General features: G+C 37.7%; 3 protein-coding genes across 5 annotated transcripts; 2 read left to right on the top strand and 1 right to left on the bottom strand.

Annotated features, from left to right (window-relative positions):
- Positions 1–15258: 15258 nt before the first annotated feature.
- Positions 15259–18866, top strand: LOC149814096 (RINT1-like protein MAG2L). Its single transcript, XM_089988673.1, has 4 exons — positions 15259–15789; positions 15999–16106; positions 16461–16576; positions 16656–18866. The coding sequence occupies exons 1-4, from the start codon at positions 15504–15506 to the stop codon at positions 18612–18614; spliced, it is 2469 nt and encodes an 822-aa protein (XP_089844799.1). The 5' UTR covers positions 15259–15503; the 3' UTR covers positions 18615–18866.
- A 17095-nt stretch (positions 18867–35961) lies between these two features.
- LOC149814095 (ubiquitin-conjugating enzyme E2-23 kDa-like) lies at positions 35962–44726 on the top strand. Its single transcript, XM_089989126.1, has 6 exons — positions 35962–36059; positions 36345–36424; positions 40962–41076; positions 41433–41485; positions 41935–42063; positions 44420–44726. The coding sequence occupies exons 1-6, from the start codon at positions 36016–36018 to the stop codon at positions 44551–44553; spliced, it is 555 nt and encodes a 184-aa protein (XP_089845252.1). The 5' UTR covers positions 35962–36015; the 3' UTR covers positions 44554–44726.
- A 1977-nt stretch (positions 44727–46703) lies between these two features.
- On the bottom strand, positions 46704–69987 carry LOC149814094 (phosphatidate cytidylyltransferase 1-like). 3 transcript variants are annotated; one of them, XM_089989579.1, is made up of 13 exons: positions 69848–69987; positions 69607–69650; positions 68706–68843; positions 67911–68164; positions 67608–67759; positions 67096–67237; positions 65299–65455; positions 48466–48513; positions 48292–48375; positions 47559–47687; positions 47410–47466; positions 46964–47047; positions 46704–46876 (listed from the first exon to the last, which is right to left on the bottom strand). In XM_089989579.1, the coding sequence occupies exons 3-13, from the start codon at positions 68793–68795 to the stop codon at positions 46772–46774; spliced, it is 1302 nt and encodes a 433-aa protein (XP_089845705.1). In that variant the 5' UTR covers positions 68796–68843; positions 69607–69650; positions 69848–69987; the 3' UTR covers positions 46704–46771. The 3 variants fall into 3 exon arrangements, with proteins under 3 accessions (XP_089845705.1, XP_089845706.1, XP_089845707.1); XM_089989580.1 differs by having other exon boundaries at positions 68706–68800; XM_089989581.1 differs by lacking the exons at positions 67911–68164; positions 69607–69650; positions 69848–69987 and having other exon boundaries at positions 68706–68721.
- Between the last annotated feature and the right edge of the window lie 1390 nt (positions 69988–71377).

The following is a 71377-nucleotide window of genomic DNA, read 5'->3' as shown; positions in this document are numbered from 1 at the left end:
CGAGATTAATTCAAGAAAATGTTTCGTGGTGTATGTTGTTTGCTGATGATATTGTTTTGATTGATGAGTCTAGAGCTAGGGTTAATGCTAAGTTAGAATTATGGAGATAGACATTGGAAGCAAGAGGTTTTAAGTTGAGTAAGAGTAAGACAGAATATATGGAATGTCGGTTTAGTAAGCAACGAAGTAGTGATGGGAGTGTAGTGAAGCTTGGTTAGCAAGAAATACCGGTGGATGATTGTTTCAAATATTTGAGATCTATCATTCAAAAGTATGAAGAAATTGATGGAGATGTAAATCATAGGATAAAGGTTGGGTGGATGAAATGGAAAAGTGTAACTGGAGTATTGTGCAATCGTAGAATGCCATTGCGGTTGAAGGGAAAGTTTTATAGGTTGACTATTAGGCCTGCTTTACTATATGGTATGGAATGTTGGGCTGCCAAGAGACATCATATTCAAAAAATGAGTGTAGCTGAGATGCGTATGCTTAGATGGATGTGTGGAAATACAATAAAAGATAAGATTCGGAATAAGGAGATACATAAGAAGGTAGGCGTTGCACCCATTGAAAATAAGATGAGTTAACAAACAAATGCAAAGTAATTACTTATTCTCTTATTGAGAAATATCATCCATCATCTATGCCATCCAATCTTTGTAACATTCGAACCCAAATTGCCAAAAAAAAACCCTCCAACACATATGTATGAAAAAGTGATAACAAATATACACAAAAAAAGAGATAACAAACATACACAAAAAAGCAAGTATATTATTAAGTTATATTATCGTACTATTTGTTTGAGGTTTTTTAACTCCGTCTGTGTATAACTGTTTAGTTATACACTGCCGGTCCCAAGCTCGGATAAAGGAGCAGGGTTGCGGTAGGCCAGTGACAGCCAACATAAAAACTTAGTCATACCCTATGAATATGAACCAATATGAGAATTTCGTTGGGGCGTTCCCTACTGAGCGACGCGCTATACTCTATAGGCCCGGAAGTAGTGATAAATGGGAAAGGGTTGCTAGGTTGTCGCCCGGAAGCGACGCGTCACACCGACGCCCGAGTGTGGTGTCAAATAGGCAAGGGTTCCCTCACTTTGTTGGACGGGTGGGGTTAAAGAAGTTAGTCCAAGACCATAAATTTAAGTTAGCCACTTGGAACATAGGGTCTTTAATTGGTAAGTTGGTAGAGTTAGTAGATGTTATGTGTAGGAGAAAGATTTATATTTTATGTCTACAAGAGACTAAATGGGTAGGTGAGAAGGCAAAAGTGATAGAACCTCGGGGATATAAGATTTGATATACAGGAATAAATAGAAATAGGAATAGAGTAGGGATTGTTATGAGTCGTGAGTTTATAGATAATGTAGTTGAGGTCCGTAGGAAGGGTGATAGGATTTTACTTATTAAATTAGTATTAGGTACGTATATTATTAATATTATTAGTGTTTATGCACCTCAAGTAGGTTTAGATGATTCCATTAAGCGTCAATTTTGGGAAGATTTAGATGGAATAGTACAAGGGATATCTTATGGTGAAAAGCTTTTCATCGGTGGTGACCTTAATGGACATGTAGGCATTAGTAGGGATGGATTTGAGAGTATCCATGAAGGCTATGGTATAGGAGAAAGAAACGAAAGTGGAGAAAAGATTTTAGATTTTGGTTTGTCTTATGATATGATCTTAGCAAACACTTGGTTTAGGAAGAGGGAGTGTCACCTAGTAACATTTAAAAGTGGGGTTAATACGAGTGAGATAGATTTTTTCCTACTTAGAAAGATAGATAGGGGTTTTGCATCGATAGTAAGGTTATACCGGGAGAAAGTGTAGCTACACAACATAGAGTCTTGATTTTAGATCTTAGAATTAGACAATATCGCAAAAGGGATAGACATAGGATATATCCTAGAATTAAGTGGTGGGCACTGAAAGGAGCCAAACAAGAAATGTTTGTAGAGCGGGTAGTTAAGGAAGTTGATTGGTGTCTCGAGGAGGATTCAGAATCAATGTGGAATAAGATTGTGGGTGGCATGAGAAAGGTGGCTAAGGAGGTATTGGGTGAGTCTAAAGGAGGTGCACCGCTAGGTAAGGATACATCATGGTGAAACGAGGATGTCAAATTAGCTATTAAGGTTAAAAGAGAGTGTTATAGAAATCTAAGAGTCGTGATAATGAGAATTTGGAGAAGTATATGATAGCAAAGAAGGAAGCTAAAAAAGTAGTTCGAAACGCGAGTGATAAGGTATATAAGAAGGTTTATGACAAGTTGGATACCAAAGAGGGCAAAAAGGATATTTATAGGCCTGCAAAGATGAGAGATAAAAAATCGAGGGATATGAGTATGGTTAGATGTATCAAAGATGAAACACAAAGGGTTTTAGTCAAAGATGAGGAGATTAAGGAGAGATGAAAAGATTATTTTGATAAGCTATTTAATGAAAGTCATGCTCAGGATCTTGGAGACTTCTCCATTTCTTTTCATGAGATGAATCATGACTTCATGCACAAGATTCAAAAGAAAGAAATTGCAGAGGCTTTGAAGAAAATGAAATCAAGAAGGACAGTTGGCTCAGATGGTATACCTATTGAGGCTTGGAAATGCTTGGAAGAGAAAGATTTAGAATGGTTGACAAATCTTTTTAATAAGATTTGGTGGACAAATAAGATGCCTAATGAGTGAAGGAAGAGTACTTTGGTGCCTCTATATAAGAATAAGGGTGATATACAAGATTGCATAAACTATTGTGGTATAAAACTCATGAGTCATACTATGAAACTTTGGGAGAGGGTGATTGAGTCTAGGTTGAGGAAGGTTGTCATGATATCGGAGAATCAATTTGGTTTTATGCCTGGAAGATCAACTATGGAAGCTATACATCTTCTTAGACAATTTATTGAGAGAAATAGAGAGAGAAACAAAGATTTGCATATGGTTTTTATTGATTTGGAGAAGGCATACGATAGAGTACCTAGGGACGTTCTCTGGTGGACAATGATGAAGAAAGGTGTTTCTCTCAAGTACATTAGTATAATTAAAGATATGTATGAAGGAATAGTAACCAATGTCCGCACTTGTGGAGGGGTGACAACCAATTTTTCTATAACGGCTGGGTTACATCAAGGATCTGCTTTAAGCCCTTTCCTATTTGCTATAGTGATGGATTAGCTTACGAGATTAATTCAAGAAAATGTTTCGTGGTGTATGTTGTTTGCTGATGATATTGTTTTGATTGATGAGTCTAGAGCTAGGGTTAATGCTAAGTTAGAATTATGGAGATAGACATTGGAAGCAAGAGGTTTTAAGTTGAGTAAGAGTAAGACAGAATATATGGAATGTCGGTTTAGTAAGCAACGAAGTAGTGATGGGAGTGTAGTGAAGCTTGGTTAGCAAGAAATACCGGTGGATGATTGTTTCAAATATTTGAGATCTATCATTCAAAAGTATGAAGAAATTGATGGAGATGTAAATCATAGGATAAAGGTTGGGTGGATGAAATGGAAAAGTGTAACTGGAGTATTGTGCAATCGTAGAATGCCATTGCGGTTGAAGGGAAAGTTTTATAGGTTGACTATTAGGCCTGCTTTACTATATGGTATGGAATGTTGGGCTGCCAAGAGACATCATATTCAAAAAATGAGTGTAGCTGAGATGCGTATGCTTAGATGGATGTGTGGAAATACAATAAAAGATAAGATTCGGAATAAGGAGATACATAAGAAGGTAGGCGTTGCACCCATTGAAAATAAGATGAGAGAGAATAGTTTACGGTGTGTGATCATCGCAAAATTTTTCCTCTCGAAATGTTCTCTCTCTTCCTTCTCTTTTCCTTTCCAACCTCTTATTTTCCTCCTTTTTGAAGGGAGAAAAGATAAAAGAACGGAAAACAAGAGAGAAGAGAAAAGAAAGAAGAGAAGAGAAGAGGAACTCTTTTGCGGGTCTCACTTGACCTTAATTTTGAAAATATTTGAAATAACTCGCCTCCATTTTTGAAATATTTGCGGGAAAACTGGGAGACGGGATCCGCTCGTCGGTACGAGGTTCGACCATTCCTGGCGCCTTTACCAGGGGTAATCGAACCAAGGGTCGAATTAATGCATTTTGCTTTGCTAAGAAATCATCTAAGTATTTATCCTAAGTCTAAATGCCCAATGAATCATGCTTGTGCAAATACAAAGATGTATGCTCTTTAAAAATTTTTTGAAGAATTTCCAAGTGGATCTGATAAAGTGAAGAAACGATTTCTAACTTAGAACTTAAGATTAAAGTTCTAAGTCTTTAGAATAATCATGAGCTCGAGAATATGAATCTGGAGTTGGAAAATGATTTTGAAGTTTTGAGATAAAAGAAGAAGAAAGGAATTTTCAAAGTCATAAATGGACTTTGAATCAGAATAGAAATGAAAATGGGATTGAATCAGAAGGAAAGATAAAATTGGGAAATCTGAGAAATAGAATTGATTTAAAAATTTGGAACTTTAAGATGAAATCCAAATCCAAGATCTGGATTCTGAATAGGGCTCAAAGTTGAATTTTGAATTTAGGATCTAAAATGGGAACTTGATTTGAAATCTGGAATGAGATGGAATTGGTTTTAAGAATTGGAATGAAAGTGGGATTTGGATTTAGAATTTTGAATGGAATTGGATTCAAGATTGGGAATCCAAGATGGTATTTTGGATCTGCAATCTGAGATCCAAGATAGGGTTAGACTCTGGATCCTAAGATGGAATTGGATCTGAAGTCTGAGATCCAAGATGAAGTTGGATTTTTGGATCCTAAAATGGAATTTGGATCTGAAGTCTGAGATCCAAAGTAGAGTTGGATTCTGGATCCTAAGAATTGGAATTTGGATCTGAATCTGAGATCCAAAGTAGAGTTGGATTCTAGATCCTAAGGATTGGAATTTGGATCTGAATCTGAGATCCAAAGTAGAGTTGGAATTTGGATCTAAATATGAGATCCAAAGTAGAATGAGGATCCGGATCCTAAATAGAATTTGGATCTGTGATTGGAGATCCAAAGTGGAATAAGGATTTGGATCCTAAATGGAATTTGGATCCGTGATGGGAGTTCCAAAATGGAATAGAATTTTATACTTGGAAATCTGGATCCAAGTTGAGACTAGGATTTGTCTTTGGATTTGGGTTTTGAGAAGTCCAAATAGGACCTTTAAAGATGGATCTGGGTTTTAGAAACCCAAATTTAAACTTGAGATTCAAATCCAAACTTTGATTGAAGATAAGGGGATGAACTTGGTTTTGAAATCAGAAGATAACTTCAAAGTTAAAGTTGAACTTTGAATTTGAATTTTTTATTTGAGTTGGAAATTTGAATATAAAAGTGATTTTGGAATTTCAAAGTCAAGTTGGACTTTGAAATTGAATTCTTGAATCTCGAAGTGAGATAGAATTGGATCTGATGAAGAAAGAAGAAACACTTGGGATTTTGAAAAAGAAGTTTTGAAAATATGATGCAATTTTTGCCCTATATGATGAATGAATTTGAATAAGTTTGAATTTGGAACTTGAAAAGCTATTTCATTCTTTAAATGAATTAAAATAAGATTGAAAATATAATACATCCTTGACTATGGTCATTGAATGTATTATATGATAATCTATATTTAAATTCAAAAGAAGAATAAAATACATTTTAGTGCTTTTATAGAATTTAAAATGAAATTAACTCTCAATATACCCTGACTATGGCCATTGGTATATGTTTTGAGTTAATCCTAAGTTAAATTCTGATAAAAGAAAGAAAATATTTTGAGAAAATATGATGAATTTTGAAAGTGGATCCAGTGTGGATCCAATGTTATTTCGTAAAAGGTAAGAATTCTAAGTTTTGTTCACACCCCGACTATGGCCGTTGATGTAAATCGTCGACTTAGAATTAACTTACCTCTTACGAAATGGTGCACGTGCCATTCGTGTTTCACCATTGTGGGGATTTTTAGAAATAAAGGAAAAATGCATGGAATAAACAATTCATAGTATTCTAGGATGCTCATTCATTCTACCTGAAGCAAGAAATGTAAATTCTTATTCAAATCTAGCTATTACAATATGTGAATTTAATTTTACAACTCCAAATGACAATTTTATCCACATATTTCCTGCAAGGTAAACAGATTAGTAATAAAAAGAGAAGGAAAATCACATATGTCATGTGAAAATCAAATAGTGAAAAGATATGTAGGACAAAATGATGACATATATATATATATATATATATATATATATATTTATATACATGTGAGTGTATTCGCATGTATATGAGTGTGTATAGGTATATACGTACATATATATATGAGGGTATATACAATAGGGAGGTGTGATATCAATGAAGCCACCACAAAAATGTAATAAGGAAATAGATGGGAAATGTTATGAAACGGTAGGTGAAAATAATATAGATGCAGCCAATACAAATGACAGTGTTACTGGTATAGGGATTGCAGCAATTCACGGCTGCTGTAGGAGGCAAAGGTCACAGTGGCCCAATGTGAATCAGTGAATCAAAAAGCCTTCTGCAGTGGATCACTTTGTTTCAGCAGTAAAATGCAATTTCCAGGTATTATGCAGATGTTATGACCCATTGAATCGGTGACTACTGCTACAAAGGGATGATGATGTTACATGCAGGTGAGTGTTGGGATATTAATAGCTGCACCACCTCTGACCCCATATGTTTGCTCAAAAACTCGAGATCAATGTGTTGACAAACTTCTGGAATTATCCAAAACAGAGAATGATGTTTTACAAATCTAAAACATGAAGCTACCAATGCTGATGAGATCTGATAGATAATAACACAAAGGAATTTACGCATATTATATAATACAGATAAAACAAATATGGATTGCATACAGGATAAACTGACAGTTTGGCCTTGGTAGGCCTAGATTATGATCATATCAAATTCTCTCAGGGAACTGATATCCTGATTTTTGACCCTAATGTGAATGGTAGTGGCCTTTTGCCACCAAACCTCCTGCTATGACTGTGCCAGCATTATCACCTCCAGTTGAGTATGCAGGTAATAAAAATACAATGGAGGTTAACATGTGAGATATAGAAATAATATGGTACATATAGGAAAATTAACTGGAATGTTACAATGTGGACCATGATGATTGTATTGAATATACACAGAGAATATTTAAAGATATGCAACAGGCCATGAGCCGAAACCAAATTTTATGTCAGCAAAACATAGGTCTTTCAATGAATTAGAACCTGATTCTAGATTGATATCTTGATGCTTTTCACGACAAACCAAGAATCTGGTTTTTGGGTTAGCTGATCAACATATCACATAGTAAACAAGAATGACTGGGTGAGGCCGAACTAGGTGTTCCATTGTTTCCTTCAGCATACTAACTATCCTATTACCCAGTTCATAGCAAACGAACTCCTCATTATGATCAAAATTTAATTCCATTTTGTGATTTGGAGATCAGTCCACAAATAACTGGTAAAAAAAAAGATACAATGGAAGTTAACATGTGAGATATAGAAACAATATGGTACATACAGGAAAATTAACTGGAATGTTACAATGTGGACCATGATGATTGTACTGAATATACACAGAGAACATTTAAAGATATGCAATATACCATGAGTCAAAACCAAATTTTTCCATTGCTTTATCAGCAGATGTTTCAACAACATTAATTCTGAAACATGAAGAAGATATTGCAGGGATAAACAATGAGTGTGTTTTATCAGCAAAAGATTGATATGATATACTTAATGCTCTTGCCAACAAAGGATTATGGGAGCTCTATCTCAAAACCTGTGTAGGCATTTCCAATGTTTTCCACAGTTGTAGTTCAATATTGTCCAGATGAGATGCTTGATGGCCCTTCTTCTCTACACTTTCCGAAATTGATATACATCTCGGAATTGCCAGGCGGCTACTCCAAGCGCAAACCCCTCTATTACCTCTTAGCCCGTTTGCACGTTTCTTTTATTGAAAAACTCTGCAACAACCTTTTTGTCCTTTAGATATTTCACCACACAGTTCATTACATCTGAAACTGAGAAACCATGCCCAAATTGGCCCTATCCACCATGTCCTTATGTGGATATTCCCCTAATTGTAGTATACCTGCCTGCCACCATCTTCATGACTGCTCAGTTTTTGAGAGAATTAAGCATGATGGATTGTTGAGAAAACTTCCTGTAATGAGCCAAATTACATTCGTGACAGGAGATGATATCCATTCAATGTATCCACAGCTTAGCCTTCTCAGATGTTTTAAACCGTCAACCAAGTCTGTTGTGGGCCATCTGATTCTTAGTGATGCAACAAACGATCCTCAGGAAAAGAATACATAGATCTTCAGTAGATGCTACCTTAGTTTTGCCCAATTTCTGGGCAAAATGAAAATGGGAGAAAGTCGTCTTTAGACCTGATTATGAGTTGGACTCAATCCCTGGTGGGATCGAAACAGGTTATGCAGGGGAAGATGATGCACAAATGTTGTATATGATATTGGAGATCATTAACGCGAGGAATTTAGATCCGTGGGTGATCAAAATGAGCATGGCACTTGACGATTAATGGATGATCAAGATACACAAAAAAAAAAAAAAATGTATAACGTCTGTAAATCACCATTACAGAGACATACCTCTAGAAGATCGCATGGATATTTCTCTAGACCACCCATTGTAAAAGGAATTATGACTTTAGGAAAGATACATTGCTGGAGATAAACTAACAACTTTGAATCGCAGTTTTCATGCAATCAATCTCAGGAAACATGAATCATTAGAATGAATTGAGTCGTAAATTGCAAAGATGTGAGGAACATAACAAGGAACGATGGCTGAATTATGAGGTACACCAAACATAACACGGGTGTGAGAAACTACTAACAGAGTATTTATCTTGAAATAACATAAGCAAACATCCATCCTTATGTAAACTGAAGAATTTGAACAAAGTAAATTATGCAGCAATAAAATAAATGTAGGAATCAGGAAACTCCGTTGCTGTAGCACTTGATGGACCGATCCTGCTATATGCAGGTCGAGTCTACCACAGGTGCATTAAAAGAAAAGTATGTGGAGAAGAAACGAAACAAAGCAAAATAACAATGCGAAGGGGAGGCTTACTTTCTTTTTGCAGAGGATTTTGGAGGAAGAAGAGAAAGGATGCTTTTCCTTTCGTTCTTCAGAAGGCCTGCTTCTGGTGGGGCGAAGCTGGAGTTTCTTCGTTCGATCGGAGGGAAGAAGAAGTTGATTCTCCTTCTGGGGAAACCAGAGAGAAGTCTGGTGGCTTTACTGGACTTGCAGGGAAGAAATGTATGCTTCCGAAGATCAGGAGATGATTGATGCCCCCCCCCCCCCTTTGAGAAGCGATGGATGCCTTCTTTTAAAGGAGTAGTGGAAGGTTTGAGTGGAAAACTCGTTGGAGATGGAAGGTGGAGATGAAGGTATGCGGTTTCGTGATGGAGGGTGGATGGAGGATGAGCGTGGAGATCGCACATGGGGGGGGGAACGGCCGGCCATGGAGGGAGACGAGAGGAGTGCGGCTGGAGACAGTTTCGGGAGGGGCGGCTGCGCCTCCTTCCCCCTCTTCTTCCTTACGAAGGGTAAAAGAAAAACCCTAAAAGTGTTTTCCAAAGACCCCCCCCTTTTCAACTTTCAAATTTTTACAAAAGAGGGCTTCAGAGGTCATTAGCGAAAATTATTTTTCAAAAAGGCTCGAAATCATTTTGTTTTTCTCAAAATCTTTCCAAATTTTTTGGTTTTTTATGTTATTTTTCTATTTTTTTTTTGTATTTTTAGAATAAAAATCCTAAAGTTTGTGAGAAAACAAAAGTTAAAACTAATTTTTTTTGTGTGTTTTTGCAAAAATATTCACAAAAAGGAATTTTTCTGAGAATTTAAAAACTATTTTGAGAAAATTTCTTCAGACATGGGTTTTGATCCGGATTTTGAGGAAATACGGATTTAAAGTGCTAGATTTGAACCTGAAAATGATTTTGAATGGATCAATATGGTTTTTAATCCAGAAAGTCTGAAGAATTTGCTTCGATTTCTCAGAAAATGGAGTTAGGGGCAAAAGGGTCATTTTTACAAAACTTTGAAAATTTGGGGTGTTCACACGGTGGTTTGGACATATTCAACGAAGGCCTAATGATGCTCCAGTTAGAAGGACAGAGAAATGGGAAAATATATTAGTTAAAAGAGGTCGGGCTAGACCTAGGAAGACATGGATGGAGATGATAGGAAAGGATATGAATGCTTTGAACCTCACCGAGGATATGGCATTGGATAGAAATGATTGGAGGAGAAGGATTCATGTGGAAGACCCAGAATGATTTTCTTTTTTGGTTCATATCGCTGACTCCAATTGTTTTGGGATGAAGGCGTAGTTGTTGTTGTATTTGTTTGAGTTTTTTTCTACTAAATATGTGTTCAACATGAAATTGTACAACCTGAAGTTCATTTCTCAAAGAACCTAGTGCTCGTTGCCCCAGTTGAAAGGTAGTAAGAGTTGCAACATAAATCTAGTGTAACATCGTTGCGCATGAGAAAATTTATTTATAAGTATGCAGAGGTGTATAAAAATATACTTTGTCAGCATCAAGAAAATGATACGGCTAGTTATTGCTCTTCAAGTAGTCAGTTACTCCACCGCGCTGCCCTTTAGTTGCGACCAATCACTTTGAACAAACACGGTTTAACAATTAGTTTTTATTAATTGGTACTAAAACAATATAAATATCATTTTTCTAACCCATAGAGAAATACAGGGTAAGGTAAAAGGTCTTCAGCAAGTTGTTTCTTCTCGTCCTCATTGTGAGCCAATTGGAGTATTTCTACGAATCTTGCTAGATGATACATAGTAAATCTATTGTGGTAACAAAAGAACAAACAAAATTACTTACAAACGTTACAAAAGGACAAACAAATTAACGTGCAAAACTAACACTTACATCCCTTGTCAAGAGAATTTCTTTGCCAAACTTATATTTTTTTGGCTCTGGGGTGTTCTCTTCTATAGCTTTTTCTTTATCATTAACTTGTTCTTAACAACAAAATAAATATGATTAATATCAAATATATACACATGTTTCAAAATATTGCTTATACCACATGTACGATCAATCGTTCCTTGCTCTTCCAAACTCGGGGCCCTTTGAATCTCCTTCTTTTGTAAGAATGTATACAACTATACATCTTGAATTACCTAGATATACACATAAAAAAAGTAATTAATTAAAAAAATATTGGATGTGTACACAATGAAGCAATTCATTATATAACATTAGATATATATACATATTGTTATTCGTGGTGCTGCCTGTTTTGACCAGCCTAACCACATTCATTGTACTTGTATGACACAACATTCATGTGTTCTATTCTCCGTCTATTAACCTTAGGTCGCCCTGCTTTGCAAACCACTTTTGGTGGATAAACAACTATCAGAGTAGGTGGAGCGATGTGTGAGACATTATTTGTCATTGATATGAATGAATATTGATTATATATAGCTCAATTTGATTTAACTTTGAACTATTTGTTGCAGTAATCTTCTTATTGGTTGCCCTTATACAAAATATTATGTCCGCATGTTTGTAAAGAATTTCGCTAACCTCCTACTCTTCAAAAGAGCACATGAACCCATAAAGATCAACACTGTAACCGTGAGACCAGTCGCAAGCTTCATACTATTGTCGAAGGCAATACACTACTTGCACACATATTTGTTATATTTTTTCCTTTAGTTTCGCTAGTTTTTCTTTTACCTTTGGCAGCAAAACGCCTATCATATGCTGCCCCACAATCTTTTTTTTCTCAATCTGTTTCATCAATATGAGACAAAACTTTTCAATAAGTAAAATTATGGTCTTATCATGTATGACAAGAATCTATGAATTAAAGTTATCCAGTATATTAGATGTTAAGCAAGCATATCTTTTCGCTTGAAAGTGAGAGTTAGTTCCTTATTTTGAATCCACGTCGGTGACAATATAATTGTATGTGTTTGTTCCATAACTTTGTTATGAAAATAATTGCATTGTTGTTTCGTGGATGCTTGAGCTGCACTCCACCAAATTGCACCGAGTGGTGAACCAAATTTCTTTGAAAAGTTATTTGTCAAATGCTTCATACAAAATCCAACATAACATGTAGGACATGTATGAGAGACTATACTTTAAACTTGGATATCTATTTGAGATGACTGTCAATACTCATCTCTCTTTAAACTTGTCAAAGTGTATGAAATCATGCTTTAATACCTCTAAAAACCGTGCACATTAATCTTTGAACTCCTTATCAACAATTGCAAATGTTACCAAAAATATCTCACCACAAAAATGAATACTTTGGGCCGAAAACAATATACCCTTGTATCTTCTTTTTAGGAATGTACCATCTACCGTAAGAACTGGAGAACATCCTTTTAAAAACTCATCGATGCATAGGCAAAAGGATAAGAACATGTACTTAAATCGATATTTTCGATCAGTCTTAATATAACCTAGCAATCCTCGATTAGCATTCATCATATGATCCAAATAGGCGAAAAACATCTTGAAGGATTGTTTGAATGAACTATATAATGCAGCCTTAGTGTATTCTTGTTAATGCCATGCTTGTTTATAAGTAACCTCCAGACCTTTCTCACGGCTGATGCCATTCCCAATTTCTCTTGGAGTTATCTTCAGGTTATCGTGCACTCGTTTGTACATAACACTTGAAATCTACTTTGAAGACACTTTCTACACTACGAGATTGCCCAGTGATCCACCACATGTATGCTCGCTATCATACATCTTCACTTGAAAGAAGCCCGTTATGCATACCTTTGTGCAATAAATCTTTCAGAGGCAATCAACCATCATATGAGTGTTCTTCCTCGTGCATACGATGGTGACTATTATTGCAACTCTTAAAATTTTTTACTTTATAATTATTATTGATCATATGATCTTTCAAAAACTCACGACAGTGCCGGAGATCATTAGCAATTTCTCGATCGTTTGAGTGTGTTGATAGCCATTGAAATTGTTCACAATCATTAAGCCTTTCATTAAGCAATTACTTATACAAATCAGATATCTCCACTTCAGTGATTTTTAATTGCTCTTCATTGTATGAGAACTCATTGAATGAGAACCAAGGGTTCACATTCTTTAGTGTCATTGGTGCATCATTTTTACCATCTCCTATCGATATGGTATACTCATCATCATCAATATCATCTAATTATGCACTACCAACATGATCACTGACATCAATAATTAACTATTTGGTTGCACCAACTATATCAAAATTCAATGTACTTATCACTTCATTTGCTTTCATGCATGCATCATTTTTGCATTTCTAATATTCAAGATTAACCATCAAAATATCACATTCATCATCATCGGCATCTCAACCACAAATTACATCAAAATTATTACTTGAACATACTATTGTCGTATGCCTCAAAAGGCTGCACGTCATTCAAATTATTGTGATGAAGATCACTGGTACTTCTTTGACCATGTTATTTCACATCCTTTGTAGTGATCTGTTGATCATGTACAACACTAATATCATCAATTATTTAGGACAGTTGGATAATCGACAAAGGACTAAGATGCCTGAGATAAATGCATATTCTCTATGAGATTCACATCATTCCATTGGTCAACTACTCCATTAACTTTGCATACTTTTAAGTAAATATTAGCACTAAATAATATAGATTCTATGTCATCATCCTCCATAATATCTATCTACATTTTTTGGTTGTTTGGAGAATAACTATACTAGAGGCTCAGAGTTATATATCCGTATTTATGAGACATCAAAGCCGCAAATTCTTTAAAAGTAATATTTTTGGAGACCACTATACATATCTAATTAGTGTGATCAGACCTATGGTAATATACTTTAGACCCTTCAAATGCCATCATTCACTGCCTACAACAACCACAATAGCATACTTTAGCCATTTTAATACTTGTGTACAGTGAACCCTAGACCATTATACTAATACAAGAAAAATAAATATTAATTAAAGGACAAACAAACAATCATAAATCATCTATAATAATATATATTTCTATCAAAAAAATTGTAAACATTCTTAATAGTTGTCATTTTATCGAATCATACATATACTATTTTTTGTTCAAGGGTTTATTCTTCTCGTTTGTGTCTATCTCTATAGAACCCTTGTGGTGATTCCTGTATTTTGAGAAGCTGTAGTATCATCCTTTTGATCGACTTCCCCATCTACATGTTTGAAAGGTGGGTTTCATACAATATATACCTGCATATCTTCATGCGTATTTTCGAGGAGGTAAAATAAAAATTTCACAAATATGTAAGTAGCATAGTTGTGATTTTGTTGATTCCCTTTAAGTGGAGTTTCACACACAATTTTATGTGATTTCAGAATATATGTGAAACAATATGTTATTTGCAAGAGGTGTTTCATAAAATTTTTATGCGATTTTTTTTATTATATGCGAAATTGTCAGATATTTACGATTTGTGTGGTTTCAGTTTCATTGAAAAATCGCAAATAAATTTATGTGAGTTTGTGAGGTCTAAAGTCGCATGAAAAATCTGTGATTCTGTATTTAAGTGAGAGTTGTTCCTAACCGACATGCAGTATAATTTTATCGCAAAAAAGCATCAATTCGCAGTTGCGAAAGGTAAAATGGTCTGAATGATGTTGAATATTTACAATTTTTGACATTTGGAGAATATCTAAAATCGTAAAGGTTTTTAAGAAATTGATTCTAGGCATTTTATGTAGATTGTTCCATGTAAAAATAAAATAAAAACAAAATTATGAGATGTCCTCTTTCAAAAAGTGTTTAGCCCCAATAGGGTTTGCCTTAGTGGGATGAGACCGTTCAAATCTCATGGGCATCACCCCCTTGGGCGAGCAAGCTGGGGGCAAGAGGTAAGCCCTTCGAGTTTAACTTGCTCAGGACAGCAATCAGATCCTAGGGGTGATTTCTTCGTAAAAATGTATAAAAAAACAATATAAATGTAGATACACGATAAAAAAAGCGATGTTGACGATGTTTTGATTGGAATGTGTCACTACTGTTTACAACTCTCTCTCTCTCTCTCTCTCTCTCTCTCTCTCTCTCTCTCTCTCTATATATATATATATATATATATATATATATATATATATATATATATATATCGCGTAATTCGGGCTCAAGTAAACGGGTAATATAATCATTTTCGACTCTCATTCAACGCTGATTTTTGCTGGAACAAGTAAAAACTTGGGGAGAATAAGACCATCATCCCAATCATTTGCCTTGACAGGAGGACGAGCAACGACTTATTAGGGTTTTATGATCTTTTGAAATTTTTGGGGTTTCTCGGTTTCTTCTTTCAAGGAAAGTAAACAAAAGGAGTGCAGGAAATATTGGGATAATTTTGTTTGGTTTCTTGTTTTTTTCTCTTTTCTCGATTGAAAAGGAAGATTGGTGACCGAAATATATGTGTTGGTCCGAAATGGGAGATGGGGTTCTTCCTCTTCCTGCGGACGTCTCCCCATCTCTGAAAGCATTCTTGGATTCGAGTTTCGTTCTTCGGGATGATGTTGCTAAGGCCCCATCGATCGCCGCCCTATTGGAAAACGAGTGCTCGGATTTGGAGCGCGACCTTCTTGGCATGAGGCGGAAGCTTGCTGCGGCGATATCATCGTGGAATTCTCATTCCTTTAAGATGGAGAGGATTCTTGATGACGTCAACGTGAGATTACAGGATTTTAGCTACCACCCAGGTGAAATTTCGATGCTAATACTCTCTCTCTTGTGTATTGGGTTTTTAATAAAATGGATGTTGTTATCATCGCCATGGTTAGTTTTATCATTGTTTTTGTTGTTGTTGGTTATGCTAATAATTTTGCTTGAATGTTGTAGTTGGTGGTGTTAATATGGCATTTTTACGTGATCGTGAATCATTGGTATTTGTTTGATTGTGTGCGTTTAGATGAAATGGGTGATGCGAAGTTGAAGAGGATTACGAATATGTTAGCAGTGGAATTGCCATTGCTTGCTAAAGAAGTTGGCAGAGTTGATGCTGTTCGAATTTATGCCGGTGAGTCCTCCTCTCTTTTTGCAGGAACTTCATTTCATTGTTATCCGTCTGTTTTTTAGGATGTTCTCTCTACTTGGAGAATAGTAGCAGGAAGAAGCGAAAAATGCTCTCTGTTTGTTCATTTAATAACGAGGGGAAACTGAAAATCCGAACGACAAATAGCAAGTGGGAAACTACAGAAAAGCAAAGAGAATGGAAAATGGTGTACGCAAAAAGGAGGGAAGGTGTCACTTGATGTCCAGTCTTTCCATACATTCGCTGTTAGTTTTACTAATCTGATAAAATGAAATGAAAATACATCCTACCAAGCTTCACTCCGTGCCATAATCATGTTCATTTTTTCTGCCTTTTCAGAAACCACCTTGAAGCTGGAAGCGTTGGTTGGGGATCTTGAAGATACATTGCACCTAATTATGACACCAACGTGTATGAATCGGATCCCAATGCTTGCAAATGCTGCTAGTTCAGATGTGAGACTAATAGAAATGCAATTTTGATCTCAAAACTGCTTTCTGCTTCTGACCCTATGAGGATTTTGCTCAAGTGCAGGATATTGATTGGAAGCTGGGAAAGTTGCAGCTTGCTGTGGATGTTCTCAAGGAGATAGAGAATGTTTTAACTGGGCTTGCAGAAACAAGGCCACAGTGGACACGTCTCCTTCGAGCTGTTGATCTGAGGGTTGACAGGGTGTTGGCTGTTTTGAGGCCTCAAGCTATTGCTGATCATCGCACTGTCCTTGCAGCAATGGGATGGCCTCCTCCTCTTGTCAAAGCAAATCTTGACAAGGGGAGGAACTGTGACTTGCCTAACCCACTTGTTGTAGTGGATGGAATTGTGAAAGAATGGTACTCGAGGAGCTTTCTTACGCTTTGTACTTTTCAGCAGTTTCATATGAAGTGGAAAAATCGGTTGCGTGACTCTTGCAAGATACATCTTGATCAGCACCTCTGGACCATTGAGGAATTAGTTTCTCCTATTGCTTCAAGAGCAGAACATCATTTCTTAAAATGGATTGATGAACCAAAATTCATATTTGCTCTTGTCTACAAGATCACTCGGGATGTTGTTGATGGTGTCGATGATCTTTTGCAGCCTCTCATTGATAAAGCAAGGTTATTGGGTTTCAGTGCCAGGGAAGCATGGGTACGGTCTATGGTAGACATGCTTTCAAATTACATGAAGAAGAATGTGATGCCTGTTCTTGCTGACAGATACCAAGTCAATGGTGGGACAGTTGAGGTGAACACCTCATGGCTCCATATCATCGATCTGGTCATCTCATTTGATAAAAAGATGCAAGCACTTGTAGACCCAGTGGTTTTAAGGCCCTCCGAAAGATTATGGGGGAACTCAGCATCTCCTATATTGCCTATGGTATCTATGATGAGCATATTTTCTGATCGGCCAGATTGGTTCCAGATGTGGAACGAGATAGAATTGATGGATGGTCAAGAAAAGCTGAATATTGAGCTGAAAAAGGAGAACGTGTGGTTGATTAATATCAAACAAGGGAGTCAATTGGACATCAAGAAAGTTTATGAGTCACATGATTATTTGACTAGAGAAGATAATAAAACTCCAAAAATTGCTGTGGCTGTTACTGATATTATGTGGGCCATAATTAGGCGATGTGAATCTTTGCCCGGTATGTTGATGCAGGCTCAGTTTATCAGATCTACTGCATCCCAAATTTTACTGCAGTTTGTTGACGTCCTATGGCAGCAAAGTGAAGAAGTTGAGGCATCAGACCCTATTGTTGATTGCAGTTCCCTGATTAAGGTTGTTGGGTCTATCAATGCTGCTCGCTACTGTGAATCTATTCTGGAGGTATGGTGTGATAACATATATTTTCTAGAGATGAGTGCAGCTGACAATTTTTATGACCGATCAAAGAATACTTTAGATTCACTTGGTTGCTTTTTCCAATACGAGTTGGACCAATTGAAGGCGTTTGAAACAGAATGGCTTGCAGAAATAATGGCTTTTCTTCTTCGGCAATTCGACTCTTTAAGCTATGATTATTTTCAAAGCAAAAATCAATGGGATCATGTGGAAGAAACAAATGATATTGATGAGTTCCCAACTATCTCTGCAGCTTTTCTTGCTGCACTTGATGCCCTTCAATATGGGCTTACCTATTTCAGCATGAACTTAAATTTGAAAGATTTCCTTGATCTCTGGCGGAGCGTGGCCAATGGATTGGACCATTTTATATTTAGCAATATTCCTTTGAGCAATGTGAAATTCTCCAGCCATGGAGTCAAGCAATTTGATGTGGACATGAAAGCATTATTTCATATTTTTAAACCTTTCTGTGATCACCCTGAAGCATTTTTCCCATGCACAAACAATTCTATCCGACTGCTGTCTATGACTCAGGAAGAAGCACAGCATATAAAAATTCTCTCTCATTGTGAGAAACCAGAATATCTGCAAAGCTGTGGTGTGTTCCATATTTCTGCAGAACAAGCATGTAAAATATTGCAGAATATATCTTTAGAAAATTGAGTCAGTTTGCTTCAGGATTTTGAGTTAACATAGCCCGTATATTCTGTGAGTGGAGTTGCTCTTCGTGATTGCAGTTGTCTTATACAAACGTAAATTCCATCAGTTTGTTGTTTAATGATCCCTCTAACGTTCAGTTTACAACACGGAAAGAAAGTTTAAGCATCTTCCACTGTAACTTATCATTTGATGTATACTTTTGGCAATGCAATTGATTATTGGCTTTCATCATTGAATACAGCTTGCAGTTTTTCACCTCCTGTTGCATGTGCACATATAAACACCCGCTATGATGACATATTTATGGTTATACTTATATAACATGGTGCTGAGCCATAATTTGGTTAGTTAGCAACCAATTCATGATCTGTTTCCTGTTATTTCTTTTCTGGTGTTCATTCCGTGTCATCTTCATTCCTATGGAAAAGCTCACTCATGGAACTGTTGCTGCTGTTGACAGCTTTGTTGGAACTGTATTACAGCTTTTGTTGGCGTTTCCATCTTTGCTATTTGCGGTTAGAAGAGCTAAAAGCTATGATTATTTGAGCAACATGGGCTCGACCCACATGAAATGCCGCTGAGATTTTAGTTGTATTATCTTTTGTTGGTATATCTACCTGTTTATGCATTTAATTGCAGATGAGAGCCCTTTTAACACGAATTTCATGACGAAACTAAATCTAACACTATGAACACAAAGTGAAGTTATTAAATTAAATTGAAAACAGCTATGAACACAAAATGTAACCAAGGATAGGGATGGCAGTGGACAGGAGAAAACAGGGCCCTGCCCTGCCTCGCCTCGTTTGGATAGGGAATGGAGGACATGAAACGGGAATGAAGGTTAAAATCAAAACTCATGCAGGGATGGAGGCGGGGATGTACTTACGCTTTTCCCCATCCTGCCCTCCAATCCTCTCCTTGCCCTGCCTCGGCCCCAATCTTTTTTAGGGATGACAGTGGACCGAGGGTGTAAACCCCCCCCCCCCCCCCCCACCCCCAAAAAAATGGGGTGGATCTGGATCCGACCCAAACCTGCCAACCCATTAGGGTTAAGAAACCACAAGGGGTGAGGGTTTCTTTTAAACCCTCTCCCCCCTGCGCCGCTGCATACCCCCCTTCCTCCCTCTGCCGAAAAGGGAAACCCCTTTGGGGTTTCCCAATTTGAGCCCTCCCGTGCTTTTAAAAGCACGTAAGGGTGAGGGGGAAACCCTCACCCCTGCGCCTCCCTCCTCCTCTCCTCCCGACATCTCTCTCCTCTGGGCCTCCCGTCTCCTCCCCTTCCTATGCGATCGTGTCAGCGACATTCATCTGTGGCATTCCTCGTCGGCCGCCTCCTCTCCTTCCTTCGTCACCATCCTTGCAGACGTCGGCAACCCACGATCGGTCTCCCCTGTCGGCGGACGTCCCCCTCCTTGGTAAGCCCTCGACGACCCCTTTCACCGCCTTTCTCCCTCGTGCCTCTTCGGTTCGACAAAGGAGCCCCCGACGCTGGAGCTCCCTCTACTCGTTGAAACCGCTTGTCGGCTGCCTCCTCGCCTTCCTCTCGAGCTCTCGTCAGCGACCCTTGCTGGGTAACCCATGACGTCTACGGTCTTCTAAGGTATCTCCTTCTCTCCTCTCTCGCTGTTTTCTTGTTGGAGACGCCATCAGAAGGTCGTCGACCTCCTGCCTCCCTTTTCCCCCTTTTCTGTTTGTTGGTGGTGGACCAGAGCCACCATCGTGGGTGGCTCTGGGTCTACCAGGAGGGTGGTGTCGATCACCCCTCCTCGTTGTCTCCTCTCTTCTTTGTCTCCCTCGACCCTTCTGTTCTCGGGTCGGTAGACCAGAGCCACCATCGTGGTGGCTCTAGGTCTGCTAGGGAGGGGGTGCTGAGCACCTCCCCTCGGTCACCTCCCCCCTTTTTTCTTCTGGCAGGTGGAGTTGCCGCCTGCGTTGCCTCCTCTGTTTTGGCAGAGAGCTCCCGAGGGAGGGCTCCCGGGTGGCCCTTGTGCCTTGGTTGGCAGGGTGGCAGGTCCCCTCTGCCTGCCTCTTGTTCAGGCATGTCGGCAGGTGTCGAGCCCCTGCCACCTCCCTTTTTCTTGTTCTCGATGGGTTGGCAAGGGTCGAGCCCCTACCTGCCATCTTCTGCCAGCAAGGCCCTGTCCATAGGGCCTTTGTTGTTTCAGCAAACAGGAAGCCGAGGGCTCCATGCCTTTGCTGCTCTTCTGCAGGGAGCTGAGCTCCCTGCCTAGCCGTGTATCGGGGTTCGGTTCGGAGACCATTACGGGTCTCACCGGACCCGCCTATTGTTTTTTATCATGTTCATACTAACATCTTTGTGCTCGCAGGTCGCACAACGGAGCTCGCTGCTGCCTTGCGACCCAAGTCGTCATCACCTACGCTCAGAGACAATCACAACCTCGCAACTTCTCAAGGTAGGGGAAAGTTACATAAAAAAGAGCAGTAGATGAACCAAATTAAGTTGAAATAATTAAAAATGGTCATGCTAGATATGCTTAGATTTATTTTTAGTTTTTTATACTTATTTTGCGTTGCGTATTTACTTGTCTGCATGTTTATGGGTTGAGGTACAGTTTCATTCCTCGTGTATTATTTGCATATTTACTTGCACAGGTTTGAGGCCGAGGTGTGGTTCCGTACCTCGTGCATTATTTGCGTATTTACTTGTCTGCACGTTCATTTGGTTGAGGTACAATTTTGTACCTTGTGCATTACTTGTGCCCTAATTGCTTGCATGTATATTTGGTCAAGGTACAGTTTCGTACCTCGTGCATTACCTATACATTTATTTGGTTGAGGTACAGTTTCATACCTCGTGCACTGGTTATGCACTTTACGTTCGATGTGCAGCTTGACAAACCAAGTGTTGCTTTGTACTTGCCATCATGCGATGATGTGCATAGGCTCGCATTTGTGGTAAATATGTACTTACATAAATGCAGCCTCGTTCAAATCCTGTTTTCACTCGTTTTAAAAACAATGGAAGTTTTTGTAGCGCGCTATAGTTCGCTAAAAGAGGGATTCCTTACGAGAATTCAGTTGTCTCCAAAATACGTAGTATGTAGATATTGAGGTAAAATGGGATGCGAGATCCATAGCGATCTCATATATGTGAATGGCACAATGTTGTGCTACGGTTTTAAAAGATAAAACGTGTTAAATGAGCACTTTGGTATTCCATGAATCTTTGTGAGATTTTATGTTGGGGTTCTTCTAAGAAACCTATACCCCTTCGTCGTAGCGTAATTGTAGACATGTGCAGCATGGTAGTACTATAATGATTCAATGAGAGACCCGAGGCAATCTCGTACCATGCAATATTGTATCGTCACTCCAAAAAGAGAGAATATGACATCTGAGCATTTTCTGATTTGTATTGAATCTTAGCGAAACTTTTGTGTTGGGATTTCGGTTGAGAAATCGTTCCCATTTTTATTGTAGTCATACCTTTTGATAGGTATGGTCGTACCTTTAGAGATGTACATCACGATGATCAGATGAGAGGTCTTTGGCAATCTCGAAATGGATTTTGGCACATTTTTGTAATCATATAATGTTATTCGCCTAACAGGCAAGAGGCTCGTAAGAGTCTAAAGGACCAGAGCATGACAAGTTTTAACTTGAATGGCTACACCATGTTTTATTGGCAAAGCAATGTTGTGAGGATTCCTTTTGAGAAATCCATACCCCTCTCATTGTAGTTGTACTTTTGAATAGTACATTACGTACTACGATGAGTAGGATGAGAGGTCTATGTCTACCTTGAATGTGCACTGGCATGTATGAATCACATAATGGTAATGGTTTCACCTTCACAGGCAAGGTGCTCGAGTGGGTCGAAAGACCAGAGCATGTAGGACGGGACGACGGTTAAGAAACCCCCGTCATGCTCGTTCGACACGGTTCATCAAGAGAGATGATGGATGATATAAAACTCTGATGGACAGGTCCTTTAATGGCAATTACGGGCAAAATACTCAGATTCTCTAGCCATCAAAGTTAGGAAAAATGGGCTACAAAAGATAGCTTTCAAGCTACTTCTGCAGAAGTTTGGATGCATCCATGAGCCACATATGCCTTTGGAGATTTACTCTCTTGGTCACTGACCGTCTCCTTAGGAGCGGACTCAATTAGCCATCCAGGTTATCTAAAACACAATAAACCCCCTAATGGTCTTAGTTGTTTCTACGTTTTGTGCCTTGCGCGTACCCACCATGCCAGTTAATATCGAAACATAAGTTAACCTATTCATATTATTTGAGATGTGTGTACTGTGACATGACTTTCTTGTTTACTCAGTAGCTCAATATACTACTCGTTGAATTATGCATGCCTGTTGTAGTGTTACACTAGTTCTTTGCTAGTAATAACTAGCTGCTTGAATTAGTTAAATGCTTATGATAATAGCATTTTTCTAGTTGCAATATGATGCATGTGACTTGCTTTACTACTTAGTTAAACTATTCATGCTTGTTGTAATGTAACACTTATTGGCTTGAGTCTCTTATGACTAATGTGACTGCTTATAACTTGTAATCTACGAACCATTCACATTTTATGGCTAATGAAATTGCTTGATTGTACAATTGCTTATAGTTTGTAATTTGCACACTGCCTATACCTTGTGATTGGTAGAATTGCCTGCAATTAAATGGCTTACAGCTCGTAATCTACGAATTGTTTATAAATAGGACTATTGTAGCTGCTTGTCATATGAGTTGCTTACAGTCTGTGATTAATATAACTATTGTTGTGTGATTGCCTATCGCGTATAGCTTATAAAGTACTTGTGGTGCAATTGCTTATAACTTGTGACCCTAAATCAAAAATTAAAATTACAAAATACCCGCCTTCATAAATATTATTCTCCTACTAACCCTAACCCTATGTTTTATTCGTCAGAGCCGTCGCCTTCCAGAGGAGAGGGAGATAAGGTAAATGTTTTTTTTTGCTCTGTTTGAATTAGGAAAACAAATCATAAGTTTATTCAGGTTAGTGATCCAGCTTGCAATGTTTATAAGGGTTATTTACTACAAAAGAAATCAGAGGACTTACTTTCTGCCCATGGAATGAAAAATAAATTGTATTCAATCAGTTAAATGGATCTTATGGCAGAGTTTTTCGGTGCTCTTGCACCTTGTCGAGATCTGGTATGTTTCTGAACTTATTTCTATAGATGTAGAAATGCCTAATTTTTTGTGTGATCTAAATGTTATATCTTTGTAACCTATTGTTTGCAAGTTTGCCTTATGTTCCATTGTGTGATCTGTAAATAATTTTTCTTAGTAAAATATCTTTGTTTTTTTTTTCAGTTTTTCACATCATGGCTCTGTTGGTGTTGTCGAAGATTCCCATGGCCATAAAGAGGTTTTTCTTTTCTCTTGCTGTTGTTTTTGTGAAGGCTGACTTCATATGTTGATTTTATTAAGAAGTTACAAGATAGTGGTGTTAGTGCACATATACTTCATAAAGAAAATGATCTGATACTCAGGCAGACAACCTGAGTTGGATGGGCTGGTATCGTCTGATACTAATTGTGGTCTTGCTCAGGTGTTCATTTTGATTTATTTTATTTATTAGTGTGTCATAAGTCCTTTAGATATTTTAGCGTATGGTGAGTCCTTTAGATGTTCAATGAATTCAGCAGAGACAAGATTTGGGATATCAATGAAAGACATCCATATTGGTGAAGGGAGAGCAGACTAAAGATGGGAGAAGAGGGACAGGACGATGATGGGGTAGGGATGTGGCGGGGGCAACGTGGGGGTGGGGGCGGGGACAAGGTGGGGGTGGGGGTGGGGACGGGGATGGGGATTCATATTTTGAGACGGGGCGAGGGTGGAGGTCCAAAGTCTCCCTGGCCACGGGATAAAGGTTAAATTTTTTAGATAGGGCGGGGGTGGAAACCTTGTCCCCCGCCCCGCCCCGGTCCACTGTCATCCCTAACCCCAATGTGGTCCTCTAAAGTATCTTCCTGGGCACTCGTCCTCACAAGGGCACTTTTCCCTAATGTTGCACTCCTCTTCCGAAGCCAGCATGTTGTACTCTCTCTCTCAGAGTCAGCAAAACATTCTTGTAGGAACCAACGAGCCACGAACAACAACTTTTTCTACATGTGCAATCCATTAAAGATCTGCTAACTCAAAGGACCAAAACAACAAGCATTCTACTCAACGTGGGCACTCCGCTAACCTACAATCTTGAGAGTGTATCTAGAAGTTTAGTTAAGTCTCCCATACCCAAAAGTGTGAATCCATCCAGCCGAATCCAATGTGCATTCTCTGCATGCACAAGGCAAATGTCACCCTCCACTTATGAGCCTAATGCACAACTGATAGGGATCTTTGACTTATCTACATTTCCTTCGTCAATTGAACAACAACCTTACACTTCTGCTTATTATCGACAAGATGTCTTATACCATCCTGCCAACATCCTGTTTCTGTGCTCGGTCAACCACACTTTAGCTGTGCGAAATTACGTAACCAAGACAAACCATCATTGTCCTCTATAGTGTCGCACACAATGAAGAACAAGGTTTCCGTGAATCTTTCTGCTCTGATGCCAATTTGTCACGGACTTACTTTTTTTTAATAAGCCAGTGTGGCACGACGGTTCTTCCTTACCATTGTAAGTTTTTCTATCGCTTTGTCACGGGCATAGAATGCTTCGCAAACCCGCAACATGCCAAGCTGGCCAGCCTAATGGCCAAAAGCCGCATACCAACACGTTTTCATGTGCTGAATCATTTTCATTGCCCCTACGTATCACCCCGTGCGCAGCTGCCTAGCGGAAGCTGATCAAGCGTATTTTCAAATGAGCATTTCATGTAGTCCATGCCGCTTAGTGCATAGTCATTCTATACCAGCTATCATTTTCGAAAAAGACACAAACTTTGCCTTAGCCTTGCGTGCCATAAAGCATACTGCAGCTCTATGCACACAATATAGCAAAACCTCGCCATTGAAGGACCAAGACTTTGTGTCCCCCAGTCCGAAGACCAGTTGATGATTGAACACCATAGCGAAAAGCATCACTCAAACTCATTCGTCGGCACCTAGGCATCCACTCGTCTAGCTCCGAGTCACCATACTTGGTTGGAATCACCTAAAGTGATTCTTGGGAAAATTAGCCCTAACTCACACGCACCCTCATGCATCCAACCGCTATGTATGAGACATTCTTACAAGCCGAGAGGTCCTTAACCAAATCTCCAAAGTCAACATCCTCTGATCCGCTGACACTGCTTAACCGAACAACGCTCCACGTTTGTGCTACCACACAACGATGTACTAACAACGATACTGATGCCTATCGCATGCCATGCCACCACCACACGTCGCCGATCAAGCGAACACATACCGTGCGTTCCTAAACTCGTTGCATTTTTAACTCAGTAGAGCTCTGCACTGCACATGCCCCATTCTGAAAGATCGACCCGAGACAATTTGGTTCTACCAAACAATAACATATGATGGTTCGATATTGCATCTGCAATGGGTGTGCAAAAGGAAAATGATTCTTTGACTCAGGCATGAGTTTTCTTCCCAATACACCCTTGACCTTTTTCTGGAACCCAAGATACAATTGCCTTCATGTATAACTCTGGCTACATTAGAACTTGACTATTGGGTTCACGTGGGGTCATTTTATTCTCACTATACGTTGATTCAGCCACAAGAGCTTAGTAGTTGGCTCATGGCAACTTGTTAAAGTCGCTATGTTGATAGGACATCGCAAGTTGAAAACCTTGAAGGGTGTCCCCTACAGTACTCTTCGGTGGGCATACAGGACCTAGGGTTTTATCAACGGAAGACCTGCCAATGTCAGTAGAGTGTTTTTTCCTTTGCCAAGCAAAAAAGGACTTTACCTTGATTTATTGTAACATAAGATGAAGAATACTGCATATCCTTAATTTAGTAACATAATTCACTAAGATTATGGTCCTTGGTTAGGAATGGCAGTGGACCGGGGCAGGGGACAAGGTCTCCACCGCCGCCCCGTCTCAAAATCCTGCCCTCTATCCCTCCCACAGGTTTTGATTTTAACCTCCATCCCCGCCTCCATCCCATTTCAAATCATTCATCCCTGGTCTAAACGGGGCGAGGCGGAGCCCCATTTTTCCTCTATAACGCCCTAAAATCTAGGACTTGTAACTTTTTATGAAAAGTTTGAAAGCTTTAAAATCAATCATTTATCAGAGTTTGAAATAAAAGTTCAGCGGAAAAATCTTGTTTGAAATAGCAAGTCAAGGGACCTTGGGCACATTACAGTGAAAACTTTCCTTTATAAACCGATTTGCAACTCAAATATATTTATTGAAATAAAAAGAAGAAACAAAGTTTTGGTAACACAATTTTAATAATTCAGAATTTAATTCAAAGAGAGACTTTCAAAGAATCTCTATACCATATTTTACCAAAATGTCCTCAAGAGCAAAACGTCAAGAAAAAGATCTCATCTTGATCTCATCATGTCATCGTGCCATCGAAAGTTGTATCAACCTGTCCACCACCTGCCCATGAAATGGGTTAGTTTCTCGAAAAGCTGGTAGGTGCGTAAGTGAGACAATATAGAACTGAAATAAGCAATTTAGAACAAGAGATGAGTTATATCAAGCATGTGCAAATAGACTATGCAAATGAATAACTATTTCTAACATGAACAATTGAGTATGCAAACAAATAAAGGTTTTTAATATGAGCAATTTACTATAAAATCAGGTGAACTATCAACTATCACAGGGTAAGAGTTCATTTCACATAAGACATACATAATTTCATGACAAGTAAATACATTAATCATAAGGTGCAAGCAATTATACAACAAGCAGTTCTATTAATTTCAAGGCACAGGCAATTCGTTAGCGACGAAAATTGGCGATGGATTATTTTCGTCGTAAAGTTGCGACAGCTTAGCGAGAGAAAAGTAGTCATCGCTAAAATTGAAATTTGTTGCGGACTTAACGACGAAAACATTTTGTCTCAAACTCTGTCGCTAATTAGCGACGAAAAAGTTTTGTGTCAAGCTCCATTGCAACGTAGCGACGAATTAGCGACAAAAGTTTTCTGTCGCTATGAAAGTCGTTACTTAGCGATGAATTTTGACACAGAACTTTTCCATCGCTAATCCGTCACTATTTTTTTATATAAGCCCATCTAAGGTGCGACATTATCTCTCTCTCCTCTCTCTGATTTCCCCCAAATCGAGTTCGAGCCCTAACCCTCTGCCTTTTTCTCCGTCGGTCGGCCTCTTAGCAGATGGCGGCCTCGTTGCCTCCGTCGGCCCTCCCTCTTTTTCAAGAGCCCCTGCCTCCTCCTTTTCAAGAGTCGCAGGAGCCTTTGGCCCCTGCCCCCCCCCCTCCTTTTTCTTAGTCGTATATAAATGTGATTTGCAGGTGCGTAGCTGAGCTAATTGCGCGATGCTTAGTGCTAAGCATCGCATGCGGCTAAAAATGAAATGCAAAAAGAAATTAAAAAAATGCAAAGACAATAGCATGCAAATTGGGTAAATACCCATGGTGAGTAAGTGATGCAAGTGCATCACAGGTTATTTAATTTCTTAGATGCAATAATTTTTTGTTCATATACTCACTTAGTTGTCGATATCTATGACTGCTTTGATGGAGTTTGAAGATCATGCTGAGCATGATTTTAATGTATGAAAATAGAAGTGCTCTTATTTTTTGAGTTCAGATTTCATGCTAGTCATGGTAGTAGTTAGCGGGATATTAGAGTGTGTTTGCTGCAGGTACATGTTTGACATTGTTTTGATATGAATGATTTGAATGTATTGTAATGTTTGATGTGACTGTATTCATGCTTGCATGCAATTATTTTCAATTTGATTATGCCTTCCATGTGAAATTGTATCATGAAAACATACTTCAAATGAATATATCATGTTATGAATGGGTTTGCACATGAAAATAAATGATAAGTTATCAATGCTTCAAACATGCTTCAAATGAATGGTTTTGCACATGAAAATATTAAGTTATCAATGCATGCATCATTGTTCTTGTGATTGAATGACATCATATATATATATATATATATATAATCATTACATCCACCACGAATGCATGATAAATTTGTTATTTTCTTCATCACAACATTCTTATGATTCTCTTTTAACTGGTTAGGATAATATTTGTAACATCATAGGACAAAATGACTGCAAACTGTAAATAGATGTACCGTAGGATAGTTGACAATGAGATATCGCTTGAATATATGAATGGTGTTGACAGTTTTATTAAATTTGCAACGGCAAGTGTCAGTATAGTGGATCTCACAGGTCAGATCAGGTACCCCTGTACGATGTGTAAGAACAATCAATTTGTAGAACCTCATGGTGTTAGACATCACCTATACATGAAAGGTTTTGTGAGTGATTATCATAATTGAATACTTCATGGTGAAGAATTTTAGAATAATTTTGATGCACGGGTGGATGTGGTGCACGATAATCCATATGTTGATTTGATATTTGATATCGCAGGACCAGAACTGGGTTCTGCTATAGATCCTAGTGATGTACCAACTGGAGTTGAGAAAGAAGCAGCAAACGATACAACTAGTAGATTTTATGATTTACTTAGAGATGCTGATGAGCCACTTTAGAATAGTTGCGAGAGTCACACTATCTTGTTTGCAGTTCTTCAACTACTGAATTTGAAGTTCGAGTATAATTTGAGTCAATCACGTTTTGACTGTTTGTGCTTTATTGTGAAGAGTATGTTGCCCAAATATGAGAAATTGCCACAAAATTGCCACCATGCGAAGATTATGGTCAACGCTCTAGGTATGGGGTATCAAAAGATAGATGCTTATCCAAATCACTGCATGTTGTATTTCAAAGATCAAGAAAATAGCAGATCATGTCCGTCATGTGGGCATCCTCGGTTCAAGCCAAAGACAACAGGCAATGGTAGCATGAGGTCAAAAGATGTGTCATACAAGTCATTTTGCTACTTTCCTCTTACCCCTAGATTGCAACGATTGTATATGTCTTCGAGGACAGCTAAACATATGAGATGACATGCAAATAAAGTTTGACATGATGAAGACAAGATCACGTATCATGTTGACGCAGAAACTTGGAAGCACTTTGATCATACTCATCAGACCTTCATAATGGAAATGAGAAATGTTAGACTCGGTTTATGTATAGATGAATTTAATCCATTTGGGGGTAGATCAACTTCATACTCGTGTTGACCAGTATTTATCACCCTATACAACCTTCCTCCAAGCTTGTGTATAAAGCATTAAAATCTTTTTTTGTCTCTATTGATCCCTGGTTCGACCTCTCCAGGCCAAAATCTTGATGTATATTCAAGGTTATTGATTGATGAACTGAAAATACTGTGGGATGATGGTGTTCTCACGTTCGATGCCCACAAAAAACAAAACATCAATATGAAAGTTGTTGTTTTATAGACAATCAGTGACTTCCCTGCATATGGTATGTTATCTGGTTGGAGCACACATGTGAGGTTAGCATGTCTGTACTGCATGGAGGATACAAAATCTTTTAGATTGACGCATGAAAGGAAGTCGTGTTGGTTTGATTGTCACCGTCAATTTCTACCCAATGATCATCCGTTCCGACGACAAAGAAATGTGTTTCGAGCATGCACAACTGAAATGGAAGGTCCACCTACAAGGTTGTCTGGCATAGAGATTTTAAGACAATTGTGATACTTTCTATATGGACTGACAGATGCCCGTAGCCCGACACCCTTTCTTGGATTTAAGAATGATCATAATTGGACAAAGAGATATATATTTTAGAAACTACCATATTGACTGACCTTATTGATACGACATAATTTGGATGTGATGCATGTAGAGAAAAATGTGTTTGATAATATGTTCAATACGGTAATGAATGTCAAAGGGAAAATGAAGAATAATCCGAAGGCCTGTATGGATTTAAAAGTAATATGTAAAAGACCAGAATTGAAACTCAAAGAGTACAATGGCAAAGTACTGAAACCAAAGGAAATGTATGTGCTTGGACCAGATTAAATAAAGCAGGTATGTCAATGGTTGAGACAATTGAGATTTCCAGATGGATACGTCTCTAACATTGATCGGACTGTGAAGATAGACGAGGAACAAATATATGGGTTGAAGAGCCAGGATTGTCATATCATTATGCAACGATTGATTCATCTAGCATTTCATATGTTAGACAAACCTATATGGAGGGTATTATCCGAGTTGAGTAGATTTTTTAGAACATTATATTACAAGTTAAGGATAAGTTATCCATGATTAGCAAGTGATGTTATATCTTATATTTTAATATATTGCAATGTTTGATGTGAATGATTTGAATTATTTGAATGTATTGCAATGTTTGAATGTATTGCATGAAGTTATTTTTTATTTGATTATGTATCCATGAAGATATAGAGTTGTGTAACTGATCTAAATAAAATTTTTATTTGTTAGAATATGGTTCATAGAGGTCACAATGGTCGAGCACCCAGTGGTAGCCAGTCTCAGCCTTCATCTTCACAGGTTTCTTCGATAGGTATATCATTTAACTAATTGTATACTTGATTAGTTTAAATATGTATTGTGTGAATTTCTAACTCATTTTTCTATAGATGATGTTTCACATGCACATGACCCACCTACACCAATTGTTCATACAAGTCACGAGACAATGCTGGATGCAGAGTCTTCTCAGTCTGATACACGATGACTCATTCAAATAGTGTATATCGATAATCGACCGTAAGTATTTCATTTTCACTTATCTAATACTTATCTTATAAATAATGTATATCGATAGTTAATGTGTACCAATTCATGTGCAGCGCGAGGTTCGAGCTACAAGAAGTAATATGAGAGATTAGGCAGTCACAAGTTCAACATCTACCAGGACCGGTCGCTCAATGAAAAGGGTACCCGAAGAAGGTGTTGGATAGATTGTGGTCCTCATTCATGGTATACAATAGTTTCTCATAGCTAATGTGTTTCATATTTAATTTTTTGTTATAGTCATGTCTACTAACTTTCTGAAATTATTTGTAGACTTCGAATCGCTTCGCGACTGCGATAGAGGAGCAAGATGCGAGGCGGGTGTGGCAGAAGGTGGTTGCCAGTCAATTTGCAGACATGCTGCACAATATGAAGATTGCAGCAGTAAAAACATCTAGTGAGATAGATGATCCACTGCAATGGGATAGATGATCCACTGCAGTGGAAGGACCATGGCCCTCCTACTATCAGGTCAGATTTTTTAGATGCAATGTGCGACAAGTGGGCGGGGCATGAATTTTAAAACCGCTCAGCGAATGCTGCACAAACCGAGCGAAGATGCCTGATGCCCATCTATACACAGGTGGATCTAGGACTTTTGGGAGCCACCTGAAGAAAATGGTAACTCATTAATATATATTGTCAAATTTATAAGTATTGTTGCATACCTTTTAAATGATTTTTTTATCATTTAACCTCACAGGAAGCAGAAAAAAGAGGCATTGTGCCTTATAAGGATGTGTTTATTGAAACACATAAATGTAAGAGCACGGGAGAGTTCGTATCAAAGAAAACGAGAATGACAACGGTATGTATTTATTGTATTAATAAACATTGTAATATACAAGTTATCATAAATATTATAATTCTTAATTATTAATCCATGCTGTAATCATTACTTTGTAGGAGTCATACGAGCAACAGATGGTAAAGCGATATGACGATGACTCCACTTAGCATTTGCCTTTTGATCATGCAGCATGGGTGACTGCAACCGGTGAATCCAAAAAGGGTCGTGTGTTTGGGTTTGGGAGTAATATGAACACCTCATAAGTCGTTGCCTCCTTCAGCTACGGCTCTCAGAGTTCTCCCGCCAGCATCAACTCCAAGCGTCTGATTGACCCGGCTAATTCTTGGGATGGTGTTTGCCAGCTTGTTAAGGATACAATGCGTGACTATTTACATGAAGCAATTTCTGATGTTGCCCGTAATGAGTTGTGCAACCTTTTTTGGGACAGGAAAACTTCGTCTACAGGTTCCTATCAGGTATGAAAGTTTCATGTCATTTGTTTCATGTCGTTAGATTTTAAGCTAGTATATGCATAATTTCATCACATATGAGCATGATTTCACTATGAAAGTTTTTGACTGCCTTATAACACATATATGCATGATTTCATCACTATTAAAGTTTTTTGACAACATTAGAACACATATAAGCATGATTCCATCACTATGAAAGTTTTTTTACTACCTTAGAACACATATATGCATGATTTAATCACTATGAGAGTTTTTGGACAACCTTAAAACACATATCTGCATGATTGAATCACTATGTTAGCCTTAGAATACATATCTGAATTCTGTTAATGTCCTTCACTTTATTGCTAGTTAGTCTATCTGTAATTCACTTATGTTACTTTGATTGCCTTAGATTAGATGCATTGCATATAATTTATTTTATTATATTTTATTTATCAATACTAACATTTCTTTTCTCTTGTAGAATATTGTAGATAATCAGCGTAGAGGAGCTGAAGGAGGCATGGATGAAGGGGCAGATCAAGACAATAAAGAATATGATGCATAAAATCTTGGCGATGATTAGATTCATGTGTTGAATTTATTGTACCTTCTTGTTGTTTCAAAAGAAACTCTTTGTAAATGTTCACTTGTAAATAATTAGAACTTGGCGAGGATTATAGTGGATCGATAAATTGTTTCAGTTGCTTTGTATATGTACTTTTTATGTGTACTTTGTTTTTTATACACAGGATATAGAAATTGTATAACGAGAATTTTTTTTTCGATATTTATATTTTAAATAATTTTTTTTATTATTTGCGAAGGATAATATCTGTTGCTAATTAGTATCGGTGTCTAATTTATCGACAGATTAGGTATGGATATTTATCCGTCGTAAAAGTGAATCGGTCGATATTTTGCGATGGATTTTAATCCATCGCAATTTTGGTGCTACAATACCGACGAAATTAGCAACGGATTCATATCTGTCAAAAAATCAAATCTCTGCAGATTAACGACGACTTTGCGACAAATCATGGCATTTATTAATTCATTGCAAATTAGCGACAAAAGTAGTGATAGATATTTTTTGTCGCTAATTAGCGACTAAGAAATTACGATGAAAGTTATCCATCGTTAATCCATCGCTAAACTGTTTAGCGATGGATTACGACTGTCACTAATTCACAGATTTCTTGTAGTGGCATAGCGGTTGGATGCACGGGGGTGCGTGTGGGTTAGGTCTAATTCTCCCAGGAACCACCTTAAGTGATTCAAATCGAGTATGGTGACTCAGGGCTAGGCGAGTGAATGCCTAGGCACCGACGAATGAGTCTGGGTGGTGCTCTTCGCTATGGTGTTCAATCATCAACTGGTCTTCGGATTGGGGGCTGCAAGGTCTTATTCTTTTGGTGGTGAGGTTTTGTTGTATCGTGTGCATGGAGTCGCAATACGTTTCATGACACGTACGACTAAGGCAAAGTTTATGTCTCTTTTGGAAGTGATAGCTAGTGTGAGACGGCTATGCACTAAGCGGCAGAGACTATATAAAATACGCATTTGAAAATGTGCTTGATCAGCTTTCGCTAGGCAATTGCGCACTGAGTGGTGCGCAGGGCCAATGAAAATGATTCAGTACATGTAAAGATGTTCGTACGCGATCTTTGGCCGTTAAGCTGGCCAGCTTGGCGCATTGCGGGTTTGCAAAGCTTTCTATGCCCATAACAGAGTGATAGAAAGGCTTGCGGCGGTAAGAAAGGACCGTCGTGCTACACTGGCTTTGGCTTATTGAAAAAAAGTAAGCTCGTGGCACAAATAGCCCTTCAATTTTAATAAAATGTGAAATATAACACATGCGACAAATCATTTGATGCAAAGTGTGCGATGGACAAAGTGGATTTTATTATAAAGGCATCACCATTAGACATGATGACTTGTTCCTATTCTTCAATATTTTTCCTATTTCTGCTTAATATTTTTTTTTATTTAGTGCACGGAGAAACCGCCCCGGGTGCCAGGGGGTCGTCTTGCTTTGGCTGAATGCATGGAGTGTGACGCCCATGAGAATGAAATCTCGACCGCCCTTCTAGCGGCCTAGGCCCCCTCCCACTGCACTAAACCCCTTTGGAACTTCTGCTTAATAATATTTGGTACATCAAAGACTCAAGGGGTTTGACTTAGTGGAATTGGGCCTAGGGGTTTGACGGGCAGCCTAGATTCAAATTTCATGGAAGTCACCCTCATAAGCCGAAGTTTAAGCCCCTGGAGTTCATAATGATAGGACAGCGACCTTCCTGGGGTGGTTTCTCTGAGTAAAAAAAAAAAATTATTGGTACATCATAACCAATTAAGTGCAATTGAGTGAGAGAGAGATTTATTATCATCCTGTGTGCAAGTTTGGTATGTTCCATAAGGCCAAGCTGTGGCAATGCATGACCCTGTCAAGTCTCGAGCAAACCAGCGCCTAGGAACCCCAATGAAGCATGGTTTAGTTTCCAATGCCGAGATAGCAAGAGGCAGTACGCGTCTCAATGATGTCTGCACCAAAAATATGACCATGTTTCTGTTGGCCTCTCATGTTCATTCAAACCCAACTAAGCTAAGGTCATCTATGATGTATGCGCCAAAAACTTCGCTCTAAACCGTATTAAAATGCATGTCGGCCGGAGAGAGATTTGCCATAAAATTTTGGCACTAACATTGTATTTACAGAGAGAGAGAGAGAGCCATTTATGTCCCTAACATTTTGTACTTAAAGAGAGATTAGTTTATATATCACTAACATTATAATTACAAAAGGTTCTTGGGGATCAGATCATGCATATCAACCCACACAAAGAGAGAGAGAGAGAGAGAGAGAGAGAGAGTTCAGTTTCATTTCCTAGAGGCACCTGTTACACCCCGGAAAGCTCTGTCGAAAGTTCAAGATCCAATAATTTTCACGACCATTTCCTGAAAAAACAAAGAAATAATTATCAACAATAATTCCCACCAATCCATCACCCAAATTCTCTCCCGAAAATAACATTTCTTGGCGCGGAGGTATCTAAAGTTCTCAACACATAAACTGCGAGTAAATCACGTACACACTTGTTTCACACACCACCTCTTCTCTCCCCGGGCTGATAGATCCGATTGACGAGAACCCAATAGCTCAGACTAAGACAGAAGTATATCTCTTTTTGTATTGGTTTTTAGTTGTCTTTGGTGCTTCTTCATCACAAGGCACGTCTATGGTTCTTATTGTTTTTTTCTTGAAACACTTGTTTGGGTTTTCATTTTTGGTGGAGAAATCTGATATTCCCCTTCTTCATATGTAGTTTGCCTTTGATTTTATCAGTTGGGCACTTGGGTATTGACCAAAGAAGTAAACGATGTCTTCTCCAAGCAAGAGAAGAGAGATGGATGTCATGAAACTGTAAGTCTTGCTATAGTTCTTAGCATTATTATGGTGCTAGTGGGCTGTGAAATCTGTGTACATCATCTGTTGTTTCTGTAATATTTTATGGGTAGCTGTGGATGGAAGATAAGAATGATTGGTCTGTCCTTTGAGCTTGATTTAGAATTTTAATTTCTTTCTGTGCCTGAAATTATGTCCAGATCGTATATTTTCCTGTCACCTTCCTTGTAACCATGCTAGATCGATTCCGGGTTTTGGTGTTCGATGTGTTTGAGTTGGATATTTTCTATGCTTTTTGCTTAGGATGATGAGTGACTACTCTGTTGAGATGATCAACGATGGGATTGGTGAATTCAACGTCGAGTTTCAGGGCCCCAAAGACAGTATGGTCTCAATTCCCTTTCTTCCTCTATACGATGCTTAGTTGTGGCAGAGGTCTTGTATGCATTAGTTAGTCATTAGTTTTAAGGTCTAAAGAGTTGCAGTGGTTATCGGTTGTTTCATATCATATCTGAATCTTGGACTAGGGAATGCTTTTGTGGTGCTCTGTTTTTTCTAGTCCCCTGTTTGAGCTTATATTTTTGGACTTACATATCTTGCAGTTTGCATCTGGCACCTGTGTGGTAACAGGGCATTAGTTTTTGGACTAAAATATGGTTAGAACTTGGAAGTTGTTAAAATGTGTCTGCAATCTTTACCGAGCTTTTCCAATTTTTCTTGTGACCTTTAACTGATCCTTCTTATTTGTCATGACTTTAGGGATATTTCTATCATGTAATAGCTCTGTTTCCTGGTGTAGAATCTTTTATGCTTGTTGGATTATTGTAATCTAGACAGTAGCTTAGTTGATTATTCAGTTCGTGTCAGTCAGGGTCAGCATTATGCATTTGGATGTGAGATAAGACCATATAAAAGACACCACCACGTCAGGAACGACAGGCCTGATGTTTTCACAGTTAAAGGGGATTTTTCTTGAAACACACACAGAATTACAATCTAGTGTTGCAGGAAGTGCCTGGATACTGGAACCCCCAGCATTTCAGAATCATTCTGCCTGCTTCCTGAATGAGTGGAAAGCAGTCATGATTCTTGCTACTAGGAATTGTGATTCTCATGCTTCCTTGGATTGAGGAACTAGATTCTTGGACACAAGAACCAGAAATCCTAAATCAGCTCTTTCATAAGATTATTAGATTTTTTGTTTAGTGAAAAGTTCTCTAAATAACTTATATTGTTTCTGAGATGCATTAATAAGCCTCATATATTACTCTATCTTTCATAAAAAGTTTCTTAATATTTTCAATGTCTTGACATACAAAGTGACCTTTCTGTTTGTAAGTCTCATTCTTACAAATTTTCTATACATAATTATTGTTTTCAAATGCTGCTGTATATTTCATTTTGTTCTTTTAAGTGTTCAATAGATGTCTTAATGTAGCTTATGAATAATGATATCTATTTCCTAAATTCTTTTTTCATGCTCCTCTAGTTTCCTCATCGTTTCACATATAAATCCAATTTCACTTCTCAAATGATTTTCTGCATTTCTTCCTTTTCATTTCTCCCTTCATGATTCCACTTAAAATTTAAAATGGCCACTTCTTGCTTTCGATTCACATTACAAAGTATGCATGATTTTCCATTTCTTTTCTAGTGCATGACCTTTTTTTGTGTGTTTTCTATTTCATAATTCCTAGTTGACTTTTTTGTAGAAAAAAAGTGAGTATTTGAAAATGCTAATGATCCTTGGCCACAGTGGATATTTAATTCTGCACGATTACCTCTACATATAAGAGATGCTTATCCAGATGTTATTTTTTTAGATTCCTCACATTTAAAATATTCTAATTATGCAAACCTACACTCGCTTTCATGTGCAAGCCAAAACATGTGGCACCAAAGAAATGGTGAAAGAGATTTTCTTTCGCAATGGATGAAATCAAGCAGAAATGCTAGAAGATACTTCATTGAATGCCTTAATGGGATAGGTCTAATCTAATCATTTCATTTCATTGATGGCAACTCGTTTCTTTTATCACTATGTGTTTTTAAGCAAAAAGGCAACCTTATGTTTTTTTGTTTGTATCGGTGTTCCCTGTTTAGACCCAATGGTTCCAAGATGTGGTTGCTGATATTGCTTTTAGCTACTTTGTATTCTTTCCTTCTTATAGATACTAATGGGTGCTTTTCTGGAGTTGGTGTGAGATCATTATATATTGTAGCCCTCTATATGGGGGCATGTTGATTGAGGGTCTGCATGATCTCTCCTTTAGAAAACAAGTCCACCACACACACAAACAGAAGCATTATCACAGATTCTTTTGCAAGACAAACCACCTCGCAAGTGAGTGCCCTGATAATCTCAGTAATGTGAATAATGTGTGTGTGAGTGCGTGCATGCATCTGTGTGCACACACGTGTGTGTGTGTGTGTCCCATGTATTGGAGTTGCATGTGAGGCCCATGGAATGGAACCCATTTCTGCAGAAAAAGGCTGTTTTTACTTTTTACTTTGGTGACATGAGGGCAGATGTGTTGGATTTAACTCGAATCTGTTTGTTTGAGCACAATCTATTGCCCAGGACTTCATTTGTCTCCTACCTTTCACAATCATGAAAATGTTGAAATTTAGCATCGAGCTCAAAGTATCGTGCGATTGTAGTTCTGGTACATGGTCCCATTTCATGGTTCAAGGTCTTTGTCTGAGAACAAATTCGTCCAACATCACTTGTGGTTCTCATGTATGCCTTTAGTTTTAGCGTTTCCTTTCTGGCTTCATCTGTTATCTTCAGATCGAGAAATTTAGAATTTATACTTTGGCAATAAGGCTCCTTCTTTATATTTAAAATAGATATACTTATTTCATATTCAGATGCTGCCAAGAAACGGCATTCAGACCATCACAAGTCTCAAATGGATTTTGTGTTTGCCTGGCCTGGAACAGCCGAAAACAATTTATGCCCATCATCCAACAAATTCAGACATAGAGACACGTAATCCTATTTTTCCCCAATAGTTTCCTTAAGTGCTTCATTCATAAATCTTTATATTAATTTTCCTGACTGTAAATATTGAGCTTTTTAGCATCTCTTTTCTGATAGAAGGGTTATCCTCTATGCTACACTGGTTTTAATCAATCCTTGACCTAGTTATTATTTGAAATACCTATGAGGTGTATGCTCAGATTATGTTTTTTGAATCTTAAATTCCAGCTAAAATATGCAGAAATTCATAGACTTGTCTAATACAATAGGTTGTTCCTGCTGCTTCTCAAACCATCAATCTATGTCACAAGGATTCTCCATTTTGGGCCCCATATTGTGTCCCTTTATATACTAGTTATATTGTGTCACGGGCCTATTTCTTCCATAGGTCAGTGCGCGACGGTCTTTCCTTACTGCCGCAAGCCTTTCGGTCACTCACTCTCAACTAATTTGTTACGGACATAGAATGCTTCGCAAACCCGCGATGCGCCTACCCAATCTGGCCAGCCTAACGGCCAAAGGCCGCATATCAACATCTTTCCATGTGTTGAATCATTTCATTGGCCCTGCACACCACCTCATGCACAACTGCCTAGCGGAAGCTGATCAAAAGCATTTTCAAATGCGTACTCTTTGTAGTCCAGGTCACTTAGTGCATAGTCGTCCCATACCAGCTATCACTTCTGAAAAGGACACAAACTTTGCCTTAGCCTTGCGTGTCATGGAGCGTATTACGACTCCATGCACACGCCACAGCAAAACCTCGCTACTCAAGGAACAAGATCTTGTGGCCCCCAGTCCGAAGACCAGTTGATGATTGAACATCATAGCGAAGAGCACCACCCAGACTCATTCGCCGGCACCTAGGCATTCACACATCTAGCCCGAAGTCACCATACTTGGTTGGAATCACCTAAGGTGATCCCTGGGGAATTAGCCCTAACCCACACGCACCCCCGTGCATCAAACCGCTACGCGTGGGACACTGCAAGCCGAGTGATCCTTAACCAAATCTCCAAAGGCAACACCCTCTGATCTGCTACCACTGCTTAACCAAATAACGCTCCACGTTTGTGCCGCCACACATCGATGCACTAACGACGATACCGATGCCTATCGCATGTCGTGCTACCACCGCACGTCACCGATCAAGCCAATGCATACCGCACGTTCCGCGGGAAAACTTTAGGCTACTTTTATGGCATCATGTCTTCGAACTCGTTCAACACCGCCTCGATATCCATATATGCATCTGACAAGACTTTCTAAAATTGGTTAGTTATGTTCACTTAGTACATAATGTCGCCCATTTGAATGCTTTCTTTCTTGATACTTACAAATGCTGTTTTTATTTATGCATACTTAAAGGAGAGTAGTCCCACTTCCCATAGTGTTTCCCTTTATTCCTAGTTATTGATTTTAAGATTTTGGGATTTGCTATTATCAACTCCAGTTCAACTAGTTCCTAAATTTTTTTAGGAAATGTTAAAGTCTTAGTGGACTATGTGCGTATCAGTTGCTGGTTGTTTCTTCACAATTATATAGAGAAGGCCCATAAGTTTGCACATTACAAAGTGTTAAGTTACTGAGAACATTAAAGTACCTTAAAGCAGGTCATTGATGCCTGTCAATCAGTTTCTTTTCCTTCACTTTGAACAGTCCTCCAGCCCCATGAATGTTGAGCTTGCAAGTAGGGTAATAAGAAACCCAATAACCATGCTTGTCAAGCAACACCAAGTTTCAGTTTCTGACACTGTTAATTACACGTGGTTTATGGAAAAAGATATACTAAAAAACGAAAGGTGGAGGAAATTGGGATGAGGATACATGTCTCCTACTGGCATGGTTGCACTGTGATTATGTGGTGTTTGCAAAGGATATTTAGTTTTACAATGTGAGTTCTCTTCTATTTATTTTCCTGTATGATATTCATGTAGGTCCCTATGAAGGTGGATTTTGGAAGGTCCGTGTGGAGCTTCCAGAGGCATATCCATACAGGTCACCATCAATTGGATTCCTGAACAAAATTTTCCACCCAAATGTTGATGAGCTGTAAGCATAGTTATTTATTTGGTTCTTTCTTTCAATGGTTTGGCTGACTTTCAGATAATCATCAGCTGACTAGATTTCTTTTATCATCATTCATGAATGTATTCCTTATCGATATTGTAGTTTGATTAGAATCTTGGTATTTTGATCATGATCAAAAATATATGTATCATACTGTGTGGCTTAAGTGTCTTTGCTTTCAATCAAGTCATTCTCTTTGTTGCTAGATGTCATCTCGGAATCAGGCACTCAAACAAATTTGTTGTTTTTGTCAATTTTGTCAATTACCATATTCTAAATGTCCCATAGTTCCATACTTTTCAGTTTTTAATTCTCAGATATCTGAATTTCGGTGACAGGTCTGGTTCTGTATGCTTGGACGTCATCAATCAAACCTGGAGCCCCATGTTTGGTAATACCCAAAGACATTATCAGAAACTTGATATTTACTGGCGAACATGTACACCCAACTACGTGTTTTCTGTGTGCTCATATCCCTCTAGACATTTATGCTATATCACTAACATTCATAAGCATATGCATGTAGACGAACAGAATATCACACTGTCCATCTCAAGGTAGTTGGTGTGCCAAATCCTGGGAATTGTGATATGTGTGGATACCCTCCTTGTTGCTGTTCATTTCTGACATTGACAGTGCTGGTGGAGCATTATTATATTTTGTTCCATATTTTCTACAATTTCATTTAATTGTTCAGTTTCATGGATTAGCCAATAAAAGTTAGACTCTGCTCCAATGTTGTCTAATAATAGGACTTTCTGTTCACTTGCCAAAAGAATAAAAGAGAAAAAGGGCATACATTTCTAATGGAATTCTCTTTCTACGACTGATGTATTGCAGATTTGATTAATGTGTTCGAAATCTTCCTACCTCAGCTATTACTTTATCCAAATCCTACAGATCCATTGAATAGTGATGCTGCATCACTGATGATGCGGGATAAGAAGCTATTTGAGCAGAAAGTGAAAGGTAAACCATTTTCATGTGTCAATGAATTTTAATTTCTACGATATCTTTTTGTTGTGGCCAACATTTTTCTAGTACTAACACACACACACACACACACACACACACACAGCTGGCATGGCATCTGGTAGCATGACTGTGCTCTTCTATAAAGATGGACATAATGTATGTAGTTAATTTTGTCACATCAGTTTTTAATGCCCTATTTTGTGCTCGAAAATTTCTGGTTGACATCCCATGCTTTGTCATTACTAGCTCCTGCCACTAATATAAACATCCTGTCTCGCTGCTTCATGTCCCTTTCAAGATGTCAGGTGTACTTTTAGAACCCTCCCCTTAACCCATTTTCTCTCCACTTTTTTTAATCCTTTTTTTTTATGTCCTTTCAGAGCATTATTTGTTGATGTTACTTTGTGTATGGCTTTAAATGATTGATTGTATGATTCGCCATCCATGCCAGTGCAGGAATTCAATGCTTTGTCTTTGCTTCTTTGCTGTTTCTAGCTATGCTTCTTATGAAATTATTTATTTTTCAAGATATTTTCACCAATGTCTTCTCCCGTTTCAGTGGTTCCTTTTTTTTTCTTGTCACCCATGATATATTGCAATGTTGTCTCCTTACATCATGTAAGATCATAGACAAGTGGGGCTCTTGGAGACAGGGTGCTGCTTATCCGTCCAGGGAAAAATCATACTAAAAGAGCAAAATGGAAAAAAGAGGTGCTCTAACATATAATAAACTGAAAGACTATATTGTAAACTATGTCAGGAGTGGAGCTTGGAGACAAGGGCCGAGGCACCTCTTGTCCATCCAAGACTCAAAGGGTATATAGAAAAAGTCTTTAACTGTTAACTATTGTATTTATCTGAGAATGAGAATGCTCCATCCAACACTAAACTCTATCCAACACCTAAATTGTATGCACTCGATTGTCTATTTTGATCTCCTGGTAAACCTGAGAATTGACTTTTCCTCAAACATCACATAAGCTGCATTTGAATGCGTCAGTTCCAAGCCATGGACTTTAGAACTGGAGATCTCTGGCCAAACCCTGTTGGGCTGGAGATCCATGTATTTCCCTTCAAAACTCATATCTTGGATCCTGAAAAAGTGAGGATCTGAGATACTTCGTTTGAATATCTTGGGTCTAGGCATGGCCCCCCATGCCACATCAAATCAGGCTCTGTAACACACCCTAGTTCTTTCCTTTCGGGTTTTTTTTCAGTGACATTTGGAGCCATTGCTGCTATATATACAGATTTTGCCAGTAGGCTCTGACTTTGAACTCATTTTTCTGTTATGTAGCATGCATTTACTCTCCATTCACACCGTTCTCCTTTGTAGCATTGTATCTGGAAAAAGGACTAAATCACCAAGCACCCAGAACTCTATAGGCCATGAATGGGCCATACCTCATGGCATTCTTCTTGTAGAAGCAAAGCAGCAGCAGCACAAGGGATTGAAATAATTTTGTAGACTGTGTAGGGGCATAAGTAGGTGGGTCGCAGTTGGACCTGTACGATTGGATCCATATGCATATACAGTACTCCATTAGGTCCTGATACACTAGACCCAAACCCAGTTAGATCTGGCTGAACGTGATCCAAATCTATAACTCAGATGGACCAAGAGTGAATGCATGATGGATCTGTTTCAGAATGTATATCAAAGACTTATGGCACATTGGTGCAAAATACCATGACATAATTATGTGCACATGCTCAATACATGTTTTTATATGGTTTTCTACCATCGTTGTTTGTTCAGTACTCTGCTTGGTTCATGGGCAAAATTCTCTTATAAATCCATCAAGGATGTTTATAGGTTTTCCTCTCACCTCTCATTGTCTTTCATCGTACCATATTTCTTTTCATTTCTGTGGTCATGCTTTACCTTCCTTCTATTCTTAGTTTACATTCTCATTCCTCGCATTTCAGCTCTCCTCTTGTAGCCTAACAAATTTAAATATGCTAGATTGGGTTTTTGTTGTTTCAGCCATTATGAGGCAGTTCAATGTTACTAAAAATAGATGTCAAGATACCATGTTACGGGTCAAACGAGATAGTTGGAGCGGTTAAGAGGCACACTACCCTGTAGGAGGAATTCCCATGCCTAACAAAAAAGAATGTGGTATTAGAGGCAGAGGAAAAATATGTGATATTATAACTGCATGGAATATATGAATCAGCTTCTCATTGCCATCTACTTTGGTTTCTCGTAGCTAGGTTGTATTGCCAATTTTTGAGATTGGATCATTTTAGTTTGTATGATTCTTTTTTTACACTTCACCTTTTGACATTGCATACTCTATTTGAATTTCCAACTGATTCCCATTCTGTGTCTTCCGGGTGATACCAGAGTACTGTGAGCGATATGCAAAAAGAGAACGCATTACCAAAGTTGTCGAGGAAAGCAGTGATGAGGAGGAGGTGAGCGATGGAAATGATGGAGAATCAAGTGATGATGAAATTGCTGGACATGCTGACCCGTGATGGTCCCTGCTACAGTTTGTTTTCCTAAATACTGTACATGGTCTCTCCTCGTTTTGAACATGCCCATTGTAACCAGTTGTCCTTTGTTCATTAGTTGCTGTCATTTGATTACCTGATTTTGGGGAAGAACAGGAAATCACAACACAAGGAAAAGAATATTTCAAGTACGAAAATTTAAATTGGAGAATCAAGTGATGATGAAATAGCTGGACATGCTGACCCGTGATGATCCCTGCTACAGTTTGTTTTTCCAAACATTGTGCATGGTCTCCCCTCATTTTATACCTGTCCCTTGCAACTAATTGTCCTTTGCTCATTTAGTTGCTGGCATTTAATTACCTGATTTTGGGGAACAGGAAACCACAAGACAAGGAAAAGAAATTTTCAAGTATGAAAATTTAAATCTTTATCCAAAAGAAAACAGTGAATGATCATGCTCTGGTTTCACTATTGAATCCCAGACTTATATTAGAGGGTCCTATATCTTTGAGTAGACAACCAACATACACGTTTTTCAATATGATTGCTCTTCAAAAACTGGTGAATGGTTTCCTAATGTTGGCTTCCCCGTATATGTGTGCAGCCGTAGCTGAGGTTCTCTGCTCAAAAATTCCCTTTATATGTAATGTGACTAGACAGCCTCTGGAATTAAGGGAGAATATTGTTCCATTGATTAATAGTCTAACGCCTCTTCTGTTGGTATCTGATATAATTCACAGTGGCATTGCATCATCATGAATCATGCAGGTGCAGCTTAGGGCGTGACAGTTTATCAAGGATGTACAGGCAAGATTAATGAGACTGATTCCACAATGATGATTGTGTTCTTGTTAACATACTTGATAACTGAGCAGTGTTTCCTATGCTAACTTGTGAGCAATCTTAAACTTCCTTGTTCTTGCCTTTCTGCTTTAGCTTATGAGGATGGTGTCAATCAGGATTTTACAGAAAGTTGGATGCAATCTTGGTGGTCACTTTTTATCACTTTATATTGCGTGGAAAGGCATTAGGTAGAAGTTGGATATATTCAAAGAAAAGCCAGAAACTTCTTTGCAGGTATTTTACAATTAGTGGTCTTACTTGTACCATTGACAATTAGCTTGATGAAGAGCCATAGGTCTGAATTCTTTTTCCAACCATGTTGGCTCTATTCCAAGAGCTGGACCTGCTCATGTTGCCATTCTCATCATGTCTAGTTGAACTGCATATGACTTGAGCCGCAGCCTTCCAACCAGATTGTAGACTGCAGCATGGTGTATTGACAGATCTATCTGATGCACAAGCAATGTCCTATCATATTTTGCCCAGGTGGGGTTTGGGCCCTGGTTTGTTGACAAAGGAACTTATTTAAGAACAAGCTGCTTGGCTGATAGGCAGCTTTGCAGGGCTGGACTGGCAGTGCTTGGCCCCATAAAGCAGCATATCAGGGGCATCAGGTGAATCAATGCAGCCTAGACTAAACACATAAAGCCCTCTAATCCATGTCAAGTATCGTGTTCACAAAATGGTGGAATAATTGATAAAAGTCAGATATTTCAAAACACAGCAAATTTTATCCTGATTTTATTGGTTTTTGTTGATTTGTGATGGTGGTGATCACTGCATTAAAATATATGAATGACATCCTTGCTAATGACATCATTGGTTTAATAGGCTTTTCATCATCACCATCGCTATTTTGCCCTTAAGAACTAATTAGTTTCAATGGGGTTCAACTGCCAACACTTGGCCTTGGGGATGTAAACAGTTTAAATTTGGGTCTAGTGCAGCATATTTGAATTTGGAGCTGGATTTAGGATATTGATGGAAAGTGCCTCTAGGAACCCAGACAACTGATTAGCCATTTGGCCTTTTTGCATCTTACATGTACTAATGTTTCACAAAAGTAACCAGATTAAAATGTGAACCCCGACTCAAATCCAATTCATTTAGCTAATTAGATCTAGAAATGGCTTAATAGATCCAACTAAAGATTATTCACTGAATTGGATTTTGGATCCAAACCTGCTCCATTGTCATCCTTGCTAGCAGCTGGTGATCACTAAAGAGTAAGGCAATCTGGTTAAGAGGCAGAGAGAGAGAGAGAGAGAGAGTTAATATTTGCTACCCCTGACTATACCATGTTCCCTGGTAGGAATGCAAAATTTTCAAAACAGAGACAGAATAAATGTTGCAAACTGGACATGGGCATAAAAATATATATACACAAGCATATATGCTACAGAGGTAAACTGCAAGAGTCATTGACTTGGGATGCCAGCAAAATGTCTCCAAGCTGTCTATATAGGTCGATTTGATCCTCGATTGAAAGGTTACCCAAGATCTGAAGCACAAACAGTAATGATCTGAGTTTGTGAAAACAGCAATGAATATCAAGAGCTGTCTACAAAATGCATGCCGATGTACGTACTTGTTGAAGAATCGTCTCAACCATATTGCTATGTGGCACAATGAACGATTGGCAATAGATGTAAGAAAACACAGCCATCACCATCTGTGAAAAGTTGAAAAATAAAAGGTAAGATTCAGAAAATATAGCACCAGAAATACAATTGTTTTATATGGGCAACTTGTGAATGAAATTATCAAGATGGATGATGTTCAAAAGGTGATGAAATAATTCATTTGGGCTCTTAAAACAAAAACAGACTGATTAATGAAGATTCCAAACAGCACCATGCCCATACTGTTTTCTACTTCATCAGTGCCATCACTATTTGAGATGCCACCTGAATGAGTTATATAAAACCTTGTGGATGCAGACGTAGCATTCATGCATGAACTCCAACAGAAGAGTTTTCGCACTTAGCAGCAGTGTCAACACAGAGATCAACAGTAAACTCTTAAATGACTCACCTGACAATCCATTCGGTCAGTAATTCCACCATGCCCAGGAATACTATCACCAAAGTCCTAACCAAGAGATGATAAAATTTAATTAAGAATTCATAAAGTTCGAAACAGACGTGATAACAAACATTCAATCAGACGTGCAAAAGGGGTACCTTAATCTTAAATGCCCTTTTGAAACCACTTGCAAAAAAACCTCCAAAAGGTGCTATACTTGACGCAAATAGACCAAGTGCTAAAGCATGCCACTGCACCGGCAATACTGTTATCTCTTTCCAAGGGAACTGAACATAAGTAATCTGTTAGATGTTCAAGCATACAGCGGTAGGCCTGTTCTTACATAAAAAAAATTTATGTTCACACAGCCAAGCAATTTGATGGAACATTGGTAGGATGACAAGTGTTCAAATATCACAAACAATAACATGTTATCAAACGAGAAAGCCACAAGCAGGGGAAGATAACAAACACCGAGTGAGTCCAAACCACTAGCACCATCCATAACAGAAAAATCAAATAAATGGGAAATTAGTGCCATGGACACGTCTCATAGCCTAAAAATGCCACATAAACAGCACCTCATAATGGATCGAGTGAGAGTTAGACCATCATTAATTTCGTAGAGATAGATCACTGATTCAGAATTCAAATACCAGCCAATCAGCAACATAAAAAAACATTTTCTTTTCGAGGTGATGCTCAACCGAAAAAGAAAAAAGACCATAAAGCATATTTAAGAACTCTAGACTTTGTGCAATCATATAAAGATTAAAATGTCACCCCCTTTCACTCAAAATTTTGAATTGGTTCGTGAATCATGAACAGGAACAGAAAGAGACAGCTCATTCTTTAGTGAATCCAACAAGCAAACCAATTTTGATCACTCACCCAGGAAAGCAACATCCCAAAAGAGTAACATTTAGGTTTGAACAAAGGACCAGGATCACAACGTAGCCACCCTGTAGATAAATCCTGCAAATGTTCTTATCATGATTAAGAGCCCAATAAGCATTTAGACTTTCAAATTATCATAATATATTGGCATCTTGGATGAAAACTTACTTTCCTTGGGCATGTTAGCCATTGAAAATGTCCCAGAAAACTTGCTAACTACACAAGAACATGAAGAACATTAGCATAATTAGGAATCCATTATCATGCATTTTACCCAGTTTGACACAACAAGTATGCAATTGTGTTTCATCTTAAGCATCCGTCTGTGATGCAGCAACAGGCATAATCACTGAGGCAGTTTAATATGTATGAAGAATTCAAGAGTTTGTTAAATGGGTAGCAGCACATGCAAGTATGTGAACGCGGATGTATCTGAGGAATGTACTTCTCTGATGTGTTATCAGAGGGCAAAGCACACACTACATCCACATTGTTTCAATAATATATATGATTGTGCTTCACATTTTACAAGATGTCTATGCCACAAAGAGGTGTTAAGAGTAATGTATTTTTTTATATATAAATATATCCGTACATGCATATGTATATATGTATATTGTGAAAAGAAGTCGTCATTGGGTCTTGGATCCAAATCCGACCCGATTCATGTATCGGATCGGGTCAAGATCCAATCTTTGTACAGTGTAATTTAAAAGTTTATTAGAGGGTATTTTTGTACCCTAGAATTGTACATTAAATATATAATCAATTGAATGGGAGACACAGCCCATCTGACGTCTTTTTCCCTACAGACTCTTCTCCCAACATCTCCTCTTCTCTCTCTTGCAAAAGACAGCGTGAAGGCTCTTTTTTGACATAGTATCAGAGCAATAAATTTCTGGGTGTGAAATCTCGTACTCTATCCTTCGTTTCCAGCCCTCGTCAGCGAGTGTAGAACCGACAGAAGAGCACCATTTTCTGGCGTGAAGAGCAGTCTGAAATACCGATCTCTTCTCCTCGTCGACAGTATGCTCCATCATCGCAAAGTGTCGACCTCCTCTCCTCGTCGACAGCGTGAAGTCCGTAGGACTTATCTTCGGCGACAGGTCCCTCTACCCCTCTTTTGTCTCTTGCAAGTTATTCTAATACCTCCCATCATGGCCATCTATCGACAGAATCTCTTATTTTTGTCAAGTTATTCTAACGTGAATCTGAAACTCATCCTACTGTCATCTTTAATTTATTGTTTTGTTTGTGTTAAATTACTGTTGTCATTTTATAATTTATACATTCTGTGTTTTCACGCTAAAGCTGAATCGAGTTTCTATCATATTATTTTCTCTCACGTGATCTGCATCACGTCAATCTAAACAAGGCCGAACCAAGTCTATTTCTCCATTCACCTTCCATATCTGAACATCGTTTCAGATTCACCTTTTCCTATACACAGTTATGAAGTCATACCTTTAATCTTTTGTTTTCATTCCTATCTGAATATCTGAATATTATCTTTTTTCCTGATCAAAGTTAAACAAAATATCCCCATTCCAAATATTACTTTCTCTGTCCAAATCTTCTCCCAACCATTCAAATGGATTCACATCATCCACAGTCAGGACTTTCTTCCAATTTCCTTGGCCAATTAATCTCTGAAAAACTGAATAATACCAACTTTTTAACCTGGAAAAGACAGATTATTCCATTTATAAAGAGTCAGGATCTCTCTGGTCATCTGGATGGATCGGTCACACCTCCTCCAGAATTCACTTCGCAAGAAAGAACGGACGATAAAGGGGCGCAATCTATTGTTCTTCTCAAGAATCCCGAATATGTCACTTGGATGAAAAGGGATCAATCGTTAGTGGCATATATCACTTCAACTCTCTCACAGGAGGTTCTTGTAGCTATTCCCGATGACTGTTCGGCCAAAGAGCTGTGGGATAAGCTAGTTCAAACATATTCGCAGATATCTGAGGCGAGAATCATGTGTCTCAAGCGAGATATTCAAATGCTGAAGAAAGACTCCATGTCTATTATGGAATATCTGAACAAAATGAAAGGTATCACGGATCAGCTGGCTATTGTGGGGTGTCTCGTCAGTGAAAATGATAAGGTGCAACAAACCTTGAGTGGGCTGGGACCAGAGTATCATGTCATGACGACGACTTTATTATGTTTACCAGAACTTCCGAAGTTTGAAGATCTTCGTGCAAAATTGCTGCAATATGAAATGACTCTGAAAGGATCTTCTGAAGATCTTCATGGACATCCAGGAACCCAAGATGTGCTCGCCACGGGAATGACTTATGGTAGAGGTCGAGGAAGTTTCTTTCGAGGAAAGGGAGGCCAAGCGAGAAATACTTTTGGAGGCCGTGGTATACTTCCAACGCCCAATATACAAGGACAAAGGCTCATTCACACCTGTTTTCTATGCAATAAGAAAGGGCATATTAAAGCAAATTGTTGGTTCAACCCTCAAAACAAAGGAAAAGGTCCACAAGCAAAAGCTAGGAAGGATGGAGAAGTAAAAGAGTTGTTGTTGGCAGCATTGGCAGGCTTGAATATGAAGCAAAATGATAAAGGCATTTGGTACGTTGACTCCGGAACAACTACCCATGTCACGGGTGATGCGGGTAAACTCCTGACTCTTACTCCTTATGTTGGTAAGAATAACATAGTCACGGGAGATGGCTCTCATCATTCTATCTCACATATTGGAAATGCCATTATATCCATGTCAAAAGCTTCTCTTAATCTTCCAAATGTTATTCATGCTCCTAATATTCAAAAGAACATTGTTTCTGTCTCAAAACTTGTTGATGATGTTAATGCTTCAGTTGAATTTACTCTATCTTCTGTCTATGTTAAGGATCTTCGCACGAGGAAGACATTCGCTGAAGGAAAAATATGGGGCAACGTGTACATTTTTCAAGAAGATCCTTCCTCTGTTCGGTCTGACTATTCATCCTTGAAGCCTCACCAACATCAACTTCATGTTTCTTCTGAGTCTGTGTTTGCCATTTCTGAATGTAATAAGCCAAGACTTTGGCATAGTCGTCTCAGCCATTGTGGTCGTCATTTTATTAAAAAACTTGTCTCGAATAATCTCATTCCTAAGTCCAGTTTGAGTTCGGAAGTCATTGATATGAAGTGTTCTACTTGCCATTTATGTAAGAGTCGTGTTTTGTCATTCAATTCTATTAATAAGAGAGCTTCAAGGCCCTTTGAGGTCATCTGTTCTGATGTGTGGGTCCTGCCCCAATTACTTCTCTTTCTGGCAGTAAATATTACCTTATTTTCATTGATAGTTACTCTCGCTATACTTGGATATTTTTCATGAAACACAAGTCAGAAGTTTTTGGATTGTTTAGGAAATTTCATTCATTTGTTCAGAATCATTTATCTACCAACATTCTCAATTTCCAGTGTGATGGAGGAGGTGAATTCTCCTCGAGTGACTGTTAATTTTCTTCAACATAATGGGATAAAGAGAAGAGTGTCTTGCCCACATACACCTCAACAAAATGGGATTGCTGAGAAGAAGCATCGACATATTGTTGAGAGTGCAATGAGCATGATGCACGGGAGCAATCTTCCTGTAACATTATGAACTGAAGCTTTTCATTCCACAGTTCATGTGATAAATCGACTGCCAATGACCATTTTAGAAAATAAGTCACCATATTTCTCCCTGATTATCATGAATTATGTGTGTTTGGGTCTATTTGCTATGTTCACATTGACAGCTCATTGAGACATAAGTTTCAAGATAAAGCCTTAAAGTGAAGGTTTGTGGGATATGTTGAAGACTGTTAAAATGTAAAACTGTACATATATGTATATATAATAATATTATATTATTATATATATATATATAAATACATTTTTAATTTCTTTCTTTTCTGTATTTTTTTCCTTTATTTTTATTTTTTGTTTTTATGTCATCTAGTTCAGTTTGAACTAGAATGACTGTTGCTAGTCAAGTCCTGTCCAGACTTGACTAGCAATAGAGCTGTTGGACTGACACAGTCCAACAGCTCTAAATAGAGCTGTTGGACTGTGCCCAACAGCTCTATTGAGTCCTCTTTCAGCTGTGTATATAAAGGGGTGCAGCCCCTCTTGTATTTTACTCCAATGCTTCTTAAGCAATTGGTTTTTCATATCAATAAAGAATACATTTTTTATTTTTATTTTGTTTCCAGTTATACCCTTTTTAAGGGTTATGCTTTAGTGTCATTCTTGACACTTGCTCTTGTTAATCAAAGCTCGTGTTTCGAAGATCCCCATTTCATTTCATGGTATCAGAGCCGCGGAAGTACTAAATCTTGAGGAAAAGCTGCCTCGGTTTCCGTGCCCGTTTGCAAAAGTGTTCGCCACTTGAAGAGAAGTGTTTTATCACTTCATTGGAGAAGATTTCACATCTTGTTGTATTGTTTTTTTTTTTTCTTTCTTTCTCATTTTTCTTCTTGTTTCTCTTCTATCCCTATTCTTTCTCTCCTTGTAATCGATGGATGACAATGATAAAGTCACCATCATGCCTATGAAACTAAGCGATACGAACTATGTAACATGGGCTTCAATCATGAAGCACCATATATGGGGAAAAGGCTTATGGGGGATTGTGGATGGTTCCGATTCGGAACCTAAGCTATCTCTTACTAAAAAGGAGGGAGATAAAGAGGTCCCTCTATCGGAAGAAGAGAAAATCAAGGCTATTGCCTCATACGAGAAGAAATGGAAAGAATGGAGAATATCTCATGCGAAGATAATGTCATGGCTTATCAATAGCGTTGACATTAAAAAATGCTCAAGTCTTGCCAAATTTGATCATGCCGATAAGGCATGGGAATACCTTAAGAATATGTATTCCCTTAAAGATATTGCACACGTGTGCAACCTCCAAGAAAAAGTTTGAATGATGACACAAGGAGACAAAACTATTCGTGAATATTACAATGGGTTGTCCGAACTTTGGGAAGAACTTTCCCTTTTAGAACCAAAGTGGCATTGTGCCGAAGACATCGAGCTTCGTCAGAAACAACTCGATGCTGAACATTTTTACCAGTTTATCACTGGATTAAGGCCGGAATTTGAAACCACTAAATCGGCCCTACTTCACAGGGGAAAAATTCCTTCTATTGTTGAAACTATTGAAGAGTTAACAATGGAAGAAAATCGTCTCCGGAAAGGTTCTTTAAAAATTGAAGATGATTCCGTTTTAGCCGTGTCTAGACCAGGGAATCATGTTCGATCATATAGGCCTCCTCACTTTAACCGACAAAATGGTGACTATGATAAGAAGAAAGTTATTTGTCATCACTGTCATGAACCGGGACACTACAGGCCACAATGTCCCAAACTTAAGGAACTGAGAGAAAAAAGAGCTGCAATTGCTGGATCGGAGCCTAAAGATCAGGATGCACCAGTTTCCCTGGCCCAACTAATGGAGATTCTTCAGCCTCTCATCAAAGGTGCCTCTTCCTCATCTGAAGCTTCAACCGGCGCAGCAGCCTCATCTTTTTCTGATTTAGGTAAAATTTCTTGGCTTCTTGACTCTGGTGCATCTTTTCATATGACCCCAAATAATCAAAGTCTATCCAAATGTGTTAAAAATAAAACAAGTGTGTCAAAGGTCTTTACTGCTGATGGGACTTCTCTTGAAATAGAAGGAATAGGAAATTTTGAAAAAATTTATAAAACAAAAAATTTTTTTATTCCAGAAATTAGACATGTTCCCAAATTAAATTTAAATCTTTTATCTGTATCTCAAATTTCTGATTATGGGTGTAATATTTCTTTTTCTTCTCATGGTTGTTGGGTACAGGATCGCCAGTCAGGCAAGCTGATTGGGGAAGGCCATAGAGAAGGAGGGCTCTATTACATGGATTTTTTGGAAATGCCGAAGAAAGCTTTTTGTTATAATATTCAAAAAATAGAGTTGGAACTGTGGCATAAGAGACTTGGTCACCCACATATAGCCAAAATCCAACATTTTCCAAATCTAGGGAAATTTTGTAACTCTGAATCATTTGATTGTAAAGATTGTATTCTCGGCAAAATGAAAAAATTACCATTTCAGAACAGAACCTTTTTCTCTTCAAGACCACTTGAATTAATACACTCGGATGTTTGGGGTCCTGCACCAGTAATTTCTAAAGGAGGATTTGTTTACTATGTTATTTTTGTCGATGATTTCTCCCGACATACGTGGATGTACTTTCTCAAACATAAGTCTGAAGTATTTTCATACTTTCAAACTTTTCATAATATGGTTAAAAACAAGTTTCAAAATGATATTACTATTTTTCGCACAGATTCAGGGGGAGAGTTTTTATCCACAGATTTTCAAAATTATCTTAAATTGCATGGCATCACACATCAAAGATCTTGTCCTTATACACCTCAACAAAATGGACTGGCAGAACGAAAACATCGCCATATTATAGAAACCACTAGAACTTTATTAATAGCAAATCAAGTCCCTAAAGACTTTTGGGCAGAAGCTGCCTTAACTGCCACCTATCTCATTAATAGGATGCCATCTTCTTCGTTACAAAATATCACTCCCATTGAAAAACTTATGAACATTTCTCCAGACTACTCTAGATTAAGAATATTTGGGTGCAAATGTTTCATATTTACTGACAAAAATGATAAACTTTCCCCTCGTGCGATTCCCTGTGCCTTTTTAGGATATGCTGAAAACCAGAAAGGTTATAGATGTTTTGACTTCAAAAATAATAAACTATATGTGTCTAGAAATGTTTCCTTTCTTGAAAAGGAGAGCTTCTTTGATTTTAGAAAATTAAAAGACGTCACTGAGTACTCCTTTTTGCTAGATCTAACATCAACATCTGATGAATATGACCTTGATTGTAACTTTGATGATGATCACAGAATTATTGATCTTAATGTTGAAAATGAAGAAGTTCATAGAGATACTAGTATTCAATATTCCAGGCGACAAGAGTCTAATACTCCATGTGCACTTGAGAAATATTCTAACATTCCAACTAGACAATCATCCCGAATCTCGAGGCCTCCAGAAAAGTTTGTATCATACGAGTCTTTCTCACCCACATATAGGGCAGTTATTGCATTAATTCACTCATATGAAGAACCATCCACATATTTTCAAGCAAAAAATGATATCAAATGGATAGAAGCCATGAAAGTTGAATTAGATGCACTTGAAAAGGCTTCTACATGGAATATTCAAGATCTTCCTCCAGGGAAGAAAACTATAGGATGTCGATGGGTTTATAAAATTAAAACCAAGAGTGATGGTACTCTTGAAAGATATAAAGCCCGTTTAGTAGCCAAAGGTTATGCCCAAGAATATGGGATTGATTATGAAGAAACCTTTGCTCCGGTGGCTCGTATGACTACTGTCCGAACCTTAATTGCCTTAGCTTCTATCAAAAAATGGTCTATTTTTCAAATGGATGTCAAAAATGCTTTTTTAAATGGAAAGCTAGTTGAAGAAGTATATATGGAACCCCCTAAGTATTCCTAAGGGTAAAGTCCTTCGCTTAGAAAAAGCTCTTTATGGACTTAAACAAGCACCAAAAGCTTGGTATGATAGGTTTAGTCGTGTTATGATTGATATTGGTTTTCAATTCTGTTTAACTGACACTGCTTTGTTTATTAAGAATTCTGATGCAGGGATCATTGTGCTTCTTCTCTATGTGGATGATATGATCATCACCGGAAGCGATAAACAGGGAGTTGCAACAATCAAAACACTTCTTAAATCTCATTTTGAAATGACTGATTTGGGCTTGTTGAGATATTTTTTAGGCATTGAAGTTGCTTATTCTCCTAGAGGATATTTATTATCTCAGACTAAATTTGCTTTTGATATTGTTTTCAGGTCTGGTATTACTGATGATAAGAAAGTTGACACTCCAGAAGTTGTTAATGTTAAAATGAAGATTGATGATGGAGAACTTCTTGCAGACCCTACTCCTTACAGACAGCTTGTCGGGGCACTTTCCTATCTATCCATTACCAGACCAGATATAGCACATGCTGTTCATACAGCAAGTCAATTTCAACATGCTCCTACTTCTGTTCATATGGGAGCAGTCATGCGTATTATCAGATACATCAAGTCCTCTCTTTCACGAGGACTTTTCTTATCTTCCTCCTCTTCTCTTGATTTAATTGCATATACTGATGCTGATTGGGGAGGTGATCCCAATAACAGACACTCAACCACTGGCTTTTGTGTCTTTTTAGGGGAATCATTAATCTCGTGGAGGTGTAAAAAGCAGCAGAAGGTATCTCTCTCATCCACCGAAGCTGAATACAGAGCCATGGCAACCACGACCATGGAAGTAGTTTGGCTCCGACGACTGCTTGCTGACATGGGAGTTGAAGCAACAAAGGCTTCACAAATGTGTTGTGACAACAAAAGTGCGATCTACATTGCCAGTAACAGAACATTCCACGAACGCACCAAACACATCGAAATGGATTGTCACTACGTCAGAGAGGAATATCTACACGGGATAATTGATCTGCCATATGTCACTTCAGAATATCAGTTAGCAGACTTCTTTACAAAGCCTCTCGCTGCTCCCCGATTTCACTTTCTCTTAGACAAACTTTCGCTCATTGTACCGTAAGTTTGAGGGGGAGTGTTAAAATGTAAAACTGTACATATATGTATATATAATAATATTATATTATTATATATATATAAATACATTTTTAATTTCTTTCTTTTCTGTATTTTTTTCCTTTATTTTTATTTTTTGTTTTTATGTCATCTAGTTCAGTTTGAACTAGAATGACTGTTGCTAGTCAAGTCCTGTCCAGACTTGACTAGCAATAGAGCTGTTGGACTGACACAGTCCAACAGCTCTAAATAGAGCTGTTGGACTGTGCCCAACAGCTCTATTGAGTCCTCTTTCAGCTGTGTATATAAAGGGGTGCAGCCCCTCTTGTATTTTACTCCAATGCTTCTTAAGCAATTGGTTTTTCATATCAATAAAGAATACATTTTTTATTTTTATTTTGTTTCCAGTTATACCCTTTTTAAGGGTTATGCTTTAGTGTCATTCTTGACACTTGCTCTTGTTAATCAAAGCTCGTGTTTCGAAGATCCCCATTTCATTTCAGAAGACTACAAAGGATATAGGTGCTATGATCCTTTGACTAAGCGTGTCAAAATATCGAGAGATGTAGTTTTTGATGAAATGAACTTCGATGATCAGCCGCCTAATTCAAACCTCCATGTTGCTCATTCAAGTCCTAGCGTTGAGGTATACCATCCATGGTTAAATTCAGAACTCTTCTCCAGTGCTAAAGAAGAATGCCCAGTAAACTGCAGTCAGAAGGAGATACATGAAGAATCAGCAAGTGAAGTTCAAACGGAAGAGATTGTTACTCAAGACTTGGAGCCAACAAGGTATAAAGGCGTTGTATACACCCGGCGAGAGAAAGAGCCCTCATCCATCCCTTGTACAGGTTCAGATCCTGCTTCTCAGATGATGGATATCAGAAGATCCTCACGGACTCGACATCCGCTTGACAGGTGGGTAAGTCATAAACATTTTTTATTGGATTTTCAGTTATTTTTGACATCCATAAGTAAAGAAGATGAGCCTCTCATGTTCTATCAAGCTGCAAGTTCTAGAAGATGGGTCGAAGCAATGAATGAAGAAATGGAAGCCTTACATGAATATGGGACATGGGAGATTGTGCCTAGACCACCAAACAGAAATGTCGTTGGGTCAAAATGGGTATACAAGATAAAATATAAACCAGACGAGAGCATCGAAAGATACAAAGCCAGATTAGTAGCCAAGGGATTCACACAAGAACAAGGACAAGACTTTGATGAAACCTTCAGTCCTGTAGTGAAGATGAGAACTATTCGCATTGTGTTGAGTCTAGCCAATGAACATGGATGGACATTGAGTCAGTTGGATGTTAAAAATGCATTTTTACACAGGGACTGAGGAAGTCTACATGGAACAAGCCACTGGGTATGCAGAACGAGACGCCAAGCAGTATGTATGCAAGCTAAAGAGGGCACTATATGACAAGCTTCTCGTTCCTGGTTCGACAGTTTTTCACTAGAGATACAAAAGCATGGCTTCTCTCGATCCTTTCTTGATCACTCGTTATTCATTCACAATGAACAAGGTGTCACTGCTCTTTTATTGATATATGTAGATAACATCATCATCACAGGAAACTGCAAAGATCACATTAAGAAGGTGAAGAAGTTACTAAATCAGAGAATCAAAATGAAAGATTTGGGAGAGTTGCGGTATTTTCTTGGGGTGGAAGTTGATAAAAGATGTGATACACTTACACTTATTCAACACAAATACACGTTGGACATTCTCAGCAGGGCAAGCATGACAGGCTTTAAGCCATTAGCAACTCCAAGTGTCATTTATCAAAAACTGAGTTCTAGAGAAGGGGATATATATGGAGATCCCACTAAGTATCGTAGCATAGTTGGCATGCTACAATATCTGACTTTTACTAGACCTGACATAGTGTATTCGGTTAATCAAGTGTCTCAGTTTATGCATGAACCTCATACGTCGCATATGAAGGCAGTCAAAAGGATACTTCGTTATCTGAAAGGTACAGTTGGTGATGGCCTGGTATATAAGAAAAGAGAATTAGATCCAGGCGGGGGTCATGAGATCATCATTTATGCTGATGTTGATTGGGCGGGTGATCCAGATGAACGACGATCAGTATCTGGCTATTGTAGCTTCATTGGACCGAACCTGGTATCTTGGAGCAGTAGAAAACAAAAGGCGGTTGCTAGGTCGAGCACTGAGGCTGAATACAGATCGATGGTTGTTGCCACTGCTGAGGCTACATAGATAGGACATCTTCTAACAGAAATGGGAGAACTGATTGCTCGGTCCCTGTTACTGTGTGACAATCAAAGTGCCATCAATATGTCCTTCAATCTTATCCATCATAGTCGAGCAAAGCATATTGAGATAGATCAACACTTTATTAGGAAAAAGGTTGAAGAAAAGGAGATTGAGCCCATGTTTGTGCGAACTGAAGAACAAGTTGTTGACATTTTCACCAAAGGGTTGACAAAGGACAAATTTTGGTTTCTTAAAGACAAGTTATTCATGGTCCAGGACCATGCACAACTTGAGGGAGGCTGAAAAGAAGTCGTCATTGGGTCTTGGATCCAAACCCGACCCGATTCATGTATCGGATCGGGTCAAGATCCAATCTCTGTACAATGTAATTTAAAAGTTTATTAGAAGGTATTTTTGTACCCTAGAATTGTACATTAAATATATAATCAATTGAATGGGAGACACAGCCCATCTGACGTCTTTTTCCCTACAGACTCTTCTCCCAACATCTCTTCTCTTTTCTCTCTTGCAGAAGACAGCATGAAGGTTCTTTTCTGACATATTGTTCATTTTGTACATACACATACTTATGTATATAGTATAGTATATACATATATGCTCAAAGTATACATATATATATATATATATATATATATATATTTATAAATATTTATAATATATATATATACATATTAGGGACTAAGTCAAACAGGTTGACTTAGTCCCAACGGCTAGAAATTCTAGCCATTCCTCCCTTTGGCTCCCTCTCCTTCTCTCCACTTCTTCCTTTCCTTTTTTCTATAAAAGGGTGTGAGTGTGATCATGCATAATATTCGCATTTTATTAGTCATTATTTATGCATGATCCATGTTAAAATCGCTTTAAAACCCCATTTTTAGCGTTAGTTTCGAGAAACCGCATTGAATTGAATTTTATCAGAAAATCGGGTTTTTCAAAGCTTTCCGTGCATTTTTAGTATTTTTATTAGATTTAGAATTTCTTAATTGTAGTTCAGTTGGCTTAGGTTTGTATTAGCTAATTTTTAATTAGTTTAGTAAGTTTTGATTTTTAGAAAAACATGTTTTTATAAGAGACCTTGTTTTGGAAATTATCAAAAATATTCACTCTTTTGAAAACTTTGTTTTAACCTAATTAGGCTTATAAATAGTAGTTTAGAGGGCTGAGAAAAACGTTTTTCCAGCAGCCCTCTTGCTTCCCCTCCTTCTTGCCTCCCTCTTCTCTCTCTCACTTGCTTCTCCTCTCTCTTTTGCCAATTTCTTTCTCTCCTTGTTCTCCTCTTCTTTTTCTTCAAGCTTTGAACCCTTTCGTCATCGGCAACTTCTTCTTCGTTGGGGAGGCATGCGTTCAGCTGGGATCAACCATTCTTCTCTCAACCAGTCCGTCGAAAGCGAAACGCGAGGTGATCTTCTTCTCCCTCTTCTTCGTAGCTTAGGAGCATTCATTGCATACCTCGTTTCTTTTATTTCTTTTTCTACGTCTCATCGTGGCATATAGCATAATCAGTATTATTTTGTTCATATACATCATACTCAGCATACATAAACTGGTTGCATATTAGAATAGGTAGTTGACGTCGTTTTCAGCGTTTATTGATTGCATACGTTAGATAATCTCATTAGTTGTTTATTGATTAATTTATTTTATATGCTGTTAGTTATTAGTTGTTTATGTGAATCATTATTTTACTTCATAGTTGTAGGGTAAGACGTTAACTCATTGCATAGATTAGGTATTCATGTAGTGTATATTTTATAGATTAAGCAATCAGCGTTTTTTTTTTAGGTATTGCACACAATATTCAAAGTCAATGAAATAGTTGTGTTACAAATGTTGAATTATGCCAACATTAATTCATAGGTCATAGGGTAAAGCTTTACTGGTGGGCATGTTTGCGTTAAAATCTTTAGTCGGCTGCATGTTTATCGCTTTATTCATATAAGTCGTTCTTATTAGCATCAAACATCAGCGTTTTTCCCTTATGCATTAATGCCTGACCTATTGTTTTATTACTTTGGTTGGTTCAGCAGTTTGTTAATTCAGCCACAAAGTTTTTTTGTTTGTGTGTTCAGTCTATAGCCCAGCGTCAAGAAAGCATCCAGCTTGAATGACGCTAAGCTAGATCTTAGTTAGTTTTTGTTAGGTGATTTACTTGTTAGTTGACATTGCAGTGCCTAACTGTTTAGTTTAGAAAGTTATTTTGTTTAGTTATGATCGTTGTTTTTTTAGTGTTATCATATGTAGACAAGAGATGTTTATTCACACTTTTGTATATAATTTTAGCTCATCGTTGGCTTTGTGATTCTGCTCTTGTTCTAGTCGCTGATACACTTGTTTTGAATGTCATTATATGTAGGCAAGAGATGTTTATACACACATTTGTGTGTTTCTTTGGCTCTTTAGTAGCATTACGTTTGTGCTCTTGTTCTAATCACTGATACACTTGATTTTGAGGTTTGGAGGTCTAGTAAGGTGATTGCTTGTGATTGTCGAAGTCAAACTAATGTTTTAATTTGCAAAATTCATTCATTATGATGTATGAGATTTTTATAAATCTCTTCGTAATTTTTTCTAAACTCATTTGTTCTTTTATGAGAAATGGTTGTTGAAATATTTTCATGCATTTTGGATTGTATATGTCTTAGTTACATGACTTATTCCATGATTAATTGTCTTAATAATTTGCATAAAGTTATGTTTTTCTAAGCATATATTACAACAACAACAACAACTACGCCTTCATCCCAAAACAATTGGGGTCGGCGATATGAACCAAAAAAGAAAATCATTCTGGGTCTTCCACATGAATCCTTCTCCACCAATCATTTCTATCCAATGCCATGTCCTCGGTGAGGTTCAAAGCATTCATATCATTTCCTATCACCTCCATCCATGTCTTCCTAGGCCTACCCCGACCTCTTTTAACTAATATATTTTTCCATTTCTCCATCCTTCTAACTGGAGCATCATTAGGCCTTCGCCGAATATGTCCAAACCACCGTAAACGATTCTCTCTCATCTTATTTACAATGGGTGCAACGCCTACCTTCTTATGTATCTCCTTGTTCTGAATCTTATCTTTTATTGTATTTCCACACATTCATCTCAGCATACGCATCTCAGCTACACTCATTTTTTGAATATGATGTCTCTTGGCAGCCCAACATTCTGTACCATATAGTAAAGTGGGCCTAATAGTCGTCCTATAAAACTTTCCCTTCAACCGCAATGGCATTTTACGATCGCACAACACTCCAGTTGCACTTTTCCATTTCATCCACCCAACCTTTATCCTATGATTTACATCTCCATCAATTTCTCCATACTTTTGAATGATAGATCCCAAATATTTGAAACAATCATCCACCGGTATTTCTTGCTCACCAAGCTTCACTACACTCCCATCACTACTTTGTTGCTTACTAAATCGACATTCCATGTATTTTGTCTTACTCTTACTCAACTTAAAACCTCTTGCTTCCAATGTCTGTCTCCATAATTCTAACTTAGCATTAACCCCAGCTCTAGACTCATCAATCAAAACAATATCATCTGCAAACAACATACACCACGGCACATTTTCTTGAATTGATCTCGTAAGCTCATCCATCACTATAGCAAATAGGAAAGGGCTTAAAGCAGATCCTTGATGTAACCCAACCGTTATAGGAAAATTGGTTGTCACCCCTCCACAAGTGCGGACATTGGTTACTACTCCTTCATACATATCCTTAATTATACTAATGTACTTGATAGAAACACCTTTCTTCATCATTGTCCACCAGAGAACGTCCCTAGGTACTCTATCGTATGCCTTCTCCAAATCAATAAAAACCATATGCAAATCTTTGTTTCTCTCTCTATTTCTCTCAATAAATTGTCTAAGAAGATGTATAGCTTCCATAGTTGATCTTCCAGGCATAAAACCAAATTGATTCTCCGATATCATGACAACCTTCCTCAACCTAGACTCAATCACCCTCTCCCAAAGTTTCATAGTATGACTCATGAGTTTTATACCACGATAGTTTGTGCAATCTTGTATATCACCCTTATTCTTATATAGAGGCACCAAAGTACTCTTCCTTCACTCATTAGGCATCTTATTTGTCTGCCAAATCTTGTTAAAAAGATTTGTCAACCATTTTAAACCTTTCTCTTCCAAGCATTTCCAAGTCTCGATAGGTATACCATCTGGGCCAACTGCCCTTCTTGATTTCACTTTCTTCAAAGTCTCTGTAATTTCTTGCTTTTGAATCTTGTGCATGAAGTCACGATTCATTTCATAAAAAGGAATGGAGAAATCTCCAAGATCTTGAGCATGACTTTCATTAAATAGCTTATCAAAATAATCTTTCCATCTCTCCTTAATCTCCTCATCTTTGACTAAAACCCTTTGCGTTTCATCTTTGATACATCTAACCATACTCAGATCCCTCGATTTCCTATCTCTCATCTTTGCAAGCCTATAAATATCCTTCTCGCCCTCTTTGGTATCCAACTTGTCATAAACCTCCTTATATACCTTATCCCTCACGTTCCGAACTACTTTTTTAGTTTCCTTCTTTGCTATCATATACTTCTCCAAATTCTCATTATCACGACTCTTACTTAGAATTCTATAACACTCTCTTTTAACATTAATAACTAATTTAACATCCTTGTTCCATCACAATGTATCCTTACCTAGCGGTGCACCGCCTTTAGACTCACCCAATACCTCCTTAGCCACCTTTCTAAGCATATATTAAATAAACAAATATATATTTTTTGCTTGTGTTGCCTTTTGTTGGCTTTTTGTAATGTCCCATAGTAAACTTGTGTACTTTTATACTTGTATTATGCCTTTGTGTCTTTATGTTGTCCATGCTTTGACTTGTATGTGCTTTTGCACTTTGCTTTTGTAATTCTGAATATTTCATTACATACTTTTCTAAGCATTTCATTAGTAAAATCTCTTATGTGTATACCCATAGTGGCTATTATGTGTATTTGACACTTGGTATTATCTTTTGTAAAATTAATGTTTCTTTAACACTCTTATCTTTTATGTCTTCCGTTGTGTAAAATTGTCTTGTGTTTTTAACTCTTTTACGAGTTGTTTCTTTAATGATCATGCCTTTTATGTGATAAATATGAGTATTCACTTGAAATAATGCATGTTCTCATGAATGAGTAAAAGTAATAAAAGGTTTATCGTATGATTTGTTCACGTTAAATGATATTAAATTAACTTTATATATTGTATGCGTGCTTGGCCATCCTCTCGCCATAATATATAGCTAATAATAATTATCCTTTGAAATCTTCTTAAAATATACTTTTGTATAGTTGGATGTTTTTGTTAGCCCTATTTACAGATTTTCAAAATGTGATGATAATTAAAGATCTCCTGTGTAATGGAGCATATGATGGGGCACCAAGCAATGAATGAAAGAAATTGATGAAGACAAATGATGATATCTTGTGTAATGGGTTACTTATTTGTATTTGCAAACTTATAGTGAGTCGGTGTAAATTTAAAGGGGGTGTTAAGAGTTTTATATATATATATATATATATATATATATGTTGTTCATTTTGTACATATACATACTTATGTATATAGTATAGTATATACGTATATGCTCAATGTATATATATATATATATATTATAATATATATATATATACATATTGGGGACTAAGTCAAACATGTTGACTTAGTCCCAACGGTTATAAATTCTAGCCATTGGGACCTAGTCAAACCTGTTTGACTAGCTCCCAATGGCTAGAAATCTAGTCGTTGGGAGGCTCCTCCCTCTCCTTTTCACTACTTCCTCTCCTTGTCTTTATAAAAGGGTGAGAGTGTGTGCCTTTGTAACATGAGAGACTGATGAATTGTATTAGGTATTTTATGTGTTTTGAGAGTTACGGAGTGAGAAACTTATGTAATTTTTCCTTTGTCCATTATGAATAGAATTGTTTGTAACCTTTTAGCTCTCATGTTTTTATCAAAATGTTTTATGTTCTTGGAGACCATTATGGAGTGCATTGGGATCCGTATCATTTCATGACAAGAGGGACATATCAACTTAAGTATTTCTAAACCAAGTGAGCAATCATGAAGAGCAAAACTGCAGAAGCTCACCAAGAATGCTGATATAATGGTTGTCACCGATGCTCCAATGAAACCTTCCCAAGTTTTCTTTGGAGATAACTTGATTAAAGGTGTTCGGCCAAAAAAGAACCCAAAAACATAAGCAGCGATATCATTGATAACAATAAGTGATGCAGGAAGAAGAAACCTGCAAAGAGAATTGTCATTTAAGGGGTCAGTGACACCATTGACAGTACCAATGAAAATAACCTGCAAATAGATACTGTGACAGCAGAAAAAGTAACAGCCCCGCAAACAGGACTGGTCAGGGAGCAATGCTTCTGAGGAACTTCCAGCTACAATGTACTCGATTGACATAAAAAGACCAAATAATTAGAAAAGGGTACAAAACACTCTCAATTGACATAACTGTAAGAAAGAAAGAAAACTACTGTGCACAACCAGACCCTAAATCAATATGTCCTCCATGGTTAGAATAGTTTTTTGCCATCCACAGTAAAAAATGTGGCACCAGATCAGATATGTCTGCAGGGTAATCAAGTTTATTATAGATATATGGCAGATACAATATAATATAGTCATCAACCATAATCATCATAATATGATGAAGTACCAAATGCAAAATGTTTATTCATTTCCGCAGATTGCAAGATCAAATGCAAGGGACAGACATCCTAACAATGTAGTATACAGCTTGTAGTGCATTGATTCTGGTCAAGACCAGAAAACGGTTAATGTTTGTAAAAATACATGTATTTGCATATATATTTATTTATTTATTTATATGTGAAATATCCGTTAGGGGTTTATTTGTCACTTTACATAGTTGTTTCTAGAAACAACTATTTTTATAATTAGGATATCTTTTAGTTTTTTTATTTTTATTTTCTTTTTAAAACTCTTTTTTGTACCACATTACAACATGTGGGAGCCCCCAATGGCTCCCTTTTCCCATGTCTTTTTGTGTATAAATAGGGGGTACTCCCCTTGTATTCTTTAAGCCTTAGAGCTCCTCTCTAATAAACTTATTATTATTTTTTATGTGTTGCCTTTTAAAGGCTTGTTGTATTGTCCCATGAGTGGACCTCTCTCTCTCTCTCTCTCTCTCTCTCTCTCTCTCTCTCTCTCTCTCTCTCTCTCTCTCTCTCTCTCTCTTGTATTTGTCCATTGAAGGACATTGTGAATGCATTAAGCATTCTTTATATTTCCTCATACTTCATTACACTGTTAGTGTTAACCTTTTTTCAAATCTATCCAACATAAAGAAGCAAATTTATGGGGTTTGATAAAAGATCATGCTTAAGCACACTGTCCAATTTCAAGCATGCCACAGAGCCATTTAACCAATCTGCGAGTTCTATTAATTCAGCTTTTGCCACTAAGTGACGATCCTTTCGGGCAATAGGAATTAGTTAATTACAAATAAGTACTTTTCCAGTAAAAACTTTGAAGAAATGTATCAACCAAAGGAGGCCTGTGTGCCTCAAACAAATATGCAAATTCAGAAAGAAATGCAACTGGAATCCAGAAGATAGTTCATTTTCCATAGTTTTGACTCAAGGTAAAAAAAATTCCAAAGATGGCAAGCACAGAAATAGTGGCTGAACAACTTTGTTAGATATGCAATCGTGCAACAGTATGTCATATACAGACATTCCACTGAAAACATCTCAATAAAAGGCACCAATGATGTAAAAAAAGCCTCAATGGTTCACATAAAACTGGAAAAGATTCTTGAGAGCAACAAACAAAACCAAGAATAAAGTTGCTAAAGGAGGCCCCAAATGACAAGAATAAGATATATAGCACCTTGAGACAGTGAATTACCAGAAAATTCCTTCAAATATATTTGCTACAGTAAATGCAGATTGTGTGAACACAACAAGAAGAATCATGTGAGTCCATGCAAATTGCCCAAATTGATATTTGTACATCTTCCTCTTTAGAGTAAGTATGAACCATACAAAGCCTGCAAACATCATGGAGAAACAATCATGATGTAAACCACAGATAAGTAGAAGAAATGACATCTGTATGCATCACAACCAATGAGAAAACTTGACCATCAAAGTAGCCAAACAGTGTGAAGGAACACTGAACTGCGATCAGAAGCAGGATAAATATAAAAGTAAACAGAGCATTAAGCATGTTCAGATGCTCCGTGTCCAGTTATCAACATACTCTTGTATCTAAAATTAGTACTGAGCTTAATGAACATCTACTGATCATAAAATTTTGGACACGCAGACAGACAGACACAAAGAAAAATAAAGGCACAAAAAATTGCTGGCCACACACCCATAAGATCAGGAGCAATGCAAAGGATCAGAATAACATGCCTGAGATGTACAAGAAATAGCAAATAAACAGCTGATATTTGATAAGGCTGCTCACAAGACGATGTAAGAATTTATCTGAGAGTACCATGCTCACAAATTGCCTCCGGAGAAAGTAGCCATACACAAATATCATTGTTGTGAAAAAGAAATGCCTGAAGAAGAAACAGACAATAGTTACAAGAGAGAGGGAAAAATAAGCATCTTAGCATTACCAACAGATGATGAACAAATAGACTATGTCAAAATAATCATAATAATAATATTTAAGGTAAGGCTATTTTATGCAGAAGATGGACTGATTACCAATTTAGAATCCTAAATCCAGGAAGTTGTCTATCTTCATGAGCCTTTCTTGCTAAGTTGAAAACCTCCCTTACCATAAAGATTTGGATAGCTATGATCATTGCCCAAATATAGAGATGCCCCATATAAATGATAAAAGCAAATCCTCCAAGCATCCAGACAGTTGACCATGCACGTGTTCGCATAGATTTATACTTGTTTTGATCATCAACAAGCAAATGAGTTCCATTTGTTTTACTTGCCTCATGGAGGACCTGAATTCAGCAACTGACTATTAGCATTATATACTACAGAAACAAGAACTGCTGATAACATTACCACTTCAATCACTGATGAGGTAAATATTAATAAATCGACTGCCAATCCAGACTATACAAAAGATATAATTAATTAAGGTTTACAATTCTATTACAAAACAACAGGCAGCACCAGTGACCTTTTATCTAATACCAAATAACAGGTAGCACATTCACAGATATGATGGCTTAACTGTAAAATAGTCTAGCACAATTAACTCAATTATTACATGGATACTGTTCCTGGAATTGTTAATCCTACTAAATGGTAAGAGTAATGAGAGAAAATCCAAAAGGAACTAAAAATAGTTGATGGTGTAAATTATTCAATCCAGATAAAGAACTAATCAAAGTTAAAACAATGGATGAACTGAAGTGTAATGCAGTACAGAAAAACACATAATGACTACAAATTCATATCCTTAATTTCTCCAGGTTACAGAAGGAAAAGAAAATTGCAGGAAATACAGAAACAAAATGCATAAGTATCATAACAAACCTCATTTGAGCGCTTACGATGCCGAACCCGGCTGGAAGGATATGATGTTGAAGGGTTACTTGAGCTATTCTCTCTTTGTGTAGTTGACATAATTCCTTCCCCAATATATATAGCCAGTTAGCCACAAGCTCTAAATCACTGGATTAAGAAACAGCAAGGTGCTTCATGCAATTAGGCAAAGAAAAGTCTTACAAGTTCAGTATTTAAAGCCACAATTAACAAAGTATTATTGAAACGGCAATTACAATCAGAAGAATAAATACGGGCAACTGTTACAGAAAGACTAATCGGACCCTCGAATGGCTGTAAATAACCAAGAACGGCCAAATGGACCAGTACACCACGGTACAGATCATTCCAGAAAAGAAAGCAGAACATGATTGAATACATGTTCTGTGATCAGAGAATGTGGTCATGATCAAACAAGCAAACCATAAAACCTTTCTTTCAAAACCCATGGGTTTGGAACATACCGATTTCAGATCCTTCAGAAACAGGTCCAACATTAAAATTCAGACGGTAAAGACGAGAGAGAGAGAGAGAGCAGGATCACAATATTCGAAAGTTAGAAGATAAGCAGCAGCAGCAACTATAATTATATAATCACGAAGAAAGACTATTCACATGCAAACAAGGACTTGAATGGAGGAACAGTTTCCCTTTGTAAAAACATATTTCACTTCAAGAAAATCTCAACAAAGAACTTATGGTGTGAAAGAAGAACAAGGAAACACGCTTTTATCAACGTGGGTGTTTCTGAAACTTTTGTATACAAACTTTTCATAAAAAATATAAGAAAAATCGCCCAAACATTAACAAAAGACCTAAATCCTGTTGAAATAATAACAAAAGACTATAAATTAAAAAGAAACATAAACACAACCATGAAGTGGAAACTCACTCGACACCAGTAGACCTCTCTTCCCTTCAAACACTGTGAGAAATCTGCTCCAAAAACAAAGGCAAGAAAATATCAGATTTAATTATTAAAATATATACTGAACCAGATAACCAACAATAGAGGAAGGAGGAGACTCCTTCCAATGAAAACAAAAAACAAAAAAAAAAGAATAATGGTATACAGTATCTACGAAAAACAACTTGCACACATAAATTAACTGAGAATCAATGCACATATTCACCGTCATTAAAATTTCTTGTCTTTCCATCAAGAATTTCGGAAACCCAATTCACACAAACGGTCAAAAACAATGAACCTGCCAAACTATTCAGCAATCAAATGAGAAAAAACAGAAAACTAAGACCCCAAATTCCGGTCCTCCAAGTTGGGTACTCAAGAAATCGAAGGATCATCTGTACTCGCAATATGTAAACGCGAATCTGAAAGATCCCAATAGAGGGGAATAAACAACTCGAATCAATTCCCACTTTATGGTTGTCTCTGCAGGTATGCACGCACCTCTCTCATACAAATACCCAGTTTGTTATTTTATTTTTAACAAGAGAGAGAGAGAGAGAGGTATTTTTTATATTTTCTCTACAGTAAGGAGAAAAATAAATTAATTGACGAAAATATTCATTAAATGCAGAAGGACACTGGTGCAGGAATCCACAGGAACCTTTCTTTTCTTCTTGGCTGCGACGTCTCTGAAAAGAAGAATGCGACCCTCACAGTATTTCTCTCTACAAATTCTGGAGATCCAAACCACCAAAAATTTGCCCCCAATTCTCAAACTCAAGGGGGCACTTAAAAACATAATAATAATAAAGACTAGTCACAAACACACAATTGTGTTGATCCGGGTCTGGATATTGATATTAGTGGAAACGGGTTGACACCCCCCTTCTCTCTCCATCATACAATAAAGAGTTGACGTGTGGGTTTAAATTATGTCACTATACTAATAATTTGCTCATCTAATCATTCAATGGATAACGGATAGAAGCGAAACTACTTGATGTAGGGATTTTTAACTGATACGTGCATACCTTATCAATGAGTTTGAAACTAAGCTAATCTAAGATTATAGATATTGTTTAGGATAATTTAAATACTTCTTTGCTTGTAATGGCCTTTGGCCTTAAAACCCAGTGTACAAGGTGAATTTGAGGACTCTTTGCACTTGTTAACTTTGCTAATAGAATTTATTGCATTCTTGTCTTCTTTGCTTTCCTCACGTTTACATGCTTGTGCAAGTGTACTAGTGCACTTGACTTGACTACTAGCAAGCTTAATTTTCATTATACGCTTAAAAGGTTGTTTCGGTGTTGGGATACACCGGGCACATCATGGAGACATTCGTTTTTAGCTCGTGACAAGTTTGTATCATAGCCTTATCGATGTTGGGATTGACAATGTCTATATAAAAAAAGATTGCTTCACAAAATCAAGTTTTTCTTGAAGAAAAGTTCATGGCGATGACCATGTGTCAATTTTCATGCGCGATGTTGTTGAGCTGAAGAATATCGTGACCAACGTGAAGCAGTTGGTAAAAGATGCTAATATTGCTTTTGATGCTCGGTCACCAGATTAAGACAATAGTGGAAGGAAGTGAAAGACTTTATGGATGGTTTTTTCAGCAAATTTGATGATTTGCTAGAAAGGTTCAACATTCTAGCAATAGAAATAGATGTTGTCAAACGGAAGAACGATTAGTTAGAGCGATGGTTGAGGATTGTCTCAGCTGAAGGAAATGCGACATATGATTGCG

Source organism: Nuphar pumila, chromosome 15 (genome assembly GCF_984573655.1).
Source record: "Nuphar pumila chromosome 15, dmNupPumi1.hap1.1, whole genome shotgun sequence".
Classification (NCBI taxonomy): Eukaryota; Viridiplantae; Streptophyta; class Magnoliopsida; order Nymphaeales; family Nymphaeaceae; genus Nuphar; species Nuphar pumila.
Note: the sequence above shows the minus strand (reverse complement) of the source record. Positions and strands in the feature narration are given on the sequence as shown.

What these genes read in the sequence shown, in the direction of transcription:
- LOC149814096 (XM_089988673.1), top strand. Translation starts at nt 15,504, where the DNA reads ATGTGTTGGTCCGAAATGGGAGATGGGGTTCTTCCTCTTCCTGCGGAC. An exon ending in TGCTGTTCGAATTTATGCCG is followed by an intron (nt 16,107 to 16,460) that starts GTGAGTCCTCCT and finishes CTGCCTTTTCAG; the next exon opens with AAACCACCTTGAAGCTGGAA. An exon ending in CAAATGCTGCTAGTTCAGAT is followed by an intron (nt 16,577 to 16,655) that starts GTGAGACTAATA and finishes GCTCAAGTGCAG; the next exon opens with GATATTGATTGGAAGCTGGG.
- LOC149814095 (XM_089989126.1), top strand. Translation starts at nt 36,016, where the DNA reads ATGTCTTCTCCAAGCAAGAGAAGAGAGATGGATGTCATGAAACT. An exon ending in GAGATGGATGTCATGAAACT is followed by an intron (nt 36,060 to 36,344) that starts GTAAGTCTTGCT and finishes CTTTTTGCTTAG; the next exon opens with GATGATGAGTGACTACTCTG. An exon ending in CACCCAAATGTTGATGAGCT is followed by an intron (nt 41,077 to 41,432) that starts GTAAGCATAGTT and finishes TTTCGGTGACAG; the next exon opens with GTCTGGTTCTGTATGCTTGG.
- LOC149814094 (XM_089989579.1), bottom strand. Translation starts at nt 68,795, where the DNA reads ATGTCAACTACACAAAGAGAGAATAGCTCAAGTAACCCTTCAACATCA. An exon ending in CCATTATATCAGCATTCTTG is followed by an intron (nt 48,514 to 65,298) that starts GTGAGCTTCTGC and finishes GTTCTTGTGTAG; the next exon opens with TTAGCAAGTTTTCTGGGACA. An exon ending in GGCTAACATGCCCAAGGAAA is followed by an intron (nt 48,376 to 48,465) that starts GTAAGTTTTCAT and finishes GAACATTTGCAG; the next exon opens with GATTTATCTACAGGGTGGCT.